This window comes from Coregonus lavaretus, assembly GCF_964263955.1.
Source record: "Coregonus lavaretus genome assembly, chromosome: 28".
Lineage (NCBI taxonomy): Eukaryota > Metazoa > Chordata > Actinopteri > Salmoniformes > Salmonidae > Coregonus > Coregonus lavaretus.
This window is the reverse complement of record NC_140015.1, coordinates 17028781-17100869: the sequence shown is the minus strand read 5'-3', so window position 1 is coordinate 17100869 and position 72089 is coordinate 17028781. Positions and strand designations below refer to the sequence as shown.

General features: G+C 46.3%; 1 protein-coding gene across 1 annotated transcript; it reads right to left on the bottom strand.

Annotated features, from left to right (window-relative positions):
• Nucleotides 1–44019: 44019 nt before the first annotated feature.
• Nucleotides 44020–50227, bottom strand: LOC311104133 (retinol dehydrogenase 8-like). Its single transcript, XM_084145808.1, has 6 exons — nucleotides 50039–50227; nucleotides 46977–47138; nucleotides 45936–46115; nucleotides 45693–45786; nucleotides 45375–45558; nucleotides 44020–45152 (listed from the first exon to the last, which is right to left on the bottom strand). The coding sequence occupies exons 1-6, from the start codon at nucleotides 50142–50144 to the stop codon at nucleotides 44925–44927; spliced, it is 954 nt and encodes a 317-aa protein (XP_084001934.1). The 5' UTR covers nucleotides 50145–50227; the 3' UTR covers nucleotides 44020–44924.
• Between the last annotated feature and the right edge of the window lie 21862 nt (nucleotides 50228–72089).

The following is a 72089-nucleotide window of genomic DNA, read 5'->3' as shown; positions in this document are numbered from 1 at the left end:
TTCTCACAGCACACGTTCCCGTAATAGAAAAGCCTAAGATAGAATATACAGCCTGCAGAAGGAGCGAGAAACACTCACAGACCAAACCAGTGATGAGAGGAAATTAAAGGTTTTTAGGAATTTAAAAAACTTTTGGAGGAAACAACAACACCCGAGAGAAGTCAAAAATAAGTTGTAAATAAGCGAAACTATCACTTAAATGCTAAACATCCACCAACACTTATAATTTCATTTTCAAAGTGATTTCAATGTCATATTGTAGGTGTGTGGTAGATAGATCCCATTGCCAGTGGAGATAGGTGTCTCCCCAGGTCGAGGAGGCCGGTTCTCACACTTGGCTGAGCTGCATGTTTGTGCTGGGAGACCCTGGGGGATCCCAGATGTGGTCTGCTTTCTGTTCCAGTCTAACCCCTAATTACCCTATTGGCTCCATTATGAGACACAATTAGTACTGTGAATTTAAAGCTCTGGGATTCAGGCAAGTGCACCACCATTCATTTATCTAACTTTTTCTCATCTCTCTCGTGCACATACAGTTGAAGTTGGAAGTTTACATACACTTAGGTTGGAGTCATTAAAACTCGTTTTTCAACCACTCCACACATTTCTTGTTAACAAACTATAGTTTTGGCAAGTCTGTTAGGACATCTACTTTGCATGACACAAGTAATTTTTTCAACAATTGTTTACAGACAGATTATTTAACTTATAATTCACTGTTTCACAGTTCCAGTGGGTCAGAAGTTTACATACACTAAGTAAACTGTGCCTTTAAACAGCTTGGAAAATTCCAGAAAATTATGTCATGGCTTTAGAAGCTTCGATTGGCTAATTGACATCATTTGAGTCAATTGGAGGTGTACCTGTGGATGTATTTCAAGGCCTACCTTCAAACTCAGTGCCTCTTTGCTTGACATCATGGGGAAATCAAAATAAATCAGCCAAGACCTCAGAAAAGAAATTGTAGACCTCCACAAGTCTGGTTCATCCTTGGGAGCAATTTCCAAACGCCTGAAGGTACCACGTTCATCTGTACAAACAATAGTACGCAAGTATAAACACAATGTGACCATGCAGCCGTCATACCGCTCAGGAAGGAGACACGTTCTGTCTCCTAGAGATGAACGTACTTTGGTGCGAAAAGTGCAAATCAATCCCAGAACATCAGCAAAGGACCTTGTGAAGATGCTGGAGGAAACAGGTACAAAAGTATCTATATCCACAGCAAAACGAGTTCTATATCGACATAACCTGAAAGGCCGCTCAGCAAGGAAGAAACCACTGCTCCAAAACCGCCATAAAAAAGCCAGACTACGGTTTGCAACTGCACATGGGGACAAAGATCATACTTTTTGGAGAAATTTCCTCTGGTCTGATGAAACAAAAATAGAACTATTTGGCCATAATGAGCATCGTTATGTTTGGAGGAAAAAGGGGGAACTGAAAAGGCGTGTGCGAGCAAGGAGGCCTACAAACCTGACTCAGTTACACCAGCTCTGTCAGGAGGAATGGGTCAAAATTCACCCAACTTATTGTGGGAAGCTTGTGGAAGGCTACCTGAAACATTTGACCCAAGTTAAACAATTTAAAGGCAATGCTACCAAATACTAATTGAGTGTATGTAAACTTCTGACCCACTGGGAATGTGATGAAATAAATAAAAGCTGAAATAAATAATTCTCTCTACTATTATTCTGACATTTCACATTCTTAAAATAAAGTGGTGATCCTAACTGACCTAAGACAGGGAATTTTTACTAGGATTAAATGTGAGGAATTGTGAAAAACAGAGTTTAAATGTATTTGGCTAAGGTGTATGTAAACTTCCGACTTCAACTGTACATACATATTATACGTGCATGCATATAACGCACATGTGTGCGTGCACACATACTGTCAATACGTTACTCAAACACACACAGGGGAAAGAATGGCTCACTAGTGCAATGCCCTCCACAGGTGCAGAGAGTTCAAACTTTTTGGCTTACTCAGAATAAACAGTCCTTACTGAGAATACATGACTAAATACAATGACGTGCAGTTTTAAAAAACAAAATGGCCTTTTCATTATAAATGTTCTCTACTTCCTGTTGCGTAACATTGCTCCGGCATCTCTCTCTAGCAGTTGTTTCCTTAAGCTTTAAGTTGAAGCGATGTGGATTGCGCAGGCTCCTTCCTGACCCCAGTGCTCTGAGTTTCTCATTTACATTTACATTTTAGTCATTTAGCAGACGCTCTTATCCAGAGCGACTTACAGTTAGTGAATACATTATTATTATTATTTTTTAAAATCGTACCCCCCGTGGGAAACAAACCCACAACCCTGGCGTTGCAAACGCCATGCTCTACCAACTGAGCTACAACACAACACGTGCATGAGAAAATACCAGGAGATCCAGGGGGTCTCTCCACCCTGCTCTCCCATGGAAGTGCTGTTTCAACAGCTTGTTCCAATTCCTCCCTCTCCCCTTAGCCCTTCTCCCGTTGGACAAACACAGGAGGAAGTCTTGGAAGCCCAACAAGTCCACAATAAGAGCAGCCTCTGGCCTGGGGGCGCCAGCAGGAAGAGGGTCAATGCAATCACAGTGGGGCTCGGGGCAAGGGAGGGGAGGGAGGGGGTCGCAAATATAAATATGGGAACAGGATAGGGGGGTAGCCCACTACCCTATGCCCTCATATTGGGGAATTTCTCTTATTTCCAAGGGGTCCTTTGGTTTTTAGTGGTTTTACAAAGGCTGGTATAGTGTAGCCTAACACCGGCTGGCTCAGACTGTTTGAAGTCCCCCTCTGAAACCTGAGTCTGTGTTAAGGATTCTATCCCTCCTCACTACGTTTCTCCCTTAAACTTGAAATGACTCTCTCTGAAGGGAGAGGTGATCGCGCCACCACAGTATTCTAAGAGGGGTTGGTGGACAGTAAGAGGCAGTAAGAGTTACAGTGTAAACCCAGCTGGAGGGAAGGAGCGGGCCGCAGTGGAAACAGTGATCTGAGCTCCGGATCCTCTGGGATGAAACTTTGTAACAGAAAACACATCTCACACACCACAAATATGTACAGGCGCTCGGACGGTCGGTGAAATCAAGGATTAATAAATGGATGTGGGGTTCTGTGTAAATAATGATCGGTTCTGACACCGTGGAGGGAGAGAGAGAGGGAGGGGAGAGGAGAGGGAAAGAACAGTATTATAGTCTCCACCAGTTCTTTATTCACTTCACGTCATAAAGTTACTTTTTCAGATTGCTCTGGTTCAAGAACTATTAATGTAATGCCTGAATTTCCCTCTCATCACCGTTTCCTCAGACAGCACATTTCCATCAGCTCATTTCTTGGAGAGGAGTGCAGAGTGGAAGGGTGAATGAGGGGGTGATTCTGAGTCATAAGATAGGGGTGACTGACATCAGTCCGTCAGGCCCTCAGATCTCTCAGAATTTGTCCCTCCAGATTTCTCTGTTCTGAAAAGCTATTACAATTGAGTGTAGCCTTATGCATGACTGAAGAGAAGATGGTAGAACTGGCATTGCCATAAAGTGAGGTAAATTTTGTGTTTGCTCTATTCAAGTCAAGGGCAGGTCTCTTTTGAAAAGATGAAAGCTGAGTAGTAGGATGTTGGAGTGGCTTTAGGTTGAGTGAAGCTTTAGAGTCCCAAAACGTGACACGATATTTAGGTATTTGTGGTGTTTTGTCTGTGTGTACCAGTCATTGGTCTGTAAACTCTCTTGGGACATGTGGTGGACATATTAACTCTTTCCTTTTAACTTGACTCATCAACCATCCTCACCCTTTTCTACAACCCTATTGCCTGATGGGTCCTTCAGTTTGCACACTCTGCCTCCTTCCAGAGGCACCAGCTAGCTCTTAAACTGGCCAGTGGCCACTCCAACCCAGAGAGGGAGCCTCTGCCAGGGCATCTGATCCTCCTGATGACAGAAACATATGGTCTGTTTTGAACACGGCTGGGCCGGCTGGCTTCACTACCCTGGCTAAAACATAAACCCAGCCTGGCAACTAGTAGACTACACCACGCTGCTCTGCCCTGGCTGAAACAATCCTGCCTCTGTCTCCCTAGCTCAATAATATCCAGCTCCTCCATTCCAAATCCTCCCTGCTCTTCTCTTCTCAGGCAGCTGCATGGCCACTGATACCAGCCAGATGCCAGCCCTCTGCTCCTTGTCTCATCTGCTTCCCCTACCACTCCTTCTGCCTCACCTCCATCACCGGACACCAAAGCCTTTTTCACACTATTGTTTCTAACTTGAATCATACTGTGCTTATTTTTTACATGGGCCTTTTCCAGCATAGCTCCAGCAACTATGGTTGATGCAGAACCTATGCCAGCGCAGCTTGGCTGGACTCAGTAGTTTAAAAAGGATATACTGCTCCTGCTGCCAGCCTCCTGAAGTGCCCTGCCACCCTGCCACCCACCCTCCTACCACCCAGTAGAGCTGCTCCTGGTGCTGAACACAGGGCAGTCAGCACCGAGCAGTATGTCTTTCCCAGACAGGGTCTCTCCCAGGCCAGACCTTCGGTCAGTGGAGTGTGAGCCGCAGATGGCAGTCATCTGTTTGTTTACTCTGCCGGCTGAAGGGGAGTTTGTGTGGGAACTGTGTGCTCCACAGTGGGGATCGATGTGGGAGAGATAAGGGCCGGCGGAGTGGCCTTGGTCGGGCATGGACTAGAACCGTTTTGCTGTGAGAACTTCCTCCTCCCCATGCTGTAATTTCAACATAACATGGAACAGCAGCAAGGTCGCCCTGAGAAATCTCTCTCTCACACGTTTTCTCTTTTTCCCTCTCTTTTTCATTTTTCTCTCTCTCTGTGTGACAGGGCAGGGGTAGTTTTTGTACACACCGCAAGCATTCTGGGACCTAATAGTGTGTGTGTCCCTCTATTCTGGAATGTTCCCATCAGACCTGTTGCTTTAGTTTTAGCGTGGGAATCAAGGGCAGAGATAGGATGTGGGATAATAAGAACTGTCAGTCAGTCATGTGCACAGAGGATCCAGGGGACAGGGGCTCCGTGCATTACGATGAGAAAAAGAAAACACCTCTGGGGTTCTATAATATATTAGCCCCTGTAGGCATAACTATCGTCATAACTCTCCCATCCTCAGCCTGCTGTACTCTACATGTGTCTGCTAGGAGAGTGCTGCCAACAGGCCTGCCTGATGATGGGAACCAACCTGGAGATGGGAGGATAACAGAGACCTGTCTCTACCTGATCTTCTCCCATCTACGTTCTCCCATCAACACTTATCAGTGCCATCATCATAATCTCCCCACATTTCACTCTCACTCTCTCCCAAACACAGATCAGAGTACGCACACTCTGACTCTGACTCTCACTCCACTCCACACACACACACACACACACACACACACACACACACACTTGCTCAGAACTCATTGACTGCTGCTATCATGTTGTAGTAAGATTTACCATCATTGGGTGCAGGATCAGCTACATGCGTCTCAGATCTCTCCTCTGTTTGCTGTGTGTGCCCCAGAGCCCAGTGTGAAGGCCATTGAGTAAAGATAGAATGCCTTTGGGACTTCTTACTGAACTCTGCTTTCCCTGTATCTGTATCAGCCTGTAATGAAGTTCTCTCTGCCTGACGATGCATATATCACCTTTAACAAGAACACATTCCCATAGCGGCACCATGGGAAAAAGACACAGGGGCAACAGAGGCTGCAGGGCATTACTGCAGCAGTAAGAATAAGTGATGTGGAGAGAGAGTGTGTGTCTGTGAGAGAGAGAGAGAGAGAGAGAGAGAGAGAGAGAGAGAGAGAGAGAGAGAGAGAAAAGCTAAGACCCCTAAACTGAGAGTGAAGTGGAGAGAGATACTAGAAAGCAATACAGAGAACGTGTGAGACTGACAGAAGAGAGAGTGAGAGAAAGAGAGGGCAAAGGGAGAATGGGAACACATGTACTGTGTGCCTATAAGCTGAGTGACAGTCCCCCTTTGTGGTGGTGTTGAACACCCTGTGTGGTCTCTCGGGTCCCAATCTCCCCGAGTGTGTGTGTGTGTGAGTTTGTGCTCGCAGTGTGTGTGTGCGTGCGCAAGAGAGTGGAGCTCTCAGACACTTCAGACTGCAGTCTGATACACAGATCCTAGATGAGAGGGGAGAAGGGAAGGAGACGTCCAATGAACAGAGCCTGTTTGATCCAGCCGCAGCCCCAGCAGCCTGCCAAATTCCCCCTTTGTCTTTGTCTCAGCCATAGCCACAGTCACAGCCGTCACGCAGCCACTCGTCTTCCCACTGCTAGCTGCTGTGGGGGGCATCATTCAGTCTGGGGTGGTCAATGGATAAGGAGGGGGAGAGGGAGAGAGAGGGGGCAGGGAAAGAGAGAGAGAACCAGGGGCACAGGGCACAGCAAAGAGAACATGGCAATGAGCAATCATGTCAATCATAGATAGATCATTAAATCTAGAACATGACCTCACTCTGTCCTCATGTCTAAAATTAGCTTCTCTCTTTTCTTTCCCTTTTTGTTTACCCAATCATCTCCCCCCAAAACCACATCCCTTAACATTGCCACAACATTCCCTAATGAAGCTTTGAGGCCTTCACTCTGTAGGTGATTATAAGTGATGCCTCCAGAGAGCCCACATGCTACTCATCATTCCCTGGCTGACCGGTTGGGAAAGATTGGAAGATTGAGTTCCCAATCCCTCTTCATGTTCCAACGGGAATATGAAGCCAAACCCAGTAAAAGTGATATAGTGGATAAGTAGGAACAGATTAAAGGTTGTTATTACGTTCACAGGCAATGATTTGCTCCCAACTGTTGAGTTGCTTGAGTATGTCTTTACAACATACACAGTTAAAGAGAATTGTATCTAAACTGCTTAAGGAGGAATGGTGTATTGGAAAGGCTGTTTTTACAAGTGCTGCTCCACTTGTCGAAAGCTTATGGGAAAAGGAAGACAGGCATATTTTAGGAGCATTGGCTTGGCTGTAAGTGTGTGGTGTGCTCCAAAAGAAAATATATGATTCCACATTAAAGTATACAACTTTCATGTTGATGTATTGTATAAATTCTGTTCGAGCAGCGTATGAACTATAAAGTTATACAACTGTGTCCCAGGTACACAACCTGGCTCTTCTTTCCCCTTAAACACAATTTAGAGGCCCTATATGAACCTCTAATACATACTACCAAGTCTCCTCCAGTCTCTTCCACAGGCCGGGCTAGAGAACGTCCTATTGGTAGAGAATGGCCTGTTGATAATAGGATTTGGCCGGTTGACAGTGGAGGAGATCTGATCTGGGGAATGTTTTGTTCTTGGCCTCCTGGCACACAGAAGAGGGTTGGCCAAGCTCCAGCTGTCAGGGGAACTGTGATTATCCCAATCAGATGCCGTTTTAGTTTAGTTGTTATTCTAAGTCAGGTTTAAGTCTCACTGTTCTTCCTCATGTGACGGGCCAGTTGAGGAGAAACTCTAAACTGAGCTCTGGATCAGGTACAACCAGCACCGCCTATTTCCCACAGTCAGGCCCAGATATCTGACACTAATCAGTCATTAAAAGTGTACCCCTACCACTCCAGTATCCCTGCACATTGTAAATATGGTATTGGCACTGACCCAGGAACTGACCCTGTATATAGCTACTGACCCAGGAACTGACCCTGTATATAGCTACTGACCCAGGAACTGACCCTGTATATACCTACTGACCCAGGAACTGACCCTGTATATACCTACTGACCCAGGAACTGACCCTGTATATAGCTACTGACTTTTTTGTGTTCTTCTTATTTCTATTGGTCGTGTGTTTTGGTTCCACTTTACTTTATTTTATAGTATAATAGTTGTACTACTGATATTCATTACTGCATTGTTGGGAAAGACATTGCAAGAAAGGCATTTCACTGTACTAGACTAAAACTTTAAACTTATTCTGCTCTGCTCTCGGCCAGGCCAGACCAGACCAGTGAGACTGAGACAGTGAAAACTTCTGGTATGTCTTATGGAGGGATTCCAGGAACACACAAACACTAGAGAGGATAAAGAATAGAGGATTCTAAAAGTCACTCTCTTTTTCCATTTCCAGAGCTTTCTCTGTGCTTTATTGTTTCAGGAAAAAGTTGGAGTGAAATATAGATGGAGGGGGGGGGTAATATAAAATGAATAGGTAAGTTAGAGACATTTTGGAGGGGTCAGATGTGAAGATGGTGGGTGATTTGAGTGAGGTAAATCATGTAGAGCCTGAGTAGGTCATTCAGAGAGGAGAGAGAGGGGAAAGGTGATTGACGGTGAAATCAAAGCTCTTCACTGGGCTATTTGGTATTTTATTAGGATCCTCATTAGCTGTTGCAAAAGCAGCAGCTACTCTTCCTGGGGTCCACACAAAACATGAAACATAACATAATACAGAACATTAATAGAGAACGGCTCAAGAACAGAACTACATAACTTTTTTTGTTGTTGAACAAAAGGCACACGTAGCCTACATATCAGTACATACACACAAACTAACTAGGTCAAATAGGGGAGAGGCGTTGTGCCGTGAGGTGTTGCTTTATCTGTTTCAAAAGGTTTGCTGTTCACTTGAGCTATAACCTAAAGAAAGACCTGCTCATTCTCTTACATTTTACATTTTAGTCTTCTCTCTCTGTCTCTTTCTATCGCTACCCACCTTCATCCTCTTCTCTATGACCCTTATCTTTTTCCTGCTCATTCCAATCTTTCTCTCTCTCTCTTTCTCTCTCTCTCTCTGTCTCTCTCTCTCTCTCTGTCTCTCTCTCTCTCTCTGTCTCTCTCTCTCTCTCTGTGTCTCTCTGTCTCTCTCTCTCTTTCTCGCTCTCTCTCTGTCTCTCTGTCTCTCTCTCTCTCTCTCTATCTCTCTCTCTCTCTCTTTCTCTCTCTCTCTGTCTCTCTCTCTGTCTCTCTCTCTCCCTCTTTCTGTCTTTCTCTCTCTCTCTCTCTCTCTCTCTCTCTCTCTCTCTCTCTCTCTCTCTCTCTCTCTCTCTCTCTCTCTCTCTCTCTCTCTCCCTCTCCCTCTTTCTTCCTCCATCCTCTTCCTTGTCTTCCCCCTGACCTCTACTATTTCCCGCCCTTTCCCGTCTCTCTCTCTCTTTCTCTCTGTCCTCTCCCCCTCTTCCCCCTCTACAGTAATCCTCTCCAGAGGTCCAGCAGTGTTGTGATGTTCAGGCTTTAGTCTTCATTGGTTTTTGGCCTGTGGTAAAACAGCGTGCATCATACCCAGGGTAAGAAAAGTACCGTTACCCTGGCGTCTGCATGTGGAGATCAGCTTTAATCCAGGGAGAGGGGTTCAGAGGGGCGTCTTAAGCAGCACCTGTCATGGCTCAGCTCAGAGCCTCAGGCCCAGGACACAGGGGTCTGGATCCAGTGTGGATGTAGGGATGAATGCAGCTGTGCTGTGGTGGCTGAACGATCTGAAACACAGCCGTCAGCAGCACACTCAGGGCAGTTGGCCTCTGATCTGACACACCATGATAACAACGAGCCTTCACTGTGAGGGCCAGAATATAGGGAGGCTTGTAAACTTATGATCCAGAATTATGCTGGTGATCTAGTGGCTCCAGGAACGCAGTTTGCGTAGCGATGGTTAATTTCAACACTGAAGCGTGGAACGCTGAGACAATCAACAGCAGACAATCAACAGAGTCAGTTTAAGGTGTCCAAAGCGTGCACATACACACACACACACACACACACACACATATTCACACACACACACACACACACACACACACACACACACACACACACACACACAGAGACACAGAGACACACACACACACACACAGAGACACGCGCACACACACACAGAGACACGCGCGCACACGCACACACACACACAAAGTCCCCAGGACTTCATATTTCAGACTAACTTTCTCTCAGTCTAATCTGCTATTGTAAACATCGGGGGTTAAATGTCAACTCGAAACATGCCAGTGTTTTTTCTGTCTGTCTTGAATGGAAAAATGCGTGGCCCCCAGCACCTCTCCCTCAGAGCTCTGGCCTCTTGAGATAGCCAGGGATATAAAAGAGGCGGATCTGACTGGCTGACTGGCCCTGTGCTCTGGGGCCTGCAGGCCTCGAAGGGCTGTGAAAGTCCATTTATAAACCGACTGGTCCAAATAAGCAGAGGAAGCGGGAGGCCGGGAGCTGCACTTTCCCACAGTTCTCCAGGAGGCCGGTGTGACTGCACCTCCTGCTCCTCGGAGCTCTGCTCCATGACTGCATGGAAACTTTCAGCATTCCCACCATTACAGGCAGCAGGACCACTGGACCATGTCAACCCCAGGCAGGGCAGGCATGCAGACCAACCTGACCACTCCTGTTTACCCTGCACCAAATCACCACACACTCACTCATATAGTACAATGGGATGGCTATGGGGCATGGCCATGGAGTGGCTCTCACGGTGTTACATAGATCAGGATCTTATCATATGTACACATAAACATTGGTAAGCATCCCATACAGTCACAGTTCTGATTAGCTGTGGTTAAGGAAACTATGGTCCTCTCCAGGGATAAAGAAGTAATATTACATTATTTTAGGTTAGGTTGGAGGTGGTGGCTCTGAAAACACAATATCATATGGTAATTTATCCCTGCTCATTGTGTGGCAGTAAGTGACATTTTCAACCCCACTGGACTTTGAAATCATAAGCTCTCTTTATCTCTGTCAGGTAACTCCAGTCACCTGCTGCTGCCCAGTACTGCAGGTCAGATCCTAGCAGGTCCACTCTGAACAACAAAGCCTGCTTGACCAACATCAATCCATTAGTCCAACCCAAAATTCTCCACTACGTGCCTCTTTCCTCGTAAATGCACCCGCCATTTTTTTATTCTGTTCCAGTCCATTGAGTGGATATCCAATTTCCCTGTGTAGCATCTTGAGGCTTCGTGTGACATTCTGTGTTCTGGCTCTTTTAACTGGTTTCTCGGAGGCCTCTGGAGGTCGTTGACCCTGGACGTGTGAGTGACATGAAGGAACAGACTCCCTCTAAGAGGATTTACTGTGAATTAACACGCTGATTTGATACTCTGTTTCATCTACCATGTTCTGGCCTGGGCCAGCAGCACAAGCTGGACTGGATGGACCCAGAGCATGGTCCTGTCCTGTACAGATGGTGGATTGTAGATTGGATTTCAGTTGGCTTTCAAAAGGCTGTGTGCTTGCAGGATATATTTCAGCGATGTCATTGGTCAACTGTCACATCTGCCAATGATGGGCTTTTGAAGTCTAAGCTTTTCAAGAATGTAGCTGAATCGGCCCCAACGTCATCTCACTGCATCACTTTGGTTTTTATACTTGACCTCTGTTCGGTTTATTAACCCATGGTTGTCATCCAACCTTCCAGGCAGCATTTACTCAACACTGTCTGGTAGATAGAAAAGAAGATAGTTACACTAGATGTTCTTTGAGTAAAAATATCTTAAGATGAATGCCCTAACTGTAAGTTGCTCTGGATAAATTTACTGTAAATGTAAATAGAAAATAGCACAAAATGTCTTGATGTTCAGACTGAGTACTAGAACATGATGGTGACCAGTGCAGCGTGCCAGCTAGCTCTAATCAGTTAGGAGGGCAGCTGTGCTGCTAGGAGGCCTCATCCAGCTGGCCTGGGCTCTGGGAACCAGAGACGGAGCAAGACTCAACTTATGCAACAACACACTCACACATAGGCGTGCATGAGTACACACACATACGGTCGCATGTACTACCTCAAGCACACACACACTTGCACGTGTATACACACACACACACAAACACACACTGAATCTCTCAAACTCCCAACTAACTCTTACCCCCTGGTTAAACTGTAATCTGTAGTTCTGTTCCAGGCCTTGCTCGAATTTTACAGCATCATGCGGTTCTGGATTCCCACATTACAGAGCCACTGCATGTGGTGTGGCTTGCCTGTTCCGTTTCCTGGTGATTAACTCTGTGTGGCTCATTCTTTACTCTGACAGAATTAATCAATCTAATGTAAATAAGCGTTCCCTCCCAACTTTCAACAAACCTATGGCCTCCCCAAAACCATAGAGATCTAAACTTCCCCCTCTCCCTCTGAGTCTGTTCCACTGTCTCTCTTCCAGCAGATGCCCCCGGCTCAAGGACTTTGACTTCCCACATAAGAGTGACTAAAAAAAGCATCTTCAAACTGTAACCATACGTGTTTCTGTTCTCTCCTCCCCCTTCCCTCCCACACACACACACACACTTATAAGTCTAATGGGGGCCGTAAACTCTGGGAACTGGTACAAACCCTCCACAACCCCCTCTTTTCCCCTGGAACTCAGAGCCCTCTTGTGAAAGAATAATTCCTACTCATTTCAGAGTTCACCTATCATTTACCTCTTATTACCATACAGTATCACTAGGAGAGTGAGCAGACATTTCTCTGTTTGAGAACGGGGAGAGGGTATGGGACACTGCACAGAGTTGGAGTTCTCAGTAAGAGAGAAAGGGGAAAGAGAGAGGAAGAGAGTTGAGAGAGAGAGCAGAACTGGTCTGATGCAGCCAGACGGAGGGAGAGCAGGACAGGCAGGCAGAGAGGAGACAGAGTCCTGGCTGGCAGTCCTGGCGGAGTCCACTACAGGGTTCAAGGGCCTCGTCCCTTAGGACGTGTGAGCTTCTCTTCAACCCCAGAATGAAATAGATCTGCTTAGTGAGATCACTTCCTGTGGAAGCTCTGAGTGGTGAGAACTCCAGGAACGATGTGGCGCAACACAGTTCAGGCAGCAGAGAATGGAGGGAAGTGGAATCAGTGTACTGTATAAAGAGGGGTTTTGTGTGTTGAGTAAAACTGGATGCTGCATTTAGTGGTAGCTGGGGGATAGACTGGCGAAATATGGGCTATTACTCTAAGTTGTGTAAGTCGTATTTGATTTGGGAGTGTGGCTGTGGTTAGGTTTTGTAATGTAATATATCACATGTAGTTGTACTATGTGCCGTTACTTGATGGATCAACAGTGTGCGTCCCATCTTGCCCCTAAGAGTTTTTTGGGGCCTCTAAGAGCTTTTTCTCATGTCTCCCTCCTTTCCCTCATCTAATAGTGCTCTGGGGGAACTTGATCTCTGTGAGACACACTAACAGATTCTCCCTCATACTCAGGCCCAGAGAGGGGAACGAGACGTGAGATGTGTTCTTGTTTCACTCCCACAGAAGCCATGCAGGCAGGCCCATTCACAGAGTCCTGTGTGATAAAAGCTTTAGACCAGGGAGAGGATGCTGCTCCAGTCTAACGACTCTTATCTCTACTAGCGTGTTCAGGACCCACATCAGGAGCCTGGAAGGTGTGTGGGTAGCTCCCTGCCTCCTGCTCTGGACTTTCATGTACAGAGGGAAAGCAGACGACACAGCTGCATACCAAAAGGTTAGTTTCAGACACTACAGATCTCCATGGTCTTTTGACAACAACAAAGAGCAGTATGCAGCTGTTCGGTGTGTCTGTAAAGCTATGTACCTCTGCAAACTTAGCTTAGTCAACAACGTTGCTCAATAGTACCCCAAATGACTAAGGACTTAGGGAAGGAGTTTTTCCTGACAACGAAACCTATGTGATTTTAGGGCCAGTGTGTGCCTACGACTCTGCAGGCCCAGTGTGTGTCTAGCAACATTGTTGTGTGGACTGACTAGAGTATTGGGCTGCTAGACCTCAGAGTGAACCACAGAGAGAGGCCATCTAGTCACCAGCATCGGCCATGATGTCTGTCACACCCCAGCGCTGCTGAAAGCCCCTGTCCCGTTCGGCTGGACCTTAAAAGAACACACACTAGTTGAGCGTCGTGCTGAAACAGAAATATTTAATCATGTCTGTCATGGTCCGTGCCCTCAGTGACCCATTCATCTTTCTGCGCCCAAGTTGTCCATGCACGCTACAATAACACACGCTACATCATCGTGACATCTGAGTCCATAAGAGGAGAGAAATGATGGTGTATTCAAATATAAAAATGGAGGTGAGCAGGGCTGTGGTGTTTTAGATGTCGAGTCCAGTCAGATAAGAATCAGAAGTATTTCCTTTAAAGAGCTTTCTGGGCATGGTTCCATTTGTTTTGAGAGGCACGGTGAATGTGACTGACATGTGATATGGAATTGAACCGTACTGTTTTATTGTTGTACAGTTCAGTATCTAAGAGACAAGATTAGCTAATACTCATAAGTACCTTCGGTTTCCCCACTGGATAAGCCGCCTCGTCGGTTGACTTGTGCAATAGTCAGGACAGCCGACTAGGAAAACACTGACAGCACCATAGTGGTATAAAGACCAACCGTCTAGGGAACACAGATAAATACAACATCATACATTGTGAAACGTGGCTTGGAAGAAATAGAAGAACACTGGCTTTCACCAGACCAATGACAGAATGAATCACTGCGTTCATTGTATTTTTCATGGAGAGAAATATCAGCTACAGCATGTCAAGCCATTGAGCTTTTTCTCCAGTCTCCCAGTTCAAGGTTGTCCTCGTAGCTGATTCATGTTAACAGACATCATTTACAGTAATACATGAAGTCAGTTCTCTCACCAAACACAAGAGCCAGTGTGATGCTGTGTACATGCGTGCGTGGCCGTACTGTTCTTAGTGAGGGTGCGTGCCCACCATGTGCACGTATGTGAATGTGAGTGAGTAGAGGAGCCGGATAAAGAGTCAGACCACTTCCCCTCTGTTGGCCCTGCTGTGCTCCAGATGCTGGGAGAGCGCTGGCTGTCTCTCTCCCCAGGGTCTCTCCCACGCTGCCTGGCCTGGCCTCCCATTCCCCTGCCTGTTATTCCCCTGCTATTCCTCTGCTCTGTCTGAACGCATGAACAGAGACATAAATCACACAGCCAGGGTAGAAGGGTGGGCCAGTCTGAACAGGCAGGGACAGGCCATGCTCCCATCAGACACCCTGCTGTCTCACTGAGAGAGGTAGGGCCGATACCGACACACTTTCCCCAGGAACAGCCGGGCACAGGGACATAGGGACGATTGGGGTGCGGTCATACCCAGGATGGTCATATTAGCAGAGGGCCTTGCAGTGATTGACGTATGCAGTGACTGTTCAGGCTGCAGTCACACATGCACACATGCACACACACACACACACACACACACACACACACCCCTTCCTCCCATTCTCCTCTGCCTGGAGGGCCAAGAACAACTCCACACGTCCTTCTGGGGCTTCATTAGATGGAAAAACATCAAAGATAAATAAATGAACTAACCCCAACATTTTGGTGCCTGCGTGGGAGAGTTCAGAATGCCTCAAAATTAACCTTTAGTAAGGCTGGAGAAATGAGAGCAGACGTCTTTGTCCTTTCACCATACAAGGCCTGTCCCTGCTACCCCCATCCCCTCCAAACCACACCCACCAAAGCGACCATTTCACTGTGGCTTCCGGACATTTTCTTTCTTGCTTTTGTGTTTCTTCTTAGTGCCGTCCTGTCACACACACACACACACACACACACACACACACACACACACTGAGAGGCAGGGAGCTGTGGTACAGTGCATTAGGTCTGTAGCATAGCAGAGACTGTGTGGTGATCATGCTTTGTTGGGCTCTTTGTTCTGGGTCTCTGTGGATGAAGTGGCTCCTGGTAGTCTGATCATCAGATGGAGCATGGCCCTGTTTCCACATGTTCACAAAGTGTGACTAACACCACTTGCACGCACGCAGGGACACAGGCACACATAGACCGACAGGCAGACAATCAGTCAGACAGATAGACAGTCACAGATTATAACCAACAATTATAACCAATTTGAAAGAAACTTGGAGTCATGACAGCATTATCCTCTTAGTAAAGCAGAATGACATCCATACTAACTAGTTAATGGCCAATGGTAAGGCAACACCTGACATTTCTCACTGACCCCCTTTAAACAAAAGAGAGACACAGACACGAAAACATGTACACAGACAGGGACAAACATCAGACAGCCTTGCTTTCATCAGTCAGTGCATAATGTACTTCACTGTAATCTGGTTAGCACACCCAACAACATTAAGCATGTTTCAGTGCACACAGACACAACACAGAGACTAACAAGGCTGTCTGCAGCAGACCTAGCCCAGTGTGTGTGTGTGTGTGTGTGTGTGTGTGTGTGTGTGTGTGTGTGTGTGTGTGTGTGTGTGTGTGTGTGTGTGTGTGTGTGTGTGTGTGTGTGTGTGTGGACAACGCCCACCCCAGTCGCCCGCCCTGCTCTCTGTGATTCATTCAAGACCTGGTTGGCTGTGAGTCTGACGTCAGCGCTGTCACAACCATTACCAGCCCCGCTTAATTGCTCTGTTTATTTGTCACTGCCAAAGCCTGCTAGATACAGGAGACGACGTGAAGAAAAAGAAACCCAACGGAGAGAGAGAGTGTTGAGCGCCAACTGAATGAGTTCCCTGGCTGTTGTAGAGAATCAGGCAGGATAATCCTGTGTTCCTGGCTTTGTGGACCACTGGATGTTTGGAAGTGCTGGCACCTAGCACCAGCTGTCTATCTGCAAATCTATGGGAGATCTGTGTTTAATTTGTGTAAGGCGACTCTGCCAGACCAGAAAGAGGGAGAGAAAGGGAGGTGAAGCCAGTACTTTTGTCTGTATGTTTGAGCAGCGCTGAGTGGGGCCTGTATTTCTGGCCTCTGGTGTGAATGAGGAGGTTGTTTTTGATGTCATGAGATCTCGATGTTCCAGAGTGTCAAAGATTCTGTGTGAGACAACACTGTGACAGTAGAGTGTGTATCTGTCTGTCTGTATGTCCGTCTGTCTGCCTGTCTGTCTGTCTGTATGTCCGTCCGTCTGCCTGTCTGTCTGTCTGTCTGTCTGTCTGTCTGTCTGTCTGTCTGTCTGTGTATGTGAACGAGCATACAGTGCATCTAGATCTAATTTTTATTTAAACCAGAAGCCTAGTAGACGTTACAGGGTGATGACATACAGTGCATTCGGAAAGTATTCAGAACCCTTGACTTTTTCCACATTTTGTTACGTTACAGGCTTATTCTAAAATGGATTAAATTGTTTCCCTCATCAATCTACACACAATACACCATACTGACAAAGCGAAACAGGTTTTTAGACATATTTACAAATAAAAACAGAAATACATTATTCACATAAGTATTCAGACCTTTTGCTATGAGACTCATAATTGAGCTCAGGTGCATCCTGTTTCCATTGATCATCCTTGAGATGTTTCTACAACTTGATTTGAGTCCACCTGTGGTAAATTCAATTGATTGGACATGATTTGGAAAGGCAAACACCTGTCTATATAAAGTCCCACAGTTGACAGTGCATGTCAGAGCAAAACCAAGCCATGAGCCATTGTTCTTAGAGCTCAGAGAAAGGATTGTGTTGAGGCACAGATCTGAAAAATTATTCTGCAACATTGAAGGTCCCCAAGAACACAGTGGCCTCCATCATTCTTAAATGGAAGAAGTTTGGAACCACCAAGACTCTTCCTAGAGCTGGCCGCCTGGCCAAACTGAACAATCAGGGGAGAAGGGCCTTGGTCAGGGAGGTGACCAAGAACCCGATGGTCACTCTGACAGAGCTCCAGAGTTTCTCTGTGGAGATAGGAGAAACTTCCAGAAGGACAACCATCTCTTCAGCACTCCATCAATCAGGCCTTTATGGCAGAGTGGCCAGACGGAAGCCACTCCTCAGTAAAAGGCACATGACAGCCCGCTTGGAGTTTGCCAAAAGGCACCTAAAGGACTCAGACCATGAGAAACAAGATTCTCTGATCTGATGAAACCAAGATTGAACTCTTTGGCCTGAATGCCAAGCGTCACGTCTGGAGGAAACCTGGCACCATCCCTACGGTGAAGCATGGTGGTGGCAGCATCATGCTGTGGGGATGTTTTTCAGCGGCAGGGACTGGGAGACTAGTCAGGATCGAGGGAAAGATGAACGGAGCAAAGTATAGAGAGATCATTGATGAAAACCTGCTCCAGAGCGCTCAGGATCTCAGACTGGGGCGAAGGTTCACCTTCCAACAGGACAACAACCCTAAGCACACAGCCAAGACAACGCAGGTGTTGCTTTGGGACAAGTCTCTGAATGTCCTTGAGTGGCCCAGCCAGAGCCCGGATTTGAACCCGATCGAACATCTCTGGAGAGACCTGAAAATAGCTGTGCAGCGACGCTCCCCATCCAACCTGACAGAGCTTTAGAGGATCTGCAGAGAAGAATAGGAGAAACTCCCCAAGTACAGCTGTGCCAAGCTTGTAGCGTCATACCCAAGAAGACTTGAGGCTGTAATCGCTGCCAAAGGTGCTTCAACAAAGTACTGAGTAAAGGGTCTGAATACTTATGTAAATGTGATATTTCCGGGTTTTTTTAAAAATACATTTGCAAAAAATATTAAAAGCTGTTATTGCTTTGTCATTATGGGGGTATTGTGTGCAAATTGATGAGGGAAAAAACCAATTTAATCAATTTTAGAATAAGGCTGTAATGTAACAAAATGTGTAAAAAGTCAAGGGGTCTGAATACTTTCCGGATGCACTGTATGTGTTCACACGCTTGCATGTGAATGTGTGTGTGTGCGTGGGTGGGTGTGAGAGAGCGCATATACACTGAGTATACAAAACATTAAGGACACCTGCTCTTTCCATGACATAGACTGACCAGGTGAATCCAGGTGAAAGCTATGATCCCTTATTGATGTCACCTGTTAAATCCACTTCAATCAGTGTAGATGAAGGGGAGGAGACAGGTTAAAGAAGGATTTTTAAGCCTTGAGAAAATTGAGACATGGATTGTGTATGTGTCACATTCAGAGGGTGAATGGGCAAGACAAAAGATTTAAGTGCCTTTGAACGGGGTATTGTAGTACACCGGTTTGTGTCAAGGGTGTGTGGGGGGGGGGGGTGCAACTCAATATTTGGAAGGTGTTCCTAATGTTTGGTATACTCAGTGTATGTGTGTGAGCATGTGAGCGTGTGTGTGGTTAATTGTATGTGCTCCCCTGCAGATTATTCTGGCCCAGATCTGAGCCCACAAGCCTGGGAGAATACAGCTCTTTCCAAGATTACACAACTGTGCCAGAGTGCATCCAAGCACAAACAGCTATAGTACTGACCCACAGAGGGGTGTGTTGCACAAGAAAACATAGCTACATTACGCAAGACAGCCATATGATTACCTTATTAAAACTGAATGAAAGCTTTGTGTACGAATATATGACCTTATACCTATTTGCATTTACAGCATACAACAGTACATCATAACGGGACAGTGGAGTGTGTGTGGGCTTGTCTTGCATATAGGGCGTGTGTTTGTATGTGTGTATGAATGACAGGTAACGAACGGTGTGTGCCACAGGTTTTTCTGGTTCTGCTGTTGTGGGATTGACTGAGTGTGTGTAGAGTCAGGCTAGGGCTTGCCCTCTCTGCCTGCTCTTCCCATCCCAGAGAGAGGGAGCCTGGGAACTAGAACAGGGATGGGTCTCTCTCTCTCTCTGCCTTGCTGCTGCTGCCTGACACTGGGGCTGGGAGCCATTCCCATACCATCCAACCTCATCTGTTTATTATTTTCCTGTGTGGGCTTGTGTAGCAAGGGGAGAGGGAGAGAGATGGTGGGAGGGAGGGGGCTATGGAGGTCAAGATAGATGGATTATACCCTGAGAGACTCAAGATGATGTGTTTTTTAACAAAGCCATAAATACTATGGGGGACTGGATTACTGTACATACAGTGTTTAGTCTTTGATTCATGCTGTAGGTTCTCATAAAAGGAAAGTGCTCTTGTCCATGTTGATTTTGAAATGGAATAAAGGCTAACATTATTTGTTTGATCTGCCCTGGCTGGTTCAGTGGGTTTTTGGCTTCATGCGAGGTACAAAATGCTGGAGTAACAGATTCTAACCTCAGCCAATGAGAGACAGAACTATAAGAGAAAAGAAAAGTACATGAAAGAGAACATACATAATGTGCACAGGACAAGAAACATGATATCTGCTTACATCACATCCTATGGCCATACATTATCACAGTATAGGCAGCATTGTTTTGTTTACATGTTCCTACAAATAGTGTCAGGTGACAGGAATTTGCCATTAGTCATCAGGTGTCATACTTCCAGGCAAGATGAATGAAAACATGTCTGAACAATACAAGTGTGATGACAGATGTCACATGGACAGACAGACAGACAGACAGAGGAGAGTCCTTGTCACAGCTCAGGATGGAATGCATAGGAACAGTGTTTTGTTGGGGAAGGGGCCGTGAGAGGCTTGTTTAGTAGTGGCCTACCATCTGTAGCTTCTGTGTCCAGGCCTCTCTTTCTGCTTCCATTAGCTGTGGTTTTTTTAGACGTAGAGAGAAATAGAGAGTGGGCACTGTTGCAGCACTGACCCTTGACCTTTGGCAGTCTCAGGAGGAGAGCACTTCTGCTGAGAAAGCCAAGGCCCCCGTACCCGCCCCCCAGCCCCCTACATCCCTGTCAAAGTCACATACCGAGGGAGGCTTTTCCCACTGTAGCGAAACTCCAAACACACAACTCGATCTATTCTCTCCCTGGCAGATGTCCAGGGAAGTGGGCTGGTCACATGAGTGGCGGAGTCCTGCCCGGTGCTCAGGGCACTGCTGACTGCTAACCTCCCTCTCAGGGCACAGCCCAGTCTTTCTACTGCAGCCCAGGGAACAGACCAGGCACTGGGGGAAAGGTCTAGGCTAGCAACAAGTGCCTCTGGCTCGCAGATTCCTCAGCACACATACAGTAGGGCTATTCTCACGGGCTATCAAACACAATCTGTGTCTCTTGTTTGTTTTTGTCTTTCTCTGTTTCTCTCTCTCTCTCTCTCTCTCTCTCTCTCTCTCTCTCTCTCTCTCTCTCTCTCTCTCTCTCTCCTCTCTCTCACACACACACACACACACACTCACCCTACCCACGACACACACCCTTCCACCAACGTCCATACATGTTCCCTGGGTATTGTGCCCCTTTGTTTGTCATAGGTGAGGGGATTGATGAGCAGGATGTGAACACCTCTTATTCAGAGAGGACTCAGTGGAACTCTGGTCCCATAGGGATTGGCTTTGCTTATTCCCAGCTATAGCTATTCCCTCCAGCAACTGAAATCAGCCAGCCTGCCTGCCCTGTGTGCACTACAGAGAGAGAGAAGCACAGCTAATGTATACCAGCCCTTAAGTTGCTACCCTGGGGAGAGCCAGAGACATTCTAAGACTAGATGAGATAGAGAAGGACAGAGGAAAGAAAAGGAAGCAAAAGAAGAAATGGGGAAAAGAGAAGAATATAGGAACAGATTCCAAATAGAATGTTATGACATAATAGAGATGGATGGACTACAAGGAATGATGAGGCAGACAGAGGAGAGAAGAAAGAGATAGAAGAGAGAATAAATGAGAGGAGAGGGGGAAAGGAAAATGTGGTGAAGAGAGGAGAGAAAGCTGTTCCCGTTATGTTTTGCTGTGTGTGTGTGTCAGAGATGGTGAGGGCTGGGAGCCAGATGACAGAGGCGTGTTTGTGTTCTGATTAGGCTGAGCCAATGGAGATAATCAACAAAGACATCTCTCTCTCTCTCTCTTCACTGGGGACCAAATCTGCTCGCATCTTTTCATGGTCAATAGACGTAGGCATTCTTTTTGTTTTGTGGAAAATGTCTGGGTGAATACATGAATACTGCGCATTATCTGGGGGGGGGGGTTGCGGGTTGCAGTGTGTGTGTGTGTGTATATGTTTGTCTTTGCATGTGTCTGTGTGCTTCTATTTATGCCAATGTCATGATTATGTATTTATGAAATAACATTGTGAATGTTATTCCTCGTCATCCGGCAGCCAATATGTGATTGCACCCAAGCTGAATAAACAATGCTGTGAGCTCTGTGGTCTGAGAGTGGCTCTGCTGGCAGCACCAGAGCAGTACCCCCACCCTCTCCATGGGGATAGGATCAGATGCATGGCGGCAGCACTGAGAGAGGGGAAGTCGTGTGTGTGTCCAGTCCAGAGACTCATGGCAGATCCAGTGTATTGGAGGAGCTGGGACATGGCCAGCGTTGCCAGGCAATGACAGAGCTCAATGTTCATACTGATATACAGACTTAGCCATGAGGTCTCTGTCTCTTAAACAAGGCCAGTCTCTCTCTTTGTCTCTGTATCTGTCTCTTTCTTTCTCTTTCTCCCCCTCCTTCCCTCTCCACTCTCTCTATCACCTCCCTCACCCCTCCTGCCTCTCCTTCGCTCTCCCTCTCCTCTCCCTTCCTCCTCCTCCCTCTCTCTCCCTCTTCCTCCCTCCCCTCTCTCTCTCCATGGTACTTGAGTCATCCTGTCTGTGTATGTGAGTGGTGACGTCATTGAGACTGACTCATGCTGAGGTGGTGGTTAAATGGTCTTTAAGGATGACCTCGGACAGACAACAGACACACACACACAATCTTCTGACCCAATTGAAGACAAAACACTGAGTAATCCTGGGAAATTAGCAAAGAGGATAATCATCACTGGGGGGGAAAAAATCATTTTGACTAAAATCAAACAAAAAACCAAAGCATCCCATCTAATCATCACTTGGGGTGGGGGACATTTGGACTAAAATAAAACAAAAAACTAAAGCGTCCCATCTAATCTGTAAATTAGAAATATAATCTGTAAATTAGAAATATAAACACTTCCTATTTTGGAATTCTAGAAATGTAATTAAAACTGTATTCAGGACATCCAGGAAGGATAGAGGAAGCCTGTAGATAGCAGTGAAAACAGACTGATGAGATGGAGAGTATGAGGCTGTGTGGATTACTGTTAGACAGGGAAAGGGTGGGTGTTAGGGTTGAATATTTTCCCGGTATTTTACAAATGTTCCATCCAAAGAATAAATCACTTTTCTCCCGCGTAACCCGGTATTTCCCGCCAAAACCGAAAGTGTCATTCAAAAGAATATAAAGCATATAAATAGGCCTGTGTCTGGATTTGATTAGAGTTTTGATAAAAAATTCAAGCCTGATGTTACCTGAGCCTGATGAGCCATACAGTAAATACATGTTATGAGCGCTACATTAAATACATTTTATGAGCCCAAGCCCAAAAAAGTCCAAATGATTGTGCCATTATCCACTAACCTATAGTCGTGCACGGACACGCAGTCGTGGGTGAACAGGGAGTACAGGAGGGGACTAAGCACGCACCTCTGAGGGGACCCCAGTGTTGTGGGTCAGCGTGGCGGATGTTGTTGCCTACCCTCACCACCTGGGGGCTCCCAACAGGAAATCCAGGATCCAGTTGCAGAGGGAGGTGTTCAGTCCCAGGGTCCTGAGTTTAGGGATGAGCTTGGAGGGCACTATGGTGTTGAATGCTGAGCTGTAGTCAATGAACAGCATTTTCATATAGGTGTTCCTCTTGTCCAGGTGTGAGAGGTCAGTGTGGAGTGCAATAGAGATTGCATCATTTGTAGATCTGTTGGGGCGGAATGTGAATTGGAGTGGGTCCAGGGTGTCTGGGATGATTGTGTTGATGTGAGCCATGACCAGCCTTTCAAAGCATTTCATGGCTATAGATGTGAGTGCTACGGGGCGATAGTCATTTAGACAGGTTACCTTGGCATTCTTGGGCATAGGGACTATGGTGGTCTGCTTGAAACATGTAGGTATAACAGACTGGGTCAGGCAGAGGTTGAAAATGTCAGTGAAGACACTTGCCAGCTGGTCAGTGTATGCTCTGAGTACGCGTCCTGGTAATCCGTCTGGCCCCGCAGCCTTGTGAGTGAGATCACACAGTCGTCCGGAACATGCATGGTTCAGTGTTGCTTGCCTCGAGCATAGAAGGAATTTAGCTCAGAAGGAATTTAGCTCGACTGGTAGGCTCGCGTCACTGCGCAGCTCACGGCTGGGTTTCCCTTTGTAATTCGTGATAGTTTGCAAACCATGCCACATCCGACCCGACATAGTAAGATTCAATCTTAGTCCTGTATTGACGTTTTGACTGTTTGATGGTTCGTCGGAGGTCGTAGCAGGATTTCTTATCAGCGTCCGGATTAGTGTCCTGCTCCTTGAAAGCGGCAGCTCTAGCCTTTAGCTCAGTGCGGATGTTGCCTGTAATCCATGGCTTCTGGTTGGGATATGTACGTATGGTCACTGTGGGGACGACATCGTCAATGCACTTATTAATGAAGCCGATGACTGATGTGGTAAACTCCTCAATGTTTTCGGATGAATCCCGGAACATATTCCAGTCTGTGCTAGTGAAACAGTCCTGTAGCTTAGCATCCGCATCATCTGACCACTTCCGTATTGAGCACGTCACTGGTACTTCCTGTTTGAGTTTTTGCTTGTAAACAGGAATCAGGAGGATAGAGTTATGGTCAGATTTGCCAAATGGAGGGTGAGGGAGAGTTTTGAATGCATTTCTGTGTGTGGAGTAAAGGTGGTCTAGATTTTTGTTTGCCTGTAGTTGCACAGGTGACATGCTGGTAAAATTGAGGTAAGATAGATTTAAGTTTCCCTGCATTACATTGTACTCCTGAGTGGCGCAGTGGTCTAAGGCACTGCATCGCAGTGCTAACTGTGCCACTAGAGATCTTGGTTCGAATCCAGGCTCTGTCGCAGCCGGCCGCGACCGGGAGACTCATGGGCGGCGCACAATTGGCCCAGCGTCGTCCAGGGTAGGGGAGGGAATGGCCGGCAGGGATGTAGCTCAGTTGATAGAGCATGGTGTTTGCAATGCCAGGGTTGTGGGTTTGATTCCCACGGGGGGCCAGTATAAAAAAAAAAAAAAAAAAAAAAAAAGATGTATTCACTAACTGTAAGTCGCTCTGGATAAGAGCGTCTGCTAAATGACTAAAATGTAAAATGTAATGCATTAAAATCACCGGCCACTAGGAGAGCCGGCCCTATACAGCTCGTTGAGTGAGGTCTTACTGCCAGCATCGGTTTGTGGTGGTAAATAGACAGCTATGAAACATATAGATGAAAACTCTCTTGGTAAATAGTATGGTCTGCAGTTTATCATGAAGTATTCTAACTCAGGCGAGCAAAACCTAGAGACTTCCTTAACATTAGAGATTGCGCACCAGCTAACATAGAGACACACACCTTCCCCCTTAACCTTACCTGAAGCTGAAGGGGTGGGAGTTAGGGAGTGGAGGAGAGAACTTCTAAAGAACTTTAGGAGAGTGATTAAGGAGAAGGGTGAAACTTGGCAGGTGAAATGGGTGTGTTTTTGGCTCTCAGTCAGAGAGCGTAAGGCAGGTAGTATGCGTGTGTGTGTACCTGTTTGATTATCTACACCTGTCTCCGCTTGTTGGCAGTCTGCTTTTCACAGATATCTTAGTTTCGGTGTCTAGCAGCAAAACCCAATAACATGGGAAATGATTCAGTTCAGGGTAGTGGGAGGATCACTGCAATTTAGCCCCAGTGTGTCCATAAGACAAACAAGTGGATCATGTGTCACCAATAGGGCGGCGCCAACAGGTCGGGTTACTTCCTCCCAGTCTAATAAGAAATCTGCCTCTCTCTCTCTATGAGCTGAGTGATAGTTGTAGAAGAGAGACTGGGCCCTCTAATCACAATCACACGTTTCACTCTTTGAGCCAGGGTGTTAGTATCGTTGTGTAGTGTCTATGTTTCGTTTTCTATGTTCTGTTCTAGGTTTTGTGTTTCTATGTTGGCCGGGGTGGTTCTCAATCAGAGGCAACGAGAATCAGCTGTTGCTTGTTGTCTCTGATTGGGTACCATACTTAGGCAGCCTTTTGTGCACTTGTGATTCGTGGGATCGTGTTCCGTGTAGGTTTGTGTATGACCGAGGACTTCACGTTTCGTTTTGTTGTTTTGTATTTTGTATCGTGTTGCTAGTACACTATTAAAAAGATGTACGCATATCACGCTGCGCCTTGGTCCACTCATTATGACGATTGTGACAGAAGATCCCACCAAAACAGGACCAAGCAGCGTGTCCAGGAGCAGACAGCCTGGACTTGGGAGGAGATCTTGGACAGGCAGGGGTCCTGGACTTGGGAGGAAATCCAGACTGGAATGGATCGCCGTCCGTGGGAGGAGACGGTGGAGGCGCGCCATAGAGAGGAGCAGCGGCGCCAACCGGGCCGACGTCGGACACGCAAGAGGCAACCCAAAGAAATGTTTTGGGGGGGGCACACGGCATGGACGACGGGGCTGCTGGAGACAGCTACTGGGCGAGTTTGTGGATTAGGAGAGGAAGCCACCGGGTTTGGGGGGCTGGAAGGGAGGTTGGCGGAGCCTAGAGGTAGAGCAGAGACAACTCCCCGTACTCAGGCTAGGCAACGTGAGACTGGGCAGGTTCCGAGGTACGGAGCTGCGTACTGTGCCGCGAGTGGTCCTGCACAGTCCGGTACGTCCTGTGCGTGCACCACGCACGTGTCGTGCTAAGGTGGGCATGCAGCCAGGAAGGAGTGTGCCGGCTCAACGCTCGTGGCCTCCAGTACTCCTCCTCGGTCCCGGATATCCTGCGCCAGTGTCACGTGCTGTAGTGCCAGTACGAGTACACAGCCCTGTACGTCCTGTGCTGATGCCTCACACAGAGTGTGTAAAAATAGGCATTCAGCCAGGACGGGTTGTGTCAGCTCTTCGCTCCAGACCTCCAGTCCGTCTCCACAGCCCGGTCCGGCCCGTTCCTGCTCCCCACACCAAGCCTGTGGTGCGCGTCGCCAGCCCGGTCCGGCCTGTTCCTGCTCCCCGCACCAAGCCTGTGGTGCGCGTCGCCAGCCCGGCCCGTTCCTGCTCCACGCACCAAGCCAGTGGTGCGCGTCGCCACCCCGGCCCGGCCCGTTCCTGCTCCCCGCACCAAGCCAATGGTGCGCGTCGCCAGCCCGGCCCGGCCTGTTCCTGCTCCCCGCACCAAGCCAGTGATGCGCATCGTCAGCCCGGTACGGCCCATTCCTGCTCCCCGCACCAAGCCAGTGGTGCGCGTCGTCAGCCCGGTCCGGCCCATTCCTGCTCCCCGCACCAAGCCAGTGGTGCGCATCGTCAGCCCGGTCCGGCCCGTTCCTGCTCCCCGCACCAAGTCAGTGGTTCGCGTCGTCAGCCCGGTCCGGCCCATCCCTGCTCCCCGCACCAAGCCTGTGGTGCGCGTCGTCAGTCCGGCATAGCCCGTGCCTGTTTCACCGGTGCCTGGTCAGGTACCGGTCAGCCGCTCCACACCGGAGCCTAAGCAATCCGCTCCACCGATGTCCAGTCCAGCTCCAGCCAGCGGGACCAGACCAGGGGCGCTACGGGGGGGTTGTTAGAGGGTGGTGGTCACGCCCGGAGCCGGATCCGCCTCCGAGGGGGAATGCCCACCCGGCCCCTCCCCTGTTGGGTTTATGTTGGCGCAGTCGCAGTCCGCGCCTTTGGGGGGGGTACTGTCACGCCCTGGCTCTGGGGACTCTTGTATGTTGAGCCAGGGTGTTCGTTTCGTTGTGTAGTGTCTATGTTTCATTTTCTATGTTCTGTTCTAGGTTTTGTGTTTCTATGTTGGCCGGGGTGGTTCTCAATCAGAGGCAACGAGAATCAGCTGTTGCTTGTTGTCTCTGATTGGGAACCATACTTTTGTGCACTTGTGATTCGTGGGATCTTGTTCCGTGTAGGTTTGTGTATGACCGAGGACTTCACGTTTCGTTTTGTTGTTTTGTATTTTGTATCGTGTTGCTAGTACACTATTAAAAAGATGTACGCATATCACGCTGCGCCTTGGTCCACTCATTATGACGATCGTGACAGACATGGGGCTTTGGGGAAAGGGAAGTAGCAGAACAGAGCAATATTTTTATTTATTTATTTTATTTTTTATTTTTTATTTTTGTTGGTTGGCTCAGTTTGTCCTCCATCTGGAAATTCCTGCTAAATTGTTTATGTTCCCCGTGAGGAGAGAGAGGGGTAAAGCGGACAACAACCATGTTGTCATAATGACAATACCTGTTCTGTCTCTGTTAAACAACTTTTGTTTGTCGTCACATGTTGGACAGGCTGACCAGAATGGGACAGAATTCCTTTTGTGTTTCCTGGACCGGAATTGGATGATGATTCTGGCTCTGAACAGACCTCCTGCTCATTCAACGGTTTGGGGAACGAGGGATGACCTGTTCTCCATGTCTCATTGAATGGGTGACCCTCAAGAGTTTGTATGAGATCACATGACAGTGGAGCGATGTAGATGGACAGAACTGCGTATACGTGCGTGTGTTTGTGTGTGATAGACAGTGGGCCTCAGAGCGACTCTGTGTGTTTGTCCTCATGGCCCAGTGGCCTCTCCTGTCCTACCATGACCAGAGGCAGCTGGGGAGAACTACAGGGCTCTCCAGGGCTTTATGTTGACTGTTAGGATTCAAAGTTCCCATCTGACTCCAGAGCAACTCTCCAGGTGAATCTCTCTGTCTGCAGCCAGACTAGTCTGTACCAGTCATGACTTTATCCATTTTACAGTGCTGACCCCAACCTCTGTGCCAAGAATGGATTTTTTCCACATGTGTAATATCTTTATTGTTACAATTTTATAACATATCATGCTTGTGCTGAACTTGTGAGATGGTACTTGTGAATGGAGAAAACGTGATCCCGTATCTATCAACCTGTTTTAATCATGGAAAATCCATGATGTCATAAAGGAGAGGTGATCATAGCATTAGAACTGATTGATTGTAATTCTATGGAACATGACTTGTTGGCAGTCTTCTGTGACTACCATGACAATATCGCAATATTGCAATATTATCGCAATATTATATTTGCGCTACTTGGCTGTACCTGCACCAAAACTCCAGTAATTTTCCTTCATAGTTTGTTTTCCATCTTCTTTTTAAATAGGGAGCCAATTTCTTTTCAGCACTTTTATTTCCATGACTGATCAAAACTAATTTTCACATGACTCTGGCCCATATTGACTCTAATGCTTCCCACAGTTGTGTCAAGTTGGCTGGATGTCCTTTGGGTGGTGGACCATTCTTGACACACACAGGAAACTGTTGAGCATGAAAAACCCAGCAGCGTTGCAGTTCTTGACACAAACCGGTGGGCCTGGCACCGACTACCTTACCCCATTCAAAGGCACTTAAATATTTTGTCTTTCCAATTCACCCTCTGAATGGCACACATACACAATCCATGTCTCAATTGCCTCAAGGCTTCTAAGTCCTTCTTTAACCTGTCTTCTCCCCTTCATCTACACTGGTTGAAGTGGATTTAACAAGTGACATTAATAAGGGATCATAGCTTTCACCTGGATTCACCTGGTCAGTCTATGTCATGATAAGAGCAGGTGTTCATAACGTTTTGTACACTCAGTGTATTGTGAGCAATATGTTAGGAACATCAAATCGCAATAAAATCATTGTATCGAATCGCAATACATATACTGTAGATTCGGCACCTAAGTATTGTGATAATATTGTATCGTGAGGTCTCTGGCAATTCCCAGCCCTAATGACAACCTAATTCCAACAGTCACATCAAACATTCTGAACCTCATAACTCATCTTTCTTTCTAGAGAGTGGTTGATTTTGACATTTTCTCAGAGTTTACTCCTTGTATTTGTGATGGCTTTGAAGTGTAGTACTGTTGTTTTGTTGGTGGCTCTTTACATGGTGGCGTTACGTGCTGGACTCCCTGACAGACTCCCAGATGGCGAGGTGCTTCGGGACACCCTGTTACCCCCCCATGATCCCAAAGGAGTGGTCCGCCACCCCTCGATTCTAGACTGACACTTACACCATTCTAAATATCCTGTACAAACGACACTTTACAACTGAAGTTATCACAACCACCACCAAGACCGGACAGAGGTTTTATAGCTGGCGCTGTAGTCACACAAAACAATAATTAACTTTTTTTCAAACTCATTTGAATTGGAAGAGGTAGCTAAGGGTTGAGGCTTTACCATACATGCTAATTTAGACCAATTCATCCTCTTATGGAAACACAACATCACTATCAACAAAGATGATTGGAGATATGGACTATCCTGCTAGCATACAGTCACTGCTCTGACTGTGATTTCCACCCACCTTGCTCTGCTTGCTCCACCCGCCTGCTTCTGGTGAGTTTTTCACTTAAGAGCCATGTTTTTTTTCCCCTCAGGCCATGGTTGCTTTGGAGCTTGATGTTGACCAGGACAAAATGAAGGGAGCTGGTCAGACAGACTCCTGTATTGATGCTGCAGCTACTCCAGTGTTGACCTCTAAGAACAGTGGCTCTAGCAAGAAGACAGGTCGATTCTCCAAGAGGGGACACCAGTGAATACCCTGATGCAAATATGGGCCATTATTCTTTTTGCACTTGAAATATTTTGCTTATTACTATACTTGCTGTTTCCATTTCATTATTTTGCTAAACTGGTTTTCAAAAGGACCTCATTCAACAACCTGGGCACAAAAACATGAATGAAACATTAGAATGAATGATGATGACTGATACAGAGACAGGAGGTTGTTTTACAGTGGAGAGTTAAGGACAGTGGATCCCCAATATTAGAAACAGTTGGTAGGTGGGTCGTTTTACAGAAGTGGTGTAAATTGGGGGTTGGAAAAAAATTAACATTTGTATCCTATTTCTCCCAAACTTTCAGCACGTCTTCCAACATATGTCAGGTAGACATACAGTACCAGTCAAAAGTTTGGACACACCTACTCATTCAAGGGTTTTTTTTTATTTTTACTATTTTCTACATTGTAGAATAATAGTGAAGACATCAAAACTATGAAATAACACATATGGAATCATGTAGTAACCCAAAAAGTGTTAAACAAATCAAAATATATTTTAATTTGAGATTCTTCAAAGTAGCCACCCTTTGCCTTGATGAGAGCTTTGCACACTCTTGGCATTCTCTCAACCAGCTTCATGAGGAATGCTTTTCCAACAGTCTTGAAGGAGTTCCCACATATGCTGAGCACTTGTTGGCTGCTTTTCCTCATCTTAAACCATCTCAATTGGGTTGAGGTCGGGTGATTGTGGAGGCCAGGTCATCTGATGCAGCACTCCATCACTCTCCTTCTTGGTCAAATAGCCCTTACACAGCCTGGAGGTGTGTTTTGGGTCATTGTCCTGTTGAAAAACAAATTATAGTCTACATCATGATTCCATATGTGTTATTTCATAGTTTTGAAGTCTTCGCTATTATTCTACAATTTAGAAAATAGTAAAAATAAGGAAAAACCCTTGAATGAGTAGGTGTGTCCAAACTATTGACTGGTACTGTATATACTACTCACACACTTTGTTTGTATTGCATATTTCAAATATTTACCTGAATCCCTTACCACCCTACTAAATTTGTCACACTAAAGTTGCAATAAAGGGAGAACCATGCACAGTAGTGACCAAATTAACAAAATAGTAAAAACATGATTTTTGTACCTGATTTTCTAAACTTTAACATTTACATTACATTTACGTCATTTAGCAGACGCTCTTATCCAGAGCGACTTACATTATTTTATTTTTAATTTTTTTCATACCCCCTGTGGGAAACGAACCCACAACCCTGGCGTTGCAAACACCATGCTCTATCAACTGAGCTACATCCCTGCCGGCCATTCCCTCCCCTACCCTGGACGACGCTGGGCCAATTGCGCGCAGCCCCATGGGTCTCCCGGTCACGGCCGGCTACGACAGAGCCTTTAAAAATTCATTTAGAGAAATATAATCCTTATTGTTCTCTGTAAAATGTTCAGTGTTGATTGTATGAATCGTGTTGATTGATTGAATTACTTATGCATCTAATGAAGTATGTTGTTAGATGTTTAAATTATCACTCTACCTACACTATATATACAAAAGTATGTGGACACCCCTTCAAATGAGAGAATTCGGCTATTTTGGCCACACCCGTTGCTGACAGGTGTTTAAAATCGAGCACACAGCCATGCAATCCCCATAGACAAACATTGGCAGTAGAATGGCCTACTGAAGAGCTCAGTGACTTTCAACTGGGCACCATCATTGGATGCCACCTTTCCAACAAGTCAGTTCGTCAAATTTCTGCCCTGCTAGAGCTGCCCCGGTCAACTGTAAGTGCTGTTATTGTGAATTGGAAACGTCTAGGAGCAACAATGGTTCAGCCGCAAAGTGGTAGGCCACATAAGCTCACAGAAAGGAACCGCAGAGTGTCCTCGGTAGCAACACTCACTACCGAGTTCCAAACTGCCTCTGGAAACAACATCAGCACAAGAACTGTTAGTCGGGAGCTTCATGAAATGGGTTTCTATGGCCGAGCAGCCACACACAAGCCTAAGATCACGATGCGCAATGCCAAGCGTCGCCTGGAGTGGTGTAAAGCTCGCCGCCAGTGGAAACGCGTTCTCTGGAGTGATGAATCTGGTAGTCCGACGGATGAATCTGGGTTTAGCGGATGCCAAGAGAACGCTACCTGCCCCAATGTATAATGCCAGCTGGAAAGTTTGGTGGAGGAGGAATAATGATCTGGGGCTGTTTTTCATGGTTCGGGCTAGGCCACTTAGTTCCAGTGAAGAGAAATCTTAACGCTACATCATACAACGACATTCTAGACTATTCTGTATTTCCAACTTCGTGGCAACAGTTTGGGGAAGGCCCTTTCCTGTTTCAGCATGACAATGCCCCCGTGCACAAAGCGAGGTCCATACAGAAATGGTTTGTCGAGATCGGTGTGGAAGAACTTGACTGGCATGCACAAAGCCCTGACCTCAACTCCATCGAACACCTTTGGGATGAATTGGAACGCCGACTGCGAGCCAGGCTTAATCACCCAACATCTGTGCCCCGACCTCACCAATGCTCTTGTGGCTGAATGGAAGCAAGTCCCGGCAACAATGTTTTAACACATAGCGGAAAGCCTTCCCAGAAGAGTGGATTCTGTTTTAGTTAGCAAAGGGGGGACCAACTCCATATTAATGCCCATGATTTTGGAATGAGATGTTCGACGAGCAGGTGTCCACATACTTTTGGTCATGTAGTGTATCTTTATTTTGGCAAAAATAACAGACGTTTTAATGGCTAAGTGTAAATCATAGATATAAATAGAGGACTTGATGGAAATGACTGGTTTTGGTATAGACATTGCCATTGAGGGCTTCCACCATTTAAAAGTAATCAACTGAGAGCATTGTCTTCTTCAAATTGGGTTGCCTATGGTTTGTAAGCCAAAAACTAAGGTGATATCCAGGAGCCAAGACCAACATTTTAACCAGGACATTGGTCCCAAGATCCAGACCCAGACCCAGTGAGTTGAGACCATGACAAGTTAAAGACTGAATTCATGTGGTCTCAAGAGACATCATGAGGAAGGAAAATTATGTGGATATATTGAAGCAACATCTCAAGACATCAGTCAGGAAGTTAAAGCTTGGTCGCAAATGGGTCTTCCAAATGGACAATGACACCAAGCATACTTCCAAAGTTGTGGCAAAATGGCTTAAGGACAACAAAGTCAAGGTATTGGAGTGGCCATCACAAAGCCCTGACCTCAATCCTATAGAAAATGTGTGGGCAGAACTGAAAAAGCGTGTGCGAGTAAGGAGGCCTACAAACCTGACTCAGTTACACCAGCTCTGTCAGGAGGAATGGGCCAAAATTCACCCAACTTATTGTAGGAAGCTTGTGGAAGGCTACCCGAAACGTTTGACCCAAGTTAAACAATTTAAAGGCAATGCTACCAAATACTAATTGAGTGTATGTAAACTTCTGACCCACTGGGAATGTGATGAAAGAAATAAAAGCTGAAGTAAATCATTCTCTCTACTATTATTCTGACATTTCACGTTCTTAAAATAAAGTGGTGATCCTAACTGACCTAAGACAGGGAATTTTTACTAGGATTAAATGTCAGGAATTGTGAAAAACTGAGTTTAAATGTATTTGGCTAAGGTGTATGTAAACTTCTGACTTCAACTGTATTTGTATGGTTGTGGCTTAAGGCACATTCATTCTACAGTCTTTTAAAGTGTGTGTTTCAGTAGTGACATCAAAAGTGGGGACAGGATTTGACAGAGAAAGATGTTTAAAAATAAACAAAACAAATAATTCGATCAGTATCTTTCAATGTAATAATTGAACAACTTTGTACTACACTGAACAAAAATATAACCACAACATGTAAAGTGTTGGTCCCATGTTTCATGAGCTGAAATATGTCCTCTGTAGCTCAATTGGTAGAGCATGGCGCTTGTAACGCCAGGGTAGTGGGTTCGATCCCTGGGACCACCCATACGTAAAAATGAATGCACGCATGACTGTAAGTCGCTTTGGATAAAAGCGTCTGCTAAATGGCATATTATATTATAAAAGATCCCAGAAATATTCCATAGGCAAAAAAAGTGTATTTCTCTCAAATTTTGTGCACAAATTTGTTTACATCCCTGTTAGTGAGCATTTCTCCTTTGCCAAGATTATCCATCCACGTGACCTGTGGCATATCAAGAAGCTAATTAAACAGCATGATCATTACACGGGTGCACCTTCTGCTGGGGACAATAAAAGGCCACTCCAAAATGTTCCATTTTGTCAAACAACACAATGCCACAGATGTCTCATGTTTTGAGGGAGCATGCAATTGGCATGCTGACTGCAGGAATGTCCACCAGACCTGTTGCCAGATAATTTAATGTTCATTTCTCTGCCATAAGCCGCCTCCAACGTTGTTTTAGAGAATTTGGCAGTACCTCTAACTTGCCTCACAATCGCAGACCACGTGTATGGCGTTGTGTGGGCGAGCGGTTTGCTGATGTCTACGTTGTGAACAGAGTTCCCCATGGCGGTGGGGTTATGGTATGGGCGGGCATAAGTTACGGACAACGAACACAATTGCATTTTATCGATGGCAATTTGAATGCACAAAAATACTGTGACGAGATCCTGAGGCCCATTGTGAGGCCCATTGTGAGGCCCAATTTATTTAAGGTATCTGTGACCAACAGATGCATATCTGTATTCCCAGTCATGTGGAATCAATATATTAGGGCCTAATGAATTTATTTCAATTGACTGATTTCCTTATATGAACTGTAACTGTAACTAAAATCAATTAAATTGTTGCATGTTGCGTTTATATTTTTATTCAGTATATATTAATTTAACAGTATGTTTGTTATTGCATTGGATTTAATTAGAACATATCATGATGTAAATAAATGTCCTAATTTTGGAGACTTAACTGTTTTCTTAAATAGTTTTTTTTGGGGGGGACAGCAATTTACACCACTTCTGTAGAATCACCCAGGTAACATACATCTAAACTTTTTTCACAAGTAATAACATATCACAGAGGCGTATGTGAATCAAACACGGAAGTAGAAAGGTTGAAAGGAGTCCTGCACATTGTGCATCTCTCTCTTTAGCCAGACAGACTAGTCAATGTTAGCCATGACTTTATCAGTTTTATATTGATGACCTCAACTTCTGTGCCAAGAATAGATTGATTGTTAAGTTTTTATAATATATTTGTCACGCCCTGGCTCTGGGGACACTGTTATGTTGAGCCAGGGTGTGTAGATTTCTGTGTTGTAGGTCTAGTTGTTTCTTTTCTATGTTGCCAGTGTGGTTCTCAATCAGAGGCAACGAGTGTCAGCTGTGGCTGGTTGTCTCTGATTGGGAACCACATTTAAACAGGCTGTTTTCCCACAATAGTTGTGGGATCTTGTTCTAGTTGGTTTGTGTTAGACCGTTGACTGTCACGTTATCGTTTTGTTGTTTTGATCGTGTATCACCTATAATAAATATGTTCGCATTCAACGCTGCGCCTTGGTCCTCCTCTCTTACCGACGATCGTGACAGAAGATCCCACCAGAACTGGACCAAGCAGCGGGTCCAGGAGCCATCACCAGGGAAATCCCTAGCGGATATCCAGCGCCTCCTCGACTGGGTCAAGCCGGGTGAGGAAGAGAGGGGCTTGACGTGGAAGCAGAAGGGCGAAAGGCTGGCGAGAAGTATGGAGAGCTGGTCCACGGGTAGGAGTGAAGCCCATAAAATTTTTAGGGGGGGGCTAACGCCGTGGACGACGGGCCAGCAGGAGACCGCGACAGAGCGGCCCAGCGGGTTTGCAGAGGAGGCCGCCAGGTTACGGGGGCCACTGGTCGAAGAGGGGATGGAAGGTGTAGAGGCACGGCGAGAGGTACTGGGGTGTGTTACCAGTCCGGTCCGGCCCGTTCCAGATCCCTGCGTAGGGCCAGTGGTGTGTGTCCCCAGTACGGTCCGGCCTGTTCCTGCTCCCCGCACCAGGCCAATGGTGCGAGTCTCTAGCCCGGTCCGGCCCGTTCCTGCTCCCCGCACCAAGCCAATGGTGCGCATCGCCAGCCCGGCCCGGCCTGTACCTGCTCCCCGCACCAAGCCTATGGTGCGCTTCGCCAGCCCGGCCCGGCCTGTTCCTGCTCCCCGCACCAAGCCTATGGTGCGCGTCGCCAGCCCGGTCCGGCCTGTTCCTGCCACTCGCACCAAGCCAGGGGTGCGAGTCGTCAGCCCGGTCCAGCCCGTTCCTGCTCCACGCACCAAGCCAGGGGTGCGTATCGTCAGCCCGGCCCGGCCCGTTGCTGCTCCACGCACTAAGCCAGGGGTGCGCATCGTCAGCCCGGTCCGGTCCGTTCCTGCTCCACGCACCAAGCCAGGGGTGCGCATCGTCAGCCCGGCCCGGCCCGCTCCTGCTTCCCGCACCAAGCCAATGGTGCGCGTCGCCAGCCCGGTTCGGCCCGCTCCTGCTCCTCACACCAAGCCAGTGGTGGGCGTCGTCAGTCCGGCACGGCCCGTGCCTGTTCCACTGGTGCCTGGTCCGGCACCGGTCAGATGCGTTACGCCGGAGCGAGAGCAATCCGCTCCATCAGTGTGCAGTCCAGCTCCGGCCAGCGGGGCCAGACCGGACCAGGGGTACTTTGGGGGGTTGGAGAGGGAGTGGGGATCAGGCCCGGAGCCGGATCCGCCGCCAAGGCGGAGTGCCCACCCGGTCCCTCCCCTGTGGTATTTAGTTGGCGCGGTCGGAGTCCGCGCCTTTAGGGGGGGGTACTGTCACGCCCTGGCTCTGGGGACACTGTTATGTTGAGCCAGGGTGTGTAGATTTCTGTGTTGTAGGTCTAGTTGTTTCTTTTCTATGTTGCCAGTGTGGTTCTCAATCAGAGGCAACGAGTGTCAGCTGTGGCTGGTTGTCTCTGATTGGGAACCACATTTAAACAGGCTGTTTTCCCACAATAGTTGTGGGATCTTGTTCTAGTTGGTTTGTGTTAGACCGTTGACTGTCACGTTATCGTTTTGTTGTTTTGATCGTGTATCACCTATAATAAATATGTTCGCATTCAACGCTGCGCCTTGGTCCTCCTCTCTTACCGACGATCGTGACAATATTTAAAAATCTCTGAGCATCATTTGGCAGCTAATGGATATGGAGTCCTCCTCTTCGCTCCATTCTGTCCTGTCATGCTTTCACCTGAACTCTATATTGAGATGATACTTGTGTACTGTGAATGGAGAAATGATCCCATATAGATCTAAATCTATCATCAACTTGACCATATTAGTAGTGATGTCATAAAGGAGGGTTGACCATAGAATTATAATTAATTATATTCTATTGATTCTATGGGTCAAGACTTGTTGGCAGCCTTCTGTGACATCATAATCCACTGTATGGCACTACCATGACAACATACTGTAATTCCAACAGTCCAATCAAACATTCTGAACCTCATAACTCATCTTTCTTTCTAGAGAGTGGTTGATTTGGACATTTTCTCTAAGTTTACTCCTTGTACAGTATTTACAATGGCTTTGAAGTGTAGTACTGTTGTTTTGTTGGTGGCTCTTTACATGGTGGCATTACACGCTGGACTCCCTGACAGGCTCCCAGATGGCGAGGTGTTTCGGGACACCCTGTTACCCCCCATGATCCCTAAGGAGTGGTCCGCCACCCCTCGACTCCAGACCGACACTTACACCGTTCTAAATATCCTGTACAAACGACACTTTACAACTGAAGAGAACATGATCACCACCAAGACCGGACAGACTTTGACCCAGACAACCCAAGATGATGCTACACCTAGCTTTGAATTCCTGCGGACCCGTGTGGCTGACCTCCAGACTTTGGAGAATGCTGGAGTGAGTGAGATTGTATGGAGGAGGCTGGTTCGATTGATTAATGAGACTGAAGACCAAAAGCTGGAGACAGCAGGTTCTGTGATGTTGGGTCTCTCCTGTGTCTTGGGAGGACTGGGCCTGCTACTGAAGATCAGTTTGAAAGGCCTCCTACAGGTACAGTGATGTGAAGGGACACTGGGGCTAGGAGGGGGTCTGAGAAAGGCTTTGGGAAAACACCACAATGTTATACTTGCATTTTACCTGAATGAAAATATGATTCTGTTTTCCTACTGAGACTAATGGCCTAAACTCATCAAAGGCGAGTGTGCGAGGCATGTGTGATTTATTTTAGAATGCATTGTTTTGAATTATAATGACCCAACCGAAGCTGGGCGGGTGGGTTGTCCGCTTTGATGCCTCGCTTAATTAGAACCTTGCTCTGCTTGCGCCACCCGCCTGCTTCTGGTGAGTTTTTCACTTAAGAGCCATGTTTTTTTTCCCCTCAGGCCATGGTTGCTTTGGAGCTTGATGTTGACCAGGACAAGATGAAGGGAGCTGGTCAGACAGACTCCTGTACTGATGCTGCAGCTACTCCAGTGTTGACCTCTAAGAACAGTGGCTCTATTAAGAAGACAGGTCGACTCTCCAAGAGGGGACACCACTGAATACCCTGCTGCAAATATGGGCCATTATTCTTTTTGCACTTGAAATATTTTGATAAAGATTTTGCTTATGAATATACTTGCTGTTTCCATTTCATTATTTCGCTCAATGGGTATTTTTTGTAGAAGTTTCAATCATTTTCAAAATGACCTCATTCAACTGGGCATAAAAACAAGACAGAAGGTTGCTTTACCGTGGAGCGTTAAGGAGAGTGGACCCACATATTAAAAACAGTTGGTAGGTAACAACAACTGACACTGTGTATCCACCCAAAAGGACATTTACTTTTAAAGTGCAACGTTTCAGTCACATAGACCTTGGTCAGGCATCATTTAAGTGATATTGAAAATGAGGATGCAGCAGTCTGGCGTTGTGGTTATCTGTCATCATGCCCTGAGTTCATAGTGAAGCACTCGACTAGACCAGACTGCACTTGCCTTTTCTCTCGCTCTCCTCCTTCTCTTTCGCTCCATCTCTCTGAGGACAGAGGGACTAGCATGATGTATTGGTCCTGATGGAACAGAGGAGAGGACTGAACTGAACCAGAATTGACCTGGCGACAACCAAGACTAAACACTTTAGGAATGTGTCTGACGGTGTGAATGCCAAAGATAATGTTTTAGCTACTCCCTGTGTGTGTGTTTTTGTGCGCGTGTGCATGTGTGTGTGTGTGCATGCGGGCTTGTGTGTTCTTTCATAAGTGCAAGTGAAGGTTATATAAGTCTACACATTTGGAGCTTGCGTGCATGTGGAGGCTGTGTGTTTGTGCAAGAGAGTGTGAGTTGCATGTATTTAGTGGCTTAGTAATTGTGACAGGGTCAAGACCAGGCCACGTTATGTTGCCCCTGATTATATCGCAATTGTGTTCTTGATTCTGAAACAAAAGTGCCCAACAATGATTTGATAAGAATAATACCTTTTGTTTAATGAGACTTGCTGTAACTCCTGTGTTCATTCAATTAGTAAACAGGTCTTCTATTCAGCCCGGGGCACCCCATCCCTAATTTTCCCAAATCAGACACACCCCCGCCCCTCACTGCCCCCCCACCCCACCCTGCAGCGTCCCACATCGGGGCCTCGGCAACATTCAGGACACAGAGGCTCCACCCCCCTCCCCCCCGGACTGACCCCCCACCCATTTGATTATGATTGACAGCGTCTTTGTTCCATTGTGCTGTCGCCTCTGATGAAGACACACACAGGCCTATGTAGCTCCCCTCACTGCGAAGTGCACAGAAAGACATGGCTACTACCGCTGTTGCAATATGTAGTGAACTGCTGATTAGCTCTACACAGCCAGGACCCTCTGGGTATCACCTCTACAGACAGGGACTACAGGCAGACCAGCGCTCCCTCTCTGTAGGTCTCTCTGTCACTCTCTCCTTTTCTCTCCCTCTTTCTCTCTCTCTCAGTCTCTCTCGCTCTCGCTCTCTCAGTGGATTGGGGGTCCAGGGCTGAGGGTCCGAGGCTGAGGGTGTGAGGGAGACAGCTGGTGAGGGAGGCTCTAGGGTGCAGTGGGGACATTTCTGAGGAGGAGGCCGTCATTAACAGGGCTCACCCCTCCTCAGGGATGGGAACCAGGTCATATTCTCTCACATGGCACAAAGCAGGGTGTGTGTGTGAGGGGCGGGGGGCGAGGCGAGAGGGCTGGATGGGGAACAGGCCATGACCTCTTTATATCCATCAACAGATCATTGGCTTGGTCTGCACACACACACACTGCACATAAGCAGATGTACGTGCACACACACGCACGCACAAGCAGATGCAAAAGCACGCAGGCGCACACACACACACGGATACTTAACGGCATCCCTAGCCGCGTCCTCAGAGCATTCGCAGACCAGCTGGCTGGAGTGTTTACGGACATATTCAATCTCTCCCTATCCCAGTCTGCTGTCCCCACTTGCTTCAAGATGTCCACCATTGTTTCTGTACCCAAGAAAGCAAAGGTAACTGAACTAAGTGACTATCGCCCCCGTAGCACTCACTTCTGTCATCATGAAGTGCTTTGAGAGGCTAGTTAAGGATCATATCACCTCTACCTTACCTGTCACCCTAGACCCACTTCAATTTGCTTACCGCCCCAATAGATCCACAGACGATGCAATCGCCATCGCACTGCACACTGCCCTATCCCATCTTGACAAGAGGAATACCTATGTAAGAATGCTGTTCATTGACTACAGCTCAGCCTTCAACACCATAGTACCCTCCAAGCTCATCATTAAGCTCGGGGCCCTGGGTCTGAACCCCGCCCTGTGCAACTGGGTCCTGGACTTCCTGACGGGCCGCCCCCAGGTGGTGAAGGTAGGAAACAACACCTCCACTTCGCTGATCCTCAACACGGGGGCCCCACAACGGTGCGTGCTCAGCCCCCTCCTGTATTCCCTGTTCACCCATGATTGCGTGGCCACGCACGCCTCCAACTCAATCATCAAGTTTGCAGATGACACAACAGTAGTAGGCCAACAATGACGAGACATCCTACAGGGAGGAGGTGAGGGCCCTCTCCCTCAACGTCAACAAAACGAAGGAGCTGATCGTGGACTTCAGGAAACAGCAGAGGGAGCACGCCCCTATCCACATCGACGGGACCGCAGTGGAGAAGGTGGAAAGCTTCAAGTTCCTCGGCGTACACATCACTGACAATCTGAAATAGTCCACCCACACAGACAGTGTGGTGAAGAAGGTGCAACAGCGTCTCTTCAACCCCAGGAGGCTGAAGAAATTCGTCTTGGCCCCTAAGACCCTCACAAACTTTTACAGATGCACAATTGAGAGCATCCTGTCGGGTTGTATCACCGCCTGGTACTGCAACTGCACCGCCCGCAACCACAGGGCTCTCCAGAGGGTGGTGCGGTTTGCCCAACGCATCACCTGGGGCACACTGCCTGCCCTCCAGGACACGTACAGCACCCGATGTCACAGGAAGGCCAAAAAGATAATCAAGGACATCAACCACCCGAGCCACGGCCTGTTCACCCCGCTATCATTCAGAAGGTGAGGTGCATCAGGTGCATCAAAGCTGGGACCGAGAGACTGAAAAACAGCTTCTTGCTCAAGGCCTTCAGACTGTTAAATAGCCATCACTAGCCGGCTACCACCCGGTTACTCAACCCTGCACCTTAGAGGCTGCTGCCATATATACATAGATACAGTGCCTTGCAAAAGTATTCATCCCCCTTGGCTTTTTTCCTATTTTGTTGCATTACAACCTGTAATTTAAATTGATTTTTATTTCATGTAATGGACATACACAAAATAGTCTAAATTGATGAAGTGAAATGAAAAAAATTAGTTGTTTCAAAGAATTCTAAAAAATAAATAACGAAAAAGTGGTGCGTGCATATGTATTCACCCCCTTTACTATAAAGCCCCTAAATAAGATCTGGTGCAACCAATTACCTTCAGAAGTCACATAATTAGTTAAATAAAGTCCACCTGTGTGCAATCTAAGTGTCACATGATCTGTCACATGATCTCAGTATATCCCACGGAGCACCATTATTAAAAAATGGAAAGAATATGGCACCACAACAAACCTGCCAAGGGAGGGCCGCCCACCAAAACTCACGGACCAGGCAAGGAGGGCATTAATCAGAGAGGCAACAAAGAGACCAAAGATAACCCTGAAGGAGCTGCAAAGCTCCACAGCGGAGATTGGAGTATCTGTCTATAGGACCACTTTAAGCCGTCCACAGAGCTGGGCTTTACGGAAGAGTGGCCAGAAAAAAGCCATTGCTTAAAGAAAAAAATAAGCAAACACATTTGGTGTTCGCCAAAAGGCATGTGGGAGACTCCCCAAACATATGGAAGAAGGTACTCTGGTCAGGTGAGACTAAAATTTAGCTTTTTGGCTATCAGGGAAAACGCTATGTCTGGCGCGAACCCAACACCTCTCATCACCCCGAGAACACCATCCCCACAGTGAAGCATGGTGGTGGCAGCATCATGCTGTGGGGATGTTTTTCATCGGCAGGGACTGGGAAACTGGTCAGAATTGAAGGAATGATGGATGGCGCTAAATACAGGGAAATTCTTGAGGGAAACCTGTTTCAGTCTTCCAGAGATTTGAGACTGGGACGGAGGTTCACCTTCCAGCAGGACAATGACCCTAAGCATACTGCTAAAGCAACACTCAAGTGGTTTAAGGTGGAACATTTAAATGTCTTGGAATGGCCTAGTCAAAGCCCAGACCTCAATCCAATTGAGAATCTGTGGTATGACTTAAAGATTGCTGTACACCAGCGGAACCCATCCAACTTGAAGGAGCTGGAGCAGTTTTGCCTTGAAGAATGGGCAAAAATCCCAGTGGCTAGATGTGCCAAGTTTATAGAGACATACCCCAAGAGACTTGCAGCAGTAATTGCTGCAAAAGGTGGCTCTACAAAGTATTGACTTTGGGGGGGGTGAATAGTTATGCACGCTCAAGTTCTGTTTTTTTGTCTTATTTCTCGTTTGTTTCACAAGAAAAAATATTTTGCATCTTCAAAGTGGTAAGCATGTTGTGTAAATCAAATTATACAAACTTCAAAAAAATCCATTTTAATTCCAGGTTGTAAGGCAACAAAATAGGAAAAATTCCAAGGGGGGTGAATACTTTCACAAGCCACTGTATGGAATCACTGGCCACTTTAATAATGTTTACATACTGCTTTACTCATCTCATATGTATATATTGTATTCTATTCTACTGTATTTTAGATTTGTGTATATTGTTGTGAATTGTTAGATACTACTGCACTGTTGGAGCTAGGAACACAAGCATTTTGCTACACCTGCAATAACATCTGCTAAATATGTGATTGTTTTAATAGTAGGACTCACGCATCAATAGGCCTATTGGCTATGAGTGTAAGGAGACAGATCTCAGATTAGTTTACATTTCCATGGTCATTTGCAAACAAACATTCTCTCACACGCTGTCATTCACTGGTTCCCCAGCCGAACCACACATAGAACAACTTTCAACACTAGTGATTGGAAACATTCACTCAGACCCTAGAAAAACATTATCCAGTCCCAATCCACAGAGATCAGTAACTTCAAAGAACAATAACCTTAATCAAGACTTACAACCCCCCCAAAAAACTAGCCAATATCATATGGCTACAATGATCTCCATCCCTAAACACCAGTCAAGTTGTCTCTTTGTAATACTGACAACGGGTCTCGTGCTCACTGAGCTGTGTGTGCTGTGGCCTCTGTAGTGGAATCCCACCCCAGCTGATGGTACAGCTAGAGAGAACACACAGTGATCTACTGCCCCCCACTGGTTCACAAAGTGTCCTGCAGGCACAATGGAAACAACGCTCTCGTGAAACCCCACCAGACATTGAGCTAAATGCCTTATCATTACAATGCCATTATGAAAAATGCAGTCTCTCTCAGAGTGAATCAAGAAGTTTATTTCTAAATCAATTAATTACTTTAAAAAATAAGATATCAACAATCTATCCATTCACAAACTTTTAAAAACCACACATTCAGCTTATAAAAAGATGCAGGAATAATATTAAACAGCAGAACAACAATACTATTATAAAGACATACATCAAATCAAATGTACAATGAAGGAATCTAGTAGACTCTTTGTAACTCAGAGCTAAATACTGCATTGTCCTAAGAGTTTAGCAAGGCCTGAGTCTTAAGTTCATTGGGTGCTATGTTACGCTTTCACTGTGATTGTAAAGCTGTTGTTTTTTGTTATTTTTTGTAACTGGTTAAGTTTTGTGTGCTTTGTTTTTCCGTCCACAGACAGACAGATAGACGGATGGACAGACAGAAAGATGGACGGATGGATGGACAGACAGTGTCATTGCCCAGCAGCACCTCAAAAGACCGGGACTGAGGAGATGCATGGCTGTGTTTGTGGGTAAGTTGTTTGTGTGTAACCATGTGTATGTATGAAGAGGAGTTTTTCCTGATCACATGATCTGACCAGAAAAAACTCCTAGCCCCATGTATGAGGTCACACTGTACTGTCTGTGTTTGTGCAATTGTGTGGGTTGCTTGGCCAAAGCTTATCCTGGTTCTCTCATGGCCTCTCTCTCTGAGAACTACCTGGCCCCTCCTTCCCCCAGGTGGTCCAGTCTAGTCTACCTGGTTAGCCATTACTCCTGGGAGAGGGGGATGTTTGGGTGTCAGTAATGCAGCTACGCCACTGTATATTTCTCACAGGGTGCGTCCAAAATGGTACCCTATCCCTATATAAATGTACTACTTTTCACCCTGGTAGTGCACAATATAGGGAATTGGGTGCCATTTCAGACCCAGACACAGTCTCTCCTCTCTCAGTTTGGTGAGATGGTGCGTCTGCGCAGGCAGCTGCAGGTCAGGCACTTAAGGATGCTCATGGTGATGTGCATGAGGGGGCCGAAGTTGAACAGCAGGTTGTAGAAGGTGTTGACCGACAGGCCGCCTGTCTCGTCGGCGTACTTCATGGCTACGATGGGCGTGTACAGGCTGTTGGTTAAGTTCCTGAAGCGAGGGTTACTTGACTCGATCACCTTCTTAGTGCACTACATGGGACAGAGAGAGTGGGATAGAGACAGGGAGGACATCATTGGGTGTTAATAGTACACCTGAGTTTCTTTCAAATACTTTCAGTGTTTGTTTGTCTGGAGCGCCAGATGGGATGGGATTTGCACTTTCGGGACTATTCCATTGGTTCCATTACACTAGGCAAGCTCAAATTCCCATGAACCAAAGGGTGACACAGGGAGGGGAGAGTGTTCACTAACCTTGGCGATGTCCTCTGGGGTCTGGCCCATGGCCTCAAAGATATCCTTGGAGGAGGGCAGGTAAACATCTTTAAAGTAGCGCACAGTGTCTGCATCAGCTCCTGGGTACTCCATCTTGGCCACGTCCTCCATCATCTTCGTCTCAAACTCCGTGTGCACCGGCCCTGGCTCAATCATAGACAAACTGACCGGAGAGAATAGAATAGATCTTTATTCATCTATTACACAGTAACACCAATTCTTTATTTTTGCTGACACAGTAACCAGGTATTGAGTCATTGGATACCAGAAGTACAAGACAGATTGAGAGAAACTCACTGGACGTTGAACTTCAGCAGTTGGACTGCCATACTCTCACAGAAGCCCTCCATGGCAAACTTGGAGGCAGTGTAGACATCGTTGAACACTACACCTACAGGCAGAGCAGACTCAGGGTCAGGATAAATGGTAGTCAGAGAGCAGGACCAGAATCTACAGCTTTTACAGTTAGCCTGCTGGTCTAGATCTGTATGTGCGTTAGCCAACCCATCTATCATTGTCTCATTGTCATGCCAGTCTTACCCTGTAGACCCATAACACTGCTCATGACCACGATGTGTCCCGCCCGCCTCTTCTTCATGTCAGGCATGACCTCTTTAATCATCCTCACCACGCCAAAGAAGTTGGTCTCAAACACCCTCTTCATCTCCTCCATACTGATGCTCTCCACTGGTCCCAACAAGCCCACACCTGCATTGTTGACTGAGGGGAGACACACATATAGAGGCAAGGGTTATAGACCTGTAGTTACTCTACCGATACTATACAGTTACTATACTGTAGCCTTCTATACAGACACCTATAGTTAAGGTTTAGAGCTGAGGCTCTAATGCTTTAGTCACAACTGATGTTTTGTAGGCCGTCATTGTAAATAAGAATTTGGTCTTAATTGACTTGTCTAGCTATATAAAGGTTACATCAACTTTAAAAAATTGTATGAACACTAGTTTTGTGTCTTGATATACTTTAGGGAAGAATGCATTATTTTTTTCTGTGTGACATGAACTCCATTGGTCAGATAGTGATTGCACTATTCACTGTCACCACTAGGTGTCAGCACATGACTGAGATAAATAGAGAGGGCTGTTTTTGTTGTATTAAGGGTAGATGTGGTAGTGTCGGGGAGTGGAGGGTCAGGAGTGAACCTATGAATAGAAACATGAACCAGTTTTCCTGAAAGATCAGAGTCCACCAGTTGAAACAGATGTTAGAGTTATAAGGTGCATATATACACATAGGCCTAGACCCTTCAAACTCAACTCCGGACCTCGAAGACAGTTCCACTGCATTTTTTCATTGGACTGATTTAGACCTGGGACACCAGGTATGTGCAATTAATAATCAGGTAGAAAAGAAAACCAGCAGGCTTTGGACCTCGTAGGGTAAGAGTTTAATCCCCCTGGCCTAGACGAATGCAGGATGAACGCATGCCCTGTCACAAACACATTCAAACACACACAAAAAAGGCAAGGCTATTTGTCCCAAGGCTAGAGATCAGGTCATTGCCACACAAAAGGCCAGGGCAGGAGGTTTAGCTCGTTAGTTCCAGCCCTGTTAACTCACTGAGGATATCAATATGGCGGTCCTTGACACTGTTGATGCAGTGCTTGACTGACTCATCACTGCACACGTCCAGAGGCAGCAGCATGAGGCTCTTCCCATACACATCACCTGCTGCCTCCACCAGTTTATCCTTCTTCTTCAGGTCACGCATGGTGGCAATGACTGGGAGAGAGACAAAGAGAGAGAGAGGGGAGAGGGGAGGGAGAGAGAGAGAGGCAGAGAGAGAGGATTGAGAGAGAGATTCAGAGAGAGAGAGAGACACTGTTGATGCACTGCTTGACTGACTCATCGCTGCACACATCCAGAGGCAGCAGCATGAGGGTCTTCCCATACGCATCAACTGCTGTGACCTGTTGCCACAAGAAAAGGGCAACCAGTGAAAAACAAACACCATTGTAAATACAACACATATTACTTTAACTATTTGCACATCCTTACAACACTGTACATAGCCATAATATGACATCTGAAATGTCTATAATCCTTTGAAACTTGTGAGTGTAATGTTTACTGTTCATTTTTGAACAGTCCGACGGACTAATCTGGGTTTGGCGGATGCCAAGAGAAAACTACCTGCCCGACTGGAAAGTTTGGTGGAGGAGGAATAATGGTCTGGGGTTGTTTTTCATGGTTTGGGCTAGGCCCCTTAGTTCCAGTGAAGGGAAATCTTAATGCTACAGCATACAATTACATTCTAGATGATGCTGTGCTTCCAACTTTGTGGCAACAGTTTGGGGAAGGCCCTGTCCTGTTTCAGCAGGACAATGCCCCTGTGCACAAAGCAAGGTCCATAAAGAAATGGTTTGTTGAGATCGGTGTGGAAGAACTTGAATGGCCTGCACAGAGCCATGACCTCAACCTCATCGAACACCTTTGGGATGAATTGGAACGCTGACTGCAAGCCAGGCCTAATCACCCAACATCAGTGCCCAATCTCACTAATGCTCTTGTGGCTGAATGGAAGCAAGTCCCCGCAGCAATGTTCCAACATCTAGTGGAAAGCTTCCCAGAAGAGTGGAGGCTGTTATAGAAGCAAAGGGGGGACCAACTCAACATTCATGCTCATGATTTTGGAATGAGATGTTCGACAAGCAGGTGTCCACATAAACTACATGGCTAAAAGTATGTTTCCCATGCCAATAAAGCCCTTTGAATTGAATTGAATTGAGAGCGAGAGGCAGAGGGAGAGAGGCAGAGGGAGAGAGACGCAGCGAGAGAGACAGAGCGAGAAAGACAGAGAGAGAGACAGAGAGCAATATATCTGAGATATATGAGACTACAGGGAACAGACTGATGACTGACCCACTGACACATAGATAAGCAGATATAGTAGACTTTGACACAGGTATATACGTACACGTACACAGACAGACACACACACACACACACACACACACACACAACAGCCATGCAGGTCAGTGGGTCTATTCCACATCCATCCGCTTGTGTAACGCACTATTGATTCCCTTTAAACTCTGGACCTGGGAGACATTAACCTACATAGAGTAACACATAGTATCTACCATCTACAGTATGTACAGAAAGGTTATCAACATGTTTGCATCTTGTGTCTTGACATTCTCCATTCCAAGTTTACAGTGAGGTCAATAACCTCTGTGTTTATTGATGTGATCTAACAAAGAAATAGAGAGACAGCAGTATTACACAATGGAGATCAATGGTGGAAATCAACAGTTCTAATCAGGCACTGATCTGAAGACGTGCTGTCCTTGATGAATGAAGACATCCTCTTATCTCATCTGGTTCTGTAACCTCTGACCCAAACCCCCACTGACAATCCAGTATCTATGGAGTGAGTGGAAGAGCATGGAATAATGTGTGAATAGAATAAGCACTGCTCATATCCGCTTTACTAGTGAGGGTGTGGAATTGCTAGTAGAGAACTATGACAGATAGTGCCAGCTTCGACTGTATACTGTATACTGTCTATAGAGGGTACGTGTTGTACACATATGAGTGAGATCTTCATGATGACAGAATTGGGTGTCTGTAAAGCAACAGAGAGATTTATGAGTTTCAACAGAACAACAGTTGCATTGTTCTTTCAGTTGTTGTTGGAATTATTCTTGGGCAACAGCTTAGTAAACATTCTTGAATGGAACCACTGCCATGAACTGGGATTGTTGAGGTTTCTCTGTAGTTGGCAAATGTCACTGCTACCAATTAATACTCAGAATAACAGCACAATATTTAATCTGGATTTTCCTGATCCTCCAGAGAGAACAGATCAAGTTATTTTCTGCAATGTGGTCTCTCTTGGAAGCAGGTCACAGTTCAACGAGAATGATTCAACCCTGAGTACTGTTGAGGGAGCTGTTAATCGCTTCTGTTGCGCTCCTCTATTTCACGGCAATAAATCCCAAGACCCCACTACCCTCAAAGAAAGAACAATTCTACGTAACCCTAGACTGCCATTAATGATGGGATGTCTGTAGCTAGAAAGTGGATGACAAACGAACAATGTCCACGACGAGCCCCGAGCTCCGCTGAGCCCGGATGAAGACTTCAAACAAGCCTTGCTAGTGAACCCTCGCTTGTACAGGTCTCAAACTTTGTCCCTCTTTCAACACTCGCTCCAGAGAGGGGACTATAGGCGCATTCGACACGGCACTAAACCGGGGCTTCAGTGCGATAAAGGGGGCTTTGTACAAGAGAAGTCACTTGAAAGAGAACTGGCAGTCTCTTTTATGATCCCTGCCTGGCAAGCGGCATCCTCGCAGAGCCATACCCTGGAAACTCTGCTTTCAGATGATAATAGCTGAATCAAGGGGGATAGAGAACCAGAGGGCTCACGATAGGAAATATATTTTTAAAACACTAGCAATAGGAGATTTAGTCTAAAAGTAGGCTATAATTTTTTGCCGCAAAGGTCAAACCTGCGCGTAAAAGTTGTTTTGGATAGATAGACTGCTGATGACCCCATTTGTACACAAAACATATTCCATAAGGATTCAAACAAAGATCAGAGGGATTTTAGCTGCATGTCGGATCAAGTTTTTGAAGTTAAAGGCAGATAAACAATGTAAAGAAAGCGCATTTACCATGGTAACGCTTCTTTTCATCTTTGGCTAGCAGGACGGCGATTCGTAACCCGATGCCGGAGGAGCAACCGGTGATCAGGACTACTTTTTGTCCACTGCTCGCCATGGCTTGTCCGGTTAGGTCGTGTGTTTTAGTGGTCTTCTGCTCCGGATGGTTGTTGCAGAGCGAGCCCGAGCACCGGACTTTAAAAACTAAAGCGGATCATGCAAACACAGCGGCCATGTGAGCGGGTAATTTAGTCACATGTCCTATAAAATCGTTTACTAAAAAAGACGTGTCACCTCGCAAACTCGACTGCCAGCAGAATTTTAAATCTGATAAGTGCTGCTTGCCCTGAATTGATAAAAAAAAATAGCCTAACTTAATCCCTGTTTTACAGTGTGTGGCAGCCTAACATATGGGTAGGGGTTAAATTGATAAGCGTTTTTCATGCAATTTTGAACAACAGCCTCAATAAATAGTTATTTCCCAGTAGAGCCTATGTTTAATGTTGCTGTGTTTTGCTGGTTTCACATCTGTCACACATAGGCCTACCTATTGCTGCAACCTGGTCTCAGTGCATTTCGTATTATTCTGAAGGCTATGCAAATCTGAGATACTTTATTTAGTCCAATATTACGTTTTGTATGGTATTAATTTGTGGATGTCCATAATCTATTTCGTATGATTAGGCTATTTTACGAATTACAATTCGTATTATATGTTACGAATAGAATTTCGTACAATATGTTATTAATTTAAAAAATGTATGCTATTCTACGCATTTTCTAAATGTATGATATGTTACAAATTCCAATTTAGCTAGGTGTCTAGGTGGCCAAAGCTAACGTTATGTAACCATACCAAACTTAACATATCATACTAATTTGACCAAACCCGGATTTACATTTACTATGTTATGTCTAGTCTATGAGACCTGGCTGATTTTATATGTAGTCATAAAACCCAGATTTATAGGCCTACTTTTGGCATAAATAAACAAATATTTCATAGGGTATTATTCTTACTAAAATAAATAAATATTAAGAAAAACAACTTTAGCTGAAACCAGGCAAATGTAGAAACCTATATCAGAATTGTGTGATGCTATTAGACTTTTTAATTTCAATTTGACTATACAATTTAAAAAGAAAGAGTACCCTATAGATTAAAGTGTGAAAACAATTGAAGGTCAAGCGCAAAGTTCAATATTGTGGTGTCTATTTTCGTCGACCATTGAGTCCAACGTCACGTCACCATATTCAAATTTAACACTGGTGTGGCTTCAGCTCTCCTTCAGCAATGTTGTATAATCTAGATGCGGTACAGCGCTGGAGCTCTCCTGCCATCTGCTGGCGAAATGAACCATTACACACATACACTATGAAAGGGTTTGGAACAGACGAAGCTTCTCCCATTTAGTTATTATTCCTATTACTGTGTCGCATCCAATGCTGAAGAAAGGTAATTGATGGTAATTCAGTCACGCTGTTTTAGGGGCAGTATTTTAAGTCTATGTAGGTAGAAGAAGCAGCATGTGTTTGTAGTCAGTGCAGTAGTGGTCTGTCAGTTTTGAGTAATGGTTATGTGTTGCTTTGGCTTGGAGACATTGCCTTGTTTGAACATGGGAATTCTGCTCAAGGTGGGCTTAGCAAGGTGTCAAGGTGCATATGATAAGATTGTAAAACCAGGCTGGTTTCCGTAGCGATGGTGATTGGGTCGGAGTACAAAGGTCACAACCATGTTAGGGCTTGTTGGACACTCAATATGTTATTGCCACAGCTGCATGGCCAGAGAGGTGAGCTGAAACCATCTCTCTTCCTGTCTCTTCCTGTCTCTCTCTCAGAATATCTATCCATCTCCTATGCTTTGTGCATTTAACCTCAAACAAACCTGTAATGTACAGTATTCATGAACACCCCCCCAGTCTTTATAGTCCACACATAGGAATTACGTAACATAGGCTACAGAAATGACTGTTCTTACCGCAGGATAGGTATAGAGGACACGCACACACGGACACACACGCACACACACACACACACACACACACACACACACACACACACACACACACACACACACACACACACATACACACATACACACACACAGACAGACATACACACACACATACACACCTGTTAGGACAGTATATGAGTACAGGACGATCCAGTCAAACATAGAAGAAGTTAGATAGGTTAGCTAGACTGTTTGTCTCTTCTTTCAAGTTATTTATGGACAGGCCTCTATGGCCGAGAGCCTCCCTCTCCTCCTTCTCAGGTGGTTATTAATTTCTGTCATAACTTGGAAAGGAGGTATTCTTCCTGAGGGGAGGCATATGTCAACTATGACTGTAATCCTGGATGGATGCACAAACGGTCATTCTTCAGCCAACAGCCTGATAGAGTGGACACCAGTTTAGCCTTGCTGTGAAAAATGTGACCGCAAGCACATGACACATACAAGACACATGGGAGAAAATAGACAGCAGTAGACCAGTGCAGAGAAACAGAATGGGAAAAAAACGTTGGTTGGGAAGCACTTTTCTACCACCATCGACACAGAGCATTACGCAATGTAATCCCTACCCCCCAAAAAGCGAAAAAATCGGGGGAAACCAGAGAACAACTTTTATTAGATGTTGACTGATAATGGTTAGGGTAACAATAGTTTTAAATGGTTTATATGATAATAATGAACCATTTACAAACTATTGATAGACTCTTTATGATATCCGCATGTGCTCCCCATCTTCTCAATGGATAAAAAAAACATACATTTCTAAGAATTGTACCGGTACTGTAGATCTACTGTAGATCTACTTTTCAGACTTAGGACAAGAAAACACAAACCATCAATGACACTTTACAGCCATCCTGTAACATTTGGGTGTGGGAATGTCTGATGTGTGTTTGTGTTGCTCCAGAGACTGTCTGTCCGTAGAGGTGGGCTGAGCCTGAGCAGCCAGTTGAGGTGAAAAGGGGGCAGGAGCGGGGGGGAGTTCCTGGCTTGCCGTTCCCCCTGCCTGGGGAGACTGTGGACAGGTGTGTGTGGAGGTAGACACATTAGGAGAGCTGCTGGGGAGGGAATGTTGTCAGCAGCCTTCTAGCTATCACTCTTGTATTTTAAGACAGCAGACACAGAGAGAGAGAGAGAGAGAGAGAGAGAGAGAGAGAGGTAGAAAAGGAGAGAGAGAGGATCAGAGGGAATGGTGCAGGCCCATACACGTTGTTATCCCCTGTCACGCCACTCCTCCCTCAGAGCCATGTGTAAATCCTCCTCTTTTCTCGCTCTCCACTTTCTCCTACTCCACTTCCTTCAGCCTCCAATTTGTCTCCATCTTTCAGTCCTCCTTTACCTTCCTACCACGTCTCCCCTGTCACTTTCCTCCCCTCCCGACGCAGACAGGTGAGATAAAGTACCGTAAGGAAACGTGTTGCCAAAAGACCGCTCCCCAATCTTCTATTTGACCTCTGCCCTTTTCCCAGTGACATCTCACTGTACCCCAGCTGGGCCCTGCGCCACATCAGACCCTCATCCTCTTCTTGGGAGTTCAGTCACAGTTCTGACAGGAGCCGTCTTTTCCATAAGAGGCTAATAGTCAATTTCCTGTATGCTGAGTTGAAGGATACTAAACGTATGCCTTTTGGATGGAACCATCAGTTCTATTTATCCCTCAGTTCAGATTTATCTCTGACTCACTGTCAATGCTGTTTCTACTAATTTCACTGAAAATGATAGATGATTTGGTATTTGAAGTGGAATCAAATCAAATCAAATCAAATTGTATTTGCCACATGCGCCGAATACAACAAGTGTAGACATTACCGTGAAATGCTTACTTACAGCCCTTAACCAACAATGCATTTATTTCTTAATAAAAAAGTAAAATAAAACAACAACAACAAAAAAGTGTTGAGAAAAAAAGCGCAGAAGTAAAATAAAATAACAGTAGGGAGGCTATATATACAGGGGGGTACCGTTGCAGAGTCAATGTGCGGGGGCACCGGCTAGTTGAGGTAGTTGAGGTAATATGTACATGTGGGTAGAGTTAAAGTGACTATGCATAAATAATTAACAGAGTAGCAGCAGCGTAAAAAGATGGGGTGGGGGTGCAAATAGTCCGGGTAGCCATGATTAGCTGTTCAGGAGTCTTATGGCTTGGGGGTAGAAGCTGTTGAGAAGCCTTTTAGACCTAGACTTGGCGCTCCGGTACCGCTTGCCGTGCGGTAGCAGAGAGAACAGTCTCTGACTAGGGTGGCTGGAGTCTTTGACAATTTTGAGGGCCTTCCTCTGACACCGCTTGGTATAGAGGTCCTGGATGGCAGGAAGCTTGGCCCCAGTGATGTACTGGGCCGTAGGCACTACTCTCTGTATATATGATTGAGTTTATTTTAGTTTTTCTTGGGTATAATTATTTTGTTAAGTGAATAAATCCAAACACCAAGTTTTAATGTTTGACTGAAAACTCATTCTATTTTAGTGCACAAATTGTGATAATGCATGTGAGAAAAGTGATTCTCCATGTAATCTTAACATTTTAGTCATTTAGCAGAGGCTCTTATCCAGAGCGACTCACAGTTAGTGAGTGCATACATTTTCATACTGGCCCCCCGTGGGAATCAAACCCACAACTCTGGTGTTGCAAATGCCATGCTCTACCAACTGAGCTACACAGGACTTAACTTTGCAAAGAAACATAGCATTGCTTGTCCATGTCTAAATGTGTTAGTCCAGCCTGCTGTATCCCCTTGCCTGTAACTGTGCTGTCCACCAGACTGGCTGAGCTGAATGAATTTGGAGGGGACAAATGGGATTGGCTCTGAAAGCACAAACAGTGGCTGTGTGAAAGAGCCCAGTGGACTGGAATGTTTGCTACAGGTCAGGAGTGGTGCTTTCTGCTCTTTTGTGTGCAGTCTGCTGAGGAGGTGTGGAATGCAAACTTCCCAGAGGAGAACAGAGGAGGGGGAAAATAAATGAGGGAAAGAGAGTGGTAGGGGGAGTGGGAGAGAGAACAAAAGCTTTAAGTAACAGAGTTGACCTAGAGAGTGAGAAGGGAGAGAGAGACAGGGATGAGACATTTAATAGGGTTCTGAGGCTGACAGAACCAAAGAGAAGGAAAGAGAGAAGGGACAGAGAGAGAAAGAGAGAGGAGGAGGAAGAGAGAGAAAGAGAAAGAGTAGGGACATTGAGAGCGGAGAGTGAGAGTAGTGGCGATTGTTTGAGCAGCTTATTTACGAGACTTGATCCTACATGTTAATTAGCTGGATCATCCCCCATCAGTAATGATCATCATTAACACCTCCTACAAACCCCAGTCTGACCTGGGACCTGCTGGGGGAACAGGGAACATTTTCCACTTTCACATGTGGTGTTTTATATGAGGTATCAGAATGGGTTTAAAAGTCTAGTAACTCTTCTCTTTCTCTCATTTCTCTCCTGCTCCTTTGTACTGTGTCATTTCCCTACATCTGTTACAATGGACCTAAAGTGAACTATGAAAAAGTCACAATTAGTCACCCCCCTGTTGAGACAGTATGTGAGTCACCTCCTGACCTGATCTCATTTAGGGAGGCACAGAAGTCTTATCTATTTTCCCATGATATAGAGTGCTGCTTGAAAGTATGTGAACCCTACAGGGCTGGTCATTCTTTTGCTATAAAATATTGAAATAAGCATATCTAAACCCCAATTCGTAATAAAGACATTCCAAGTAAATGACAGAAACAAAAAATATGATATATTTTCATTGTTTATTTAACAAAAGTGGTTTATTTAACAGAAACTCAGATTTGATGTGTGCAAAAATATGTGAACCCCTTCAGTCAATAGCTTGTGGCACCTCCATTAGCAGCGATAACTTGGACTAAACGTCTCCTATAGCCAGTAATCAGTCTTTGACATCTGTTTTGAGGGATTTTTGCCCACTCCTCCTTACAGAACTCAGCCAATTGAGTGAGGTTTGAGGGGTGTCTGGCATGAACTGCCCGCTTCAGGTCCTGCCATTTAGGTCAGGACTTTGACTTGGCCAAACCAAAACACAAATCTTCTTTCTCCTGAGCCATTCTTTGGTAGATTTGCTTGAATGCTTTGGGTCTTTGTCTGGTTGGAAGACCCATTTTTGGCCCAGCTTTAGCTCCTTGACTGATGGCTTGACGTTCTGTTCAATAATCTCCTGGTATACCTCAGAATTCATGGTTCCCTTAATGATGTGGAGTTGTCCAGGACCAGAAGAGGAAAAGCAGCCCCAGATCTTGACATTCTCACCACCATGCTTGACTGTTGGGATAAGGTTATTTTGGTGGTAGGCAGTGTTGGGTTTTCACCAAACATAGCGGTGTTGATTGTGACCAAAAATGTCAATTTTGGACTCATTGGTCCAGAGAATAGACTTCCAGAAACCTTCAGGTTCGTCCAGGTGGTCTCTGGAAAAGTTAAAATGGGCAGTTTGGTTCTTTTTTTACAGCAGAGGCTTCTTCCTAGCAACCCTCCCATGAAGGGCATTTCGATTCAGTGTTCTTCTTATTGTTGAAGCATGCACAGTTACCTGAGATGCAGCAAGGGAGGTCTGCACATTTCTAGATGTTATGTTTGGGTTGGCTTTTACCTGATTTATTATTGTTCTAGTGGCTCTTGGGGATATTTTGGAAGGGTGTCCACTTATAGGCAGAGTTGAAGACCATTCATGTTAAATGCTCTCCATTTGTACATTATTTGCCTCACAGTGGACTGATGGAGCTCAAATCTTTTTGAGATTATTTTATAGCCTTCCCCAGACTGATGTGCTCTCACTACCCTCGTCCTGATGTCCTCTGAGATCTCCTTTCCTCTCGGTATGGTGTGCTTTGCATTCACCTGGATGGGTAACACCAAACTGACCAGGTTTCTTATCTCTATTTATCAGTCCCGCACAAGGAGTCCCGCACAAACTCTTTCCTAACAATCTCTCCTTTGATTGGTTCATTTGGGAACTACTTATTTACCCACCTGATTCTACTTAGCTACTTGATTTAACCAATGCAACTTGAGGTTCACTTATTTTTGTACCTGCACTAATTCCTTTAAAAAATATATATTCTACTACACGCATGATTATATTATTATATATTATATTATATTATATATTATATTATATTATATTTTTCCTCTACACCAAAATATGGTATTGGTAAATATAAACCCGTTATGTCAGATCAAAAAGACTGGTTCTGATTAAATGAAGATGTCATGGTAAAAACTGAAAACATCTGTAATTGCACAAGGGGTTCACATACTTTCAAGCAGCACTGTACATACAGTTACAGTATCCAGTCACTGGTCCCACTAACCTCTCTACACATTCAGTCCTTAGTAACACAGACCTCCATCCTCCACAGTGTGATTTACACAGTGATGTGTTCACTAGGCGGGGACTTTCTAATTACATGTTATATGGACGTGACCAGGATGGATGCAGTCAAAGGCAAAGACCGGCAACAGATCTGATATATAGTCTCAGATGGCAAGGGTTATAGAGGAAGCTTGTTGGAAGGGATTTGGTCAATGAAATGTCCACATTGACCACATGACCAAGAGTACACACTTTGACCAAAGTTCTACCCAGTCATCTTTTAGCTATCTTCAAGACTCTGGAATGGAGTAAAAACGTGACAGAACCACCCAGCTGTGTGTAGGTGCCCGAGATGGAACGAGGCAATGATATATTATGATATTGGTGGTGGAACGTGATGTGTTCATTCACTGTGCCCCCGGCCAGGTACTTTAGATACGAGGTGCTTTGATTTATATCAGCAGATGTGGTGTGAAGATCGTGTAGCACTGAGATCATATATAAACCTCAGCTTCCACTGTGACATATGGAGCTAATTGTAGAAGTATATCTACTTCATCTGGTCTGTATCGCCAGCAGTCAGAGAGCTCTGTACCAAGATGGATGCCCCATCATCTAACTCCCCCACTGTGAGACATATGTAGAACCGACGGTGTGTGTGTGGCAGTGGGGGGGTTAAAATATATAGAATGGTGTGTTTATGTATGTGTGTAGGGGGGTTAACATATATAGGAGTAGATCGGTGTGTGTGTATGTGTGTGTGGGGGGCTTGACATATGTAGGACGGTGTGTGTAAATGTGTGTGGGCAGTTACCTACATAAAACAATTTAGTCATTTAGCAGACGCTCTTATCCAGAGCAATTAGGGTTAAGTGCCTTGCTTAAGGGCACATCAACAGATTTTTCACCTAGTCAGCTCGGGGATTAGAACCAGCGACCTTTCAGTTACTAGCACGACACCCTTACCCACTAAGCTACCTACCTTCATACATCCATCAGGCCAAGGATACCAGAGTCTGACAGATGAACCTACGTTTTCTCTCCAGAGCCAAACAATCTGATCTCACTCAGAACCTTTCTTTGTTTTCTCAAATTCCTTTCGCTCAATTAGTTATGAACGTAAATTTTCTCTCTTTTCAGAGTTACTGACTAAAGCCATATTTAGAACTGTACGTTTTTTGGAATTTGATATTTGAGGTTGGACCACATATTAGCTTTGGTCTCATCCGTCTCATATATTGTCTACAGATGTTAGTAATGCTCTCCTTATGGAGGGAAGACTCTCTTAGCTGTTCCTGACATCTCCATTTATAACCCACTTTAAATGGACCATCATATATCAACCAATTTTCATATATCAACCAATCTGTCACACCTTCAAAATGTTTCAAATATACAATAATAACCATCATCATGAACCACATAATCATCATCATCATCAGCATCACTACACATCCTCCACATTACTATACGTCCCAATGGGCCTTCAGTGTAAGTAGATGATAACAGGTTCTGGATGCCTTAGCTTTAGTGTATCATACTGTAGATGTATATAGTAATGAAATGCAAACCAATGACATCATAGGCATATCACAGCTTGCACTGATGAGATAATATAAGTGTTATGTAAGATATTTAGTCTACTTGGAAAGAAGAAAAAAAGTCTAACAAATTGTTTGAAATGCATATTCCCCTTCAAATGTCTATAAATCAATAGTCTGGCAAGCAGAGAGACTCAGTGGCATCCTAACACTGAGATTTCACATGCATAATTCCTTCAACCGGACGGCTGGATGTCCTGTCCTGTCCTGGCATGTTCTGCTACTGAGGAGAGAAAGGGAGGCAGTCAGTTTTAAAGCCCTTTCTAGGGTTTATACATATGTAGGATATTAATTTGATCCAGGTTACTACAGCAGGAAAATAATCCTACAGGAAATGTAAATTATGATGTATATTATAATTAATGGACATTTTTGTAGGGGTTGATACATTTTTTGTTAGGGCAAATCAAGTCTGAAATTTCTAAGTGGAAATTAATAACTTTAGAATACTTTAAAAAACTCAAATACACTACACGTTTGCATTTCCTGCTCTGCTGGAAAATTCTCAGCAACAAAAGAGTGATCAAATTAAGATCCTACTTCTGTAGTTCCAAACTCTTAAAACACACTTTACGATGAATGTAAAGATAAAATGTCACCACATTGCTGTTATCTCTGCTATGGGATGATGACAGTATACAGCTCTTCCCACATTCTCCTCTTACACCTTCCATCGCCTCAATGATTCAACGATAAGATGTCTCCATCATCACTGACTTACAGGAGTGAGAGGGAGGGAGATGATTCATACCAGTTAGCTTAAATACCACTTAAGTACCACTGTCGTAGTGCATCAGTGAGAAACTTCCAACTGATATTAGTTACAGCTTTAAAAAATCACTAAGTATATAACTCCTGTCAGATTTATTATTGAGAAAAAGGCCAACTAGATCCCATTACCCATCTCTCTGTACGTGGGACAGATCTCTTGTTTCCTTTAATATTCAGTAAAGTCTGGGATAGATTCATCCCATGCCAGGCTTGATCTCTGGTGGGTTTTTTCTCTCCTCACCACACCATATATACTGTGTCAAAACACAGGCTTTAATGTAGTGTCTTGGTACTCCACATGTTTAGTAAAGGCTGCCAGAGTGTTGAGAACAGAAAGGTTATGCTGTCACATTCTGGTGATTTGTTAACAGTTCAAACAGAAAAATAAATATCTGCACTAATTCATGTTTGTTGTTGAACAATGTTCTTACACCAGTGTTTATGTTCTCTTTTCAACAATTAAAAAGGAATATATGAATTTTCATTATTAAATCATGATCAGCCTATTGAATGAATGAATGAATGAATGTTGTCACACCGCTGGCCTACGACAACAGGGTAGAAGTACCTCTTAATACATAATACATTTTCCCACCATATACAGTATATGTGGCATGAACTATAACTATAAGTATGCGTTATAGTCCCTTTGAAGGTTGGTATGTAGAAGTGTCTTCCCACTGGGCACAAACTGGTTGAATCAACGTTGTTTCAACGTAATTTGTCAAAGTATTTTGCTGTGAAATCTATGTGGAAAATACATTGGGTTTGAAAAAAGTCTAAAGTAAACTGTTGTATTGAGGCTGAAATTTCAACAACAGGATTATTTCATCATGGTATCCAAATTTCAATATAGACAAACCTTGTATTAAATATGTTGAATTTGTACCTTTAAAACAGAGTAATATATTCAACGTTATAGTCACTGTCAGAAAAAAAAACATTGGCCTACTGGAGAATTGATCTCCAGCTACACTTTGGTCTCCCATCCAGGGTTTTAACCAAGCCCAGCTTAGATATGATATTTGTCACTGACTATTACTAATGTGCTATCATGAGAATGATTGTTGAGAGATCTCCACTTAATAACTAAATAGATTAACTGCTGCTATCAAAGTCATTCCAAAGGGTAGTTTAACAGAGCAAATTAAATGCGACCATACTTTATCACTCATATCATCAATTTGCGAAGTCATCAACAGCTATCGTTTCAATTTAACCCAGAATTCAACTAAAATATACAATACAATAGGCCTAGGGTTTCAAGTTCTGGTTGATTTAAAATGTAATTATATTTAGTGATATTGAATTGTGTTTGGTTGTCAACGCAACCAAATATCAACATTTGAAGTAGATGTATCTTATGCTTAGATAGTTCCATCTGTGCCACTGACTTAGTCTGGCTCCCAGTTTGTCTACAAATAATAATTGATAAGTTGAATTCACGTCTCCATCTCAACCAAAAATCAAAGTTAAAGAATAGGACTAAGTCAAATCCAACTTTTTTTAAATTGCATTTATAATTTGATTTGATTTAGTCCTATTCTTTAACTTAGATTTTTGGTTGAGATGGAGACGTGAATCCAACATATCAATCATTAATTCAATTCAAAATCACTTTTGATAGCCTACTAGCCTATTAACTTGTCAACAAGTTAACAAAAAATATGTTGGATTCACATCTCTAACTCAACCAAAAATACAAGTTAAAGAATGAGATTAAGCCAGTGGCTCTGATGGAACTATCCAAGCAGTAGATACATCTCCTATAAATGTTGATATTTGGTTTAATTGTCAACTAAACACAATTCAATATTACTTTTTTAATACAGTAAATAGCCTAAAGTTAAGGCTATCTTACAAACTAATGTAACATTCAACCTTAAAATGAGTAACATATCAATGGCTACATTTTGAGGTTTCTGTAACTATACATTTCTTCTTATGTAATCATGTAGATGTTCAAGATAGCATGCATAGGTCTTTGCAGGTCTGTGGAGATCTTCACAATTGCTGCATAGAATATCGAATGGCTTTGATCACTTACAGTACACCATATACTTTTAATGTAATCTTAACTGCAATCCAGGTAATTTGGTTCTGCTATTAGATGCTATTAGATGAACATGTGAAACACATGAATCTGTTGTATAAATAAACAAAATATCTGACATTGTATTCTCATTTGAACTCTGCTGTTCTTTTAAATTGTTGAAAGCACAGTGATAGACATTACATTTTGGGTGACAACTAAACCAAAAATCAGACATGGTTTTTCTATTGGAATTTGGTTGTGCTTCTAGATGGTTAAAAGCATAGTGATAACACATTGGAAATTCAACTAACTTTTGGCTGTCTTTTTGAGGGTGAATACAGTATAGGTTGTAATCTCATTGATCAATGTCCCAACCAAATATTACCCAATTATCCAAGTTGAAATTACATGGTGTGCCCAGTGGGTTGGTCTTGACCTCTAAATTGGGTACCAAGCGCGAGCCTTAGACAGGACTCTGGGTAGAGTCAGCCTTACCACATCACAGAGAAGTGATCTGTAATGTACAGTAGACAGAAGGTCAAAGAAACGCTTATCCATAAGTATCAATCTCCTTCCATACATCTGTAAATCCATGTCATCTATGCTATTTTGGTGTCAGAAATATAACCAGGCTATTCAAGAGTCCAATAGGGGTTCAGGGGAGTTCAAGAGACATCTTGTTCAATTGAACCTTATCTTCTTGCAGATACAATAAATAAAATCCGTCATCCGTACATTTTTGGTCTTTTTGGGGTTTTAACCCAGTGCTTTGAGGAATCCTCAGGACTCTGAATCACTAGTAATTCGTGGAGCTTTCCTTCCGCAGACTCCCATAACAGAGGTTTCCTTTCTAGATTCACATTGATTTCCCCCTGAATGAGGCTATACAGGAAGTATTTGATAGAAGTATGGTTACAGTAAATGACAATGGGGGAACAAAGCCAACTATGTGTTGATGGCTTCCTCTTAATGGTCAATACCACAGTGGGCTGAGAGACAAGGAGAGGAAGACAAAGAGAGGAACCATTCAACTACTTGGTGTTTATTAATGTGTAGTGTGGGACTTTAGAGACGGACTGAGCTAGTCTGGACTCTAGTGGACTGAGGAGAGGTCGGGACTTGGTCTGATCTGTTTTGGTCTCTAGCAGCGCAGAGTGCAGTACAGTCCTGGGAGGACTGTTGGTACACAGCACATGGCCCTGGAAGTATTTCTCACACAGTGCTCAGACTAACCACTGCACTCTTAGTAACTATCTGCTAAAACCTGCCAGGAATGTGGTTCTGACTCAGGGGAGCTAAGCCCTGTGCTGGGGTGTGGGGGGCAGGAGATATCTGCGTGTTTCTGGGCCTCGTTATTGTCACGCCCTGGCTCTGGGGACTATGTTATGTTGAGCCAGGGTGTGTAAGTCTATGTTTAATTTTCTATGTTGGTCTGAGTGACTCCCAATCAGAGGCAACGAGTGTCAGCTGGGTGTCTCTGATTGGGAGCCATATTTAACTGTTTGTCTTGCACTTTGTGTTTTGTGGTTTCTTGTTCCTTTTGGTTTGTGTATCGAAGGACTTCACGTTTCGTTCTTTGTTTTGATCGTGTGATCTAGTCAATAAATATAAATATGTTCACCCGCAACGCTGCGCCTTGGTCCTCCTCCTTAAGCGATCGTGACAGAAGAAACCACCTTAACCAGACCAAGCAGCGTGTTCAGGAGCCATCGCTGGCAGATCTCCGTGGCAACCTCGACTGGATCAAGCAGCGTGACGAGGAGAGAGGATGGACGTGGGAGGAGATGATTGCGAGTCTGGCAAGAGGGAGAGAGGCCTGGGCCACGGGGAGGAGAGACCCCCAGGAAATTTTTAGGGGGGGGCTCACGACGTCGGGGCAGCAGGTGTACGGGTTAGAGTGGTGCAAAGCGTTGGCAGAGAAGGCCGCCAGGTTAGGGGGGCCACTGGGCACAGAGGAGAGGGAAAGTGTGGAGGCACGGCGAGAGGTACTGGGGTGTGTTACCAGTCCGGTCCGGCCCGTTCCTGATCCCTGCGTGGGGCCAGTGGTGTGTGTCCCCAGTACGGTCCGGCCTGTTCCTGCCATTCCCACCAAGTCAGTGGTGCGCGTCGTCAGCCCAGCCCGGCCTGTTCCTGCCATTCCCACCAAGTCAGTGGTGCGCGTCGTCAGCCCGGCCCGGCCTGTTCCTGCCATTCCCACCAAGTCAGTGGTGTGCGTCGACAGCCCAGCCCGGCCTGTCCCTGCTCCACGCACCAAGCCTACGGGGTGCGTCGCCAGTCCAGCCCGGCCTGTCCCTGCTCCACGCACAAAGCCTACGGTGTGCGTCGCCAGCCCAGCCCGGCCTGTCCCTGCTCCACGCACAAAGCCTACGGTGTGCGTCGCCAGCCTGGTTCAGCCCGTTCCTGCTACGCGCACCAAGCCCGGGGTGCGAGTCGTCAGCCAGGTCCGGCCCGTCGCTGCTCCACGCACCAAGCCAAGGGGGCGCATCGTCAGCCAGGTCCGGTCCGTTCCTGCCTCACGCGCCAAGCCAGGGGTGCGCGTCGTCAGTCCGGCACGGCCCGTGCCTGCTCTCCGCACCAAGTCTATGGTGCGTTTCGTCAGCCCTGTCCGGCCCGTTCCTGCTCTCCGCACCAAGTCTGTGGTGCGCGTCGCCAGCCCGGTCCGGCCCGTCCAAGTTCCCCGCACCGGGTCAGTGGTGCGCGTCGTCAGCCCGGTCCGGCTCATTCCTGCTCCCCGCACCAAGTCAGGGGTGCGCTTCGTCAGCCCGGTCCGGCCCGTTCCTCCTCCACGCATCAAGCCAGGGGTGTGCGTCGTCAGTCCAGCACAACCCGTGCCTGGGTCATGTCCGGAGCCGGATCCGCCGCCGAGGCGGAGTGCCCACCCGGTCCCTCCCCTGTTGTGGTTGTTTGGCGCGGCCGGAGTCCGCGCCTTTGGGGGGGGGTACTGTCACGCCCTGGCTCTGGGGACTATGTTATGTTGAGCCAGGGTGTGTAAGTCTATGTTTAATTTTCTATGTTGGTCTGAGTGACTCCCAATCAGAGGCAACGAGTGTCAGCTGGGTGTCTCTGATTGGGAGCCATATTTAACTGTTTGTCTTGCACTTTGTGTTTTGTGGTTTCTTGTTCCTTTTGGTTTGTGTATCGAAGGACTTCACGTTTCGTTCTTTGTTTTGATCGTGTGATCTAGTCAATAAATATAAATATGTTCACCCGCAACGCTGCGCCTTGGTCCTCCTCCTTAAGCGATCGTGACAGTTATTCCACCTTTCACTCCTAGGCCCGTTCTGTAGTCCCTCTAGATATGACTCTCCCTCATGTGTTTTTGCCATTCTTCATGGCTTTATAAGAGATTATCACTGAAATGCACTGTCATGCCCTCATTGACTGGATGCCCTATTGTCCGGCATGTGAACTTATGGAGTGTTATCGAATTTTGCTAAATGTTTACTTGTGTTTTCTAAATGGAACAACAAGGATGCAACATGTTGCTTGTTTACACCACGCTATTTCCTCTAAAGCGAGGCTGTAGCATTTCAAACAGTGTCATATTTAGCCAGGGTCCTAAATGAAATTTAGCATTAATGAATAAAAGGGGGGATTGTGAAATTGGATGGGATATCCTCCCTTTCCCTCTCGTTGTGGTTAGAGTCTTCTCTCGGCTCCCCTTGAGAGGTGGCTTTGAGGAGAAGCAGGATTGTGCTGTCACGAATTCAGCCGAGGCTGTCCCTCCTCCTTGCTCGGGCAGGTTTCGGCGTTCGTCGTCACCGGCTTACTAGCCACTACCGCTCCATTTATCATCACTCCATTTGTCTTGTCTTGTCTTGTCTTGTCAATCACACACACCTGGTACTCATTCCCTCATTAGTCTGTGTATAAGTGTTCCCTCTGCCCCTTGTCCTTTGTGAGTGATTGTTCATTGTGAGAGTGAGTAGCTCGGTTGAGCTACTCTTTCCTTGTTATGTAGCCAAGGTGGATTTTTCCCTTGTGCTATTTTCGTTTTGACGCTTGCTGCGCTTTATTCATGTAACTGAATAAACTCTGGATTTTGGTGTTTTACCTCCTGTGCCTGACTCCGTCATTCACACCTCATCACAGAATCACTCACCTCTATGGAGTCAGCAGGAGAGGAGCGCATGCCTGGAATAGTGGCAAGGGTCCAGGAACATTCCACTATGCTGGCCAGCTTGGGGGAAGCGATGGATCGGGTTCTTCAGGTCGTCCAACGCCTGGAGAGAAGAGGAACTGATCCGTCGAGACCAGCTGGCCAACCGGATCCAGCCACCTACATCACAGCACCCGGAGGGATCCAGATATCTATGTCAGGGATTCCTTCTCCAACTGGAGCTGTACTGCTCCAGTGTCAGGCCGGTGCCATCAGATCGAGAGCAGGTGTCCGTCCTCATTTCCTGCCTCTCGGGGAAAGCCCTGGAGTGGGCCAACACGGTTTGGAGAGAAGGAGGAGCCGCGTTGGAGGACTACAGGGAGTTCGCCCACCTATTTCGGGCGGTTTTCGATCACCCGCCCAAGGGTCGAGAGGCGGGTGAGCAGCTGGTCCACTTGAGGCAGGGGACGAGGACAGTACAGGAGTTCGTGCTGGAGTTCCGGATTCTGGCAGCAGGATCCGGTTGGAACGAGCGTGCCCTGATCAACCAGTTCCGGTGCCATCTACGGGAGGACGTCCGACGGGAGCTAGCCTGCCGTGACACCAGTTTGTCTTTTACCGAACTGGTGGACATGGCCATTCGTCTGGATAACCTGCTGGCAACCAGAGGACGTCCTGGAGGAGGTCTGCCCGTTCCCGCCCCGACCATTGCGGATCCAGAGCTCATGGAGCTGGGTGGTACCGCGCACAGAGAGAGCGGAAGACGACAGTGCCAGTGCCAATCGGATGGCACGAAGGGACATTCCACCACACGTTGTCGTCAGCGCTCTTTTGGGTCAGGAGGCGGCCGGCAGGGCACTCTCGCATCACCCCAGGTATTGAGTACCCACACTTGTTCAGAGCCCTCTGCTGCGCACTGTACCATACCCATATACTTCCCTGATTACATGAGAGTTCCCAAGTGTAAGGCGCTAGTAGATTCAGGCGCAGCTGGGAACTTTATGGATAAAACTTTCGCACGCCGCCAGGGCATTTCATTACTTCCCCTATCCATTCCACGCCCCATCAGAGCACTTGATAGTCGACCATTAGGGTCCGGGTTGATAAAGGAAGTCATGATACCAGTCACCATGATCACACAGGAGACGCATTGTGAGCAGGTCACTTTTTCCATAATTGAGTCTCCTACTTTCCCTGTGGTGTTAGGTATTCCGTGGCTAGCACTCCACAACCCCACTTTCTCATGGCCGCAGAGGGTTGTCTCCCGAGTGGCGCAGTGGTCTAAGGCACTGCATCACAGTGCTAGCTGTGCCACTAGAGATCCTGGTTCGAATCCAGGCTCTGTCGTATCCGGCCGCGACCGGGAGACCCATGGGGCGGCGCGCAATTGGCCCAGCGTTGTCCAGGGTAGGGGAGGGAATGGCCGGCAGGGATGTAGCTCAGTTGATAGAGCATGGTGTTTGCAACGCCAGGGTTGTGGGTTCGATTCCCACAGGGGGTATGAAAAATAATAATAATAATGTATGCACTGTAAGTCGCTCTGGATAAGAGCATCTGCTAAATGACTAAAATGTAAAATGTTCTCACGGGGTGGTCGCGAGAGTGTCAGGGTAGGTGTCTGGGTGTTTCCGTTGGTGCAACCACGGTGGAAAGTCCAGACGGTGCCTCCACCGTGCGGATTCCCCCTGAATACCATGATCTGGCACAAGTTTTCTCCAAGAATAAAGCAACTAAATTGCCACCTCATCGGGCGGGGGATTGCGCAATAAACCTTCGGGTAGATGCTGTACCTCCCAGGAGTCATGTGTATCCCCTGTCGCAGGCGGAGATGGAGGCTATGGAGACATACGTCACTGAGTCCCTGAGCCAGGGGTACATACGTCCCTCCACTTCACCCGCCTCCTCAAGTTTCTTTTTTGTGAAGAAGAAAGACGGCGGTCTGCGCCCGTGCATTGACTATCGACCACTGAACAAGGACACAATTAGATTTAGTTATCCTCTCCCCCTCATTCCGTCAGTGGTTGAGTCATTGCATGGAGCGCGCTTCTTCACTAAATTAGATCTCAGGAGTGCGTACAACCTGGTGTGTATCCGAGAGGGAGATGAGTGGAAGATAGCATTCAGCACAACCACGGGGCATTATGAATACCTGGTGATGCCCTATGGTTTGATGAATGCTCCCTCAGTCTTCCAGTCCTTTGTGAACGAGGTGTTTCGGACATGGTTGGTCGCGGTGTAGTGGTCTAAATCGATGACATCTTGGTGTATTCCGCTACGCGCGCCGAGCATGTGTCCCTGGTTCGCAAAGTACTGGCCCGACTGTTGGAAAATGACCTTTATGCTAAGGCAGAAAAGTGTATGTTTTTCCAGCAGTCCGTCTCCTTCCTCGGATACCGCATTTCTACCACAGGTGTGGAGATGGAGGGCGACCGCATTGCAGCCGTGCGTAATTGGCCAACTCCAACCACGGTAAAGGAGGTGCAGCGCTTCCTTGGCTTCGCCAACTATTATCTGAGGTTTATCCGGGGCTTTGGCAAGGTCGCAGCTCCCATTACATCTCTGTTGAAGGGTGGGCCGTCCCGGCTCCGCTGGTCTGCTGAGGCTGACAGGGCCTTCAGTAACCTGAGGGAACTGTTCACCTCGGCCCCGGTACTGGGCCACCCCGATCCATCACTACCGTTCGTAGTGGAGGTGGGTGCGTCTGAGGTTGGGATGGGAGCAGTCCTGTCTCAACGCTCGGGCATACCACCCAAGCTCCGGCCCTGTGCGATCTTCTCAAAGAAGCTCAGCCCGGCGGAGCAGAACTACGGCGTTGGTGATCGGGAGCTGTTGGCTGTTGTCCGAGCTCTGACCGTGTGGAGACATTGGCTCGAGGGGGCGAAACACCCATTTCTCATCTGGACGGACCACCGTAACCTGGAGTACATCCGGGCAGCAAGGAGGCTGAACCCTCGCCAGGCCAGGTGGGCCCTATTCTTCACCCGGTTTGATTTCACACTGTCATACATTCCGGGTACAAAGAACGTGAAGGCAGACGCACTGTCCCGGCTGTATGATACAGAGGAGAGGCCCAGAGACAATACCCCCATACTGCCAGACTCATGCATTGTGGCGCCGGTAGTATGGGCGATGGACGCGGATATAGTGCAGGCATTACGCACCCATCCATCTCCACCGCAGTGTCCAGCTGGGCTGCAGTACGTGCCTGCGCTTATCCATGATCGTCTGATCTTCTGGGCACACATGTCACCCTCCTCTGGTCACCCAGGTATCGGTCGTACAGTGCGCAGCCTGACCGAAAAGTACTGGTGGCCTACCTTGGCTAAGGATGTGAGGGTGTATGTTTCCTCCTGCTCAGTGTGCTCCCAGAGTAAGGCACCTAGGCACCTCCCAGCGGGTAAGTTAAAACCTTTACCAGTTCCACAACGACCATGGTCTCATTTGAGTGTTGATTTTCTAACTGATCTGCCTCTCTCTCAAGGGAACACCACCATCCTGGTCGTTGTGGACCGCTTTTCGAAGGCTTGCCGCCTCCTTCCACTGCCCGGTCTCCCCACGGCTCTGCAAACTACGGAGGCCCTGTTTACACACGTCTTCCGGCACTACGGGGTACCAGAGGATATAGTGTCTGACCGAGGTCCCCAGTTCACGTCAAAAGTCTGGAAGGCGTTCATGGAACGTCTGGGAGTCTCGGTCAGCCTGACCTCTGGGTTCCACCCTGAGAGTAATGGGCAGGTGGAACGGGTAAATTAGGATGTGGGTAGGTTCCTGAGGTCCTATTGCCAGGACCGGCCGGGGGAGTGGTCGGTGTTCCTGCCATGGGCAGAATATGCCCAGAACTCTCTCCGCCACTCCTCTACGAACCTAACGCCATTTCAGTGTGTTTTAGGTTATGAACCGGTTCTGGCACCGTGGCACCAGAGCCAGACCGAAGCTCCTGCGGTGGATGACTGGTTTCGGCGCGTGGAGGAGACATGGAACACTGCCCATGTTCACCTCCAACGCGCCGCGTGTCGTCAGAAGGCCAACGCTGACCGTCACCGCAGTGACCGGGGGATCGGGTCTGGCTCTCGACCCGGAATCTGCCCCTCCGCCTGCCCTGCCGGAAGCTGAGCCCGCGGTTTGTAGGGCCGTTCAAAGTTCTGAGGAGAATCAACGAGGTCACATATAGGTTATTACTCCCCCCTGAAATCCGTATTAACCCCTCGTTTGATGTGTCTCTCCTCAGGCCGGTGGTGGCTGGTCCGCTCCAGGAGACTGAGGTGCGGGAGGTCCCTCCACCTCCTTTGGACATCGAGGGGGCGCCGGCGTACTCTGTCCATTCCATACTGGATTCGAGGCGCCGGGTGGGGGGCCTTCAGTACCACGTAGAGTGTGAAAGGTACGGTCCGGAGGAACGGTGCTGTGTCCCGGTGAGGGATATCCTCGATCCCTCTCTGTTGAGGGACTTCCACCGTCGCCATCCGACTCGCCCTGCTCCGCGTCCTCCTGGCCGTCCCCGAGGCCGGTGTCGGCGCGCTGCTGGAGCTGCGCGTCAAGGGGGGGGGGGGGGGGTTACTGTCACGAATTCAGCCGAGGCTGACCCTCCTCCTTGCTCGGGCAGGTTTTGGCGTTCGTCACCGGCTTACTAGCCACTACCACTCCATTTATCATCACTCCATTTGTCTTGTCTTGTCTTGTCAATCACACACACCTGGTACTCATTCCCTCATTAGTCTGTGTATAAGTGTTCCCTCTGCCCCTTGTCCTTTGTGAGTGATTGTTCATTGTGAGAGTGAGTAGCTCAGTTGAGCTCAGTGAGTAGCTACTCTTTCCTTGTATGTAGCCAAGGTGGATTTTTCCCCTTGTGCTAGTTTCGTTTTGAAGCTTGCTGCTCTTTATTCATGTACACTGAATAAACTCTGGATTTCGGTGTTTTACCTCCTGAGCCTGACTCCGTCATTCACACCTCATCACATGTGCTCGGCCCATCCACATTTTAAATATGAGGAGCTGGAACTGTCTTAGTTCCTCCTGGCCCCTATACAGAGGGCCTGTCGTGGCCTGGGCCTATGGTGATGTCAATTCTGTTAATTATCCAATTAGACGAGCTCTTCGTAAGGCTTATTCTGAAGAGCAGCATGTCTAAACCGAACCCTCAAGTCATGGGTTTCTGGGCTTTTGGCATGACACTTCACACTGTATAAAGGCTCACAACAGGGTCCCAATTGTTAGCATACCAAGGTCTGTGAGGACAAAGAATATGGGGATATCCCTGTAAAAACATGTTCCTTGGAAAATCGGGGGAACATACAAAAAGTGTCTTCAATATTCCGCCAAGAGTTGACAGGTCGTATATACAACTGCTTTTTTCCTGCTTCGTGAAATCTGAATCTTTTCACAAATAGGGAGACCTTCTCTTTCAAGGTGATGAGACCAACATGATCAAACACATGTAGACCACAATTAGAGGACCACGCCATGATCGATCGTCGGACCTTAAATTGGGGTTGTGGAGTCGGCAGGGGATCTGGGTATGGACAAGTAGCACTGGGCCCAGACATTTCTGACCTGTCAGCCTCCATGGCCTCTCACCTCCCAGAGCTGGAGTCTATAGGTGAGATGGTCCCCATGGCCCCCAGACTTGGCACGGTCAGGCTGCTGCTTGAAGGAGCGTTGGAGGGATGACATTGCAACAATGGGGGAATGAGATTAGAGTGATGGCTGATGGGAGAGATAACCTCCCCTGTTCTAGAGTCAACCTGGGATCGTACTCCTTGAACTGGCCAGGGGTGTTAAGCTGTGACTCACTCCCCCTCTTTGATTTATTGCTGTGAAGTTCAAAGCTTGGACGGATACATCCTCCGGCTGTGTTGTGTGAGCCAAGGCTCTAACCTGCTGACAGAAACACTTTTTGGTGAGGACGTTTATGGTTATACATTGGTGTATGGTGTACGATTGTACACATTTAGAAAGTTCATTTCAACATCAAAGTCATTGTGGATTTTTCTCTTTTGCTGATGAACATCAAAATTAATCACCATCATCATAAAATTACAACAGTTTTGTTATAAGCCTACACTAAAACCTGGCCTCAGCCTGCTGAATGATCCACAGGTTTGACAATTGAGCAAATTGATACCCAGGAACACAGGGGTCTTCAAACTTTTCTTGCCCAGGAACTGCCGCCCAGGCAAATCGGCAACCCAGGAACCCCTATCATGCAAAAATATCATCAGGTGAATGATAATGG

Excerpts from the sequence above, each read along its gene's own strand:
- LOC311104133 (XM_084145808.1), bottom strand. The coding sequence starts at position 50,144 with ATGGCGAGCAGTGGACAAAAAGTAGTCCTGATCACCGGTTGCTCCTCC. Across the intron at positions 46,116-46,976 it reads CCGCCATATTGATATCCTCA|TCAACAATGCAGGTGTGGGC; the intron begins GTGAGTTAACAG and ends GTCTCCCCTCAG. Across the intron at positions 45,787-45,935 it reads CAGTGTTATGGGTCTACAGG|GTGTAGTGTTCAACGATGTC; the intron begins GTAAGACTGGCA and ends CTCTGCCTGTAG.